At 42.5% G+C, this 72,089-nt stretch overlaps 2 protein-coding genes across 7 annotated transcripts in view; both read left to right on the top strand.

Moving 5' to 3' along the window:
• The first annotated feature begins 24,541 nt into the window (after positions 1 to 24,541).
• Positions 24,542 to 51,288, top strand: PsGEF (Protostome-specific GEF). 6 transcript variants are annotated; one of them, XM_064698871.1, is made up of 15 exons: positions 24,542 to 24,980; positions 25,875 to 26,187; positions 29,378 to 30,716; positions 32,080 to 32,911; positions 32,982 to 33,159; positions 34,011 to 34,182; positions 39,522 to 39,983; positions 40,737 to 42,578; positions 42,643 to 42,758; positions 43,457 to 43,538; positions 44,801 to 45,487; positions 46,837 to 47,390; positions 48,182 to 48,928; positions 49,021 to 49,216; positions 50,059 to 51,288. In XM_064698871.1, the coding sequence occupies exons 1-15, from the start codon at positions 24,566 to 24,568 to the stop codon at positions 50,143 to 50,145; spliced, it is 8,022 nt and encodes a 2,673-aa protein (XP_064554941.1). In that variant the 5' UTR covers positions 24,542 to 24,565; the 3' UTR covers positions 50,146 to 51,288. The 6 variants fall into 6 exon arrangements, with proteins under 6 accessions (XP_064554941.1, XP_064554940.1, XP_064554939.1 ...); XM_064698870.1 differs by having other exon boundaries at positions 32,035 to 32,911; positions 39,525 to 39,983; XM_064698869.1 differs by having other exon boundaries at positions 32,035 to 32,911.
• Positions 51,289 to 54,116: 2,828 nt separating this feature from the next.
• The window catches only part of LOC135439980 (proteoglycan 4), a 37,946-nt gene continuing 19,973 nt past the window's right edge, over positions 54,117 to 72,089 (top strand). Inside the window, exon 1 of the mRNA XM_064698909.1 lies at positions 54,117 to 54,486. The gene's annotated coding sequence lies outside the window, so the exon portion shown is untranslated. The remainder of the gene's footprint in view (positions 54,487 to 72,089) is intronic.

Genomic DNA, 72,089 nt, shown 5'->3' with positions numbered 1-72,089 from the left:
GCTGAACTTTCGCTGCAGTTGCTGCTGCGATTGCCAGCTGAGCCAGCTACCCCCCACCCCCCACACACACACACGCACACACGCATACACGCATCGCACGCACACTCTTACACCGAGGTGACATTTGCTGCTCCGCATCCTGTCTGGCCTAAGCCGGCTTAGAGCGCATCCTGGCAACCTGGCCACTGACTGTCAGCAAGGATGTAGCAATAATTGCCAAATGTTATGCAAACAATGCCAAAGATTTCCAAATCCACAGGCTCAGGCGCCGCGTGTGGCAATGTGGCAACAACAGGCAACAAAAAAAAACCATTAATATTCAAATCTCCCCGCAACGTTGCAACCGATAATAAAGAACTGTGCGGCACAGAATTGTCGAAGAGCAAATACCCTTCCATTCATAACAATGAATTATGTTATATGTGCGCCGTCCTCTCAGCATTAGATCTTATATATATATACATATATATATATATATATATATATAAAAATATCTGTGTAAAATTTAATTTAAGGTGTGGATTTCAAGGTAGATTTAAATTTTTCACGGGCGGGAACTGGATGAAAAAGTTATGTCTACAATTTTAAGCATGGAACTTTCAAAGGAAAAGGCCGGGGATATGTAGATGTATGTATGTGTGTATGTAACTGTGTATCTATGAATGTTTGTATGAATGTGTGTGTGAATGTTTGTGTGAATGTTTGTATGTATGTATGTATGTATGTATGTATGTATGTATGTATGTATGTATGTGTGTATGTATGTATGTATGTATGTAACTGTGTATCTATGAATGTTTGTATGAATGTTTGTGTGAATGTTTGTGTGAATTTTTGTATGTATGTATGTATGTATGTATGTATGTATGTGTGTATGCATGTATGTGTGCATGTATTATGTTTGTATGTATGTATGTATGCACCTTTGTATGTTTGTCTGTAGGTATGAATGTGTGTGTATGTGTATATAAGTGTGAGTGTATGTATATGCATGCATGTATATATGTATTATGCGTTTACGTGTACATGTCTGTATGAATTAATGTAAGTTTGTATAAAAAAATGTATATATGAATTAAGTATGTTCGCATGTATATATGCAAGTGTGAGTGCATGTATATATGTATATATGTAGTATGTGTGCATATATATAATAATATATATGTAAATAAATGTGTGAATATATTTAGCATTTTTATATGCAAGACCAAGTTAACCACAAGCTGCGCTGCATATTCAAAAAATAACGAAGTGTTAACTAATGCCCTACTACGCGATTCTCATGAATTCAAGTAGGCCCCATAGCGGCAGGCGGCGGCTTTCATATTGGAGGAGGCGGCTTCAACTTAGGAGGAGACGGCAGCTCGAGCAAAGGAGAAAACGGCTTCAACTATGGAGGCGGCAGCAGCTTGAGCAGAGGAGGACACGGCGGCTTCAACTGTTAAGCAGGCGACAGCTTGAGCAAAGAAGAAGCCGGAATTTACAAGGAGATGGCGGCTTCAACTATAGAGGAGGCGGCAGCTTGAGTGTAGGTGGAGGCGGCGGCTTTAATATAGGAGGAGATGGCAATGAAGGAGATGGCGGCTTCAACTATATAGGAGCTTAAGCATTGGAGGAGCTGGCAGCCTTAACTATGAAGGCCTTAACTTTGAAAAAATAGGTACGTATTATAACAAACCTTAGTCTTGTATTGTATGCTTGTTGGTTTGTATTTGAATACATATGTAAATGTATGTATGTATTGAAATGTGTGTGTATGTTGAGCTGAGCTGGAAATGAACAGATAACGTATTTATAAATATTGCTCTACTACGCGATTCTCACTAATTTAAGCAAGGTTTAGAAGCAAGCTGCCTTTTTAAGCTAATAAACATTTTCTCTTCTTTTCTGTTCTTTCAGTGATGTGTTAATATAAAACTTTGTCTCCCGCTGCTTAATACAGGTGAGTACTTAATTACATTTATATATTTATTTCTATATATATAACTGTTTGTCCTGATTTATTGTTTATCATCCAATCGGATTCAAAACCATTTTGAAAAATCTTTGAAAAATTTAATCCTTTATCCCGTTCAAGTATATTATATAAACAGTTGAGATATATCTGAATGGGTAGATTTTGGCTTGTAATATCTTATATATATTAGTTAAAGAAATTACCCGGCGTTGCCCGGTTAGTGGTATGTTTGCACAAAACTTCTCAAATTGCTTCAACAGCTTTGCGTTCCCCCTTTTGTTTGAATTAAAAAAAAAATAAATATATTTTCCAAATAAAATTTGGAAAAATAAACGAATATGTTGTCTTTGCGGCAGTGCGATTCCCCTACTTCGCGCCCACCGCTTTGCCTAAAAGCAAACTAATATCTTCTATCCATGCCACACACTCTGCTACAAAAGTGTTATGCCCTTTGTTAGTGTATTGCGGAAGAGATGAACCGAAGCAAGGGTAGCTCAGCATCAACGTAATTATAATTCATGTTCGTTTTCATTTTCATTTTCATTTGCCTGCGCTGCGCCAAAAATCTCTCCTAATGATAAACAAATTTTCCAGCGCGAGCCCCGAATAAAATAAAAAATAGAATTAAAAGGGTTGCAGCATGTTGTTGCACCGGCGACAGTTGCTGCCTCAGTAGCTGGCGCTGCGCTGCCGGCGGCGTTTTGCAAATTTTCAGCGAACTCAGCTAATTAGCTTAGCGCGCGTTGCACGTTGCACGTTGAACGTTGCAGGCAGCAGGCAGCAGGATGCGGCGCGATGTTGAAGTCGATGACGTTGTCCTTGTCAAAGTTGATGAAGTGTTGCCCACTTTGGTAGATTGCAGCGTCAGCTGCCGCCGCAGAGTGTTAAGGTCAAAGTGCAGCAGAAGGATCGCAATCCGGATGGGAATCGGCATCCGAGTCGGGCTGCGGCTCTTGTTTTTGTTGCTGATGAGTGGGCAGTTGTTGCCACAGCGAAAAGTCAATATTCTGTGTGCAACAATGACGCGGCAACTTTGCTGTGCCACAACAGTTGGCCAGCGCAGAGCGCGTGCCCCGGCAGCTGCCGCACACAGGGGCCGGCGGCCATAAAAATATGCAATTGATGTTGCCAAAGTCAATGCAAATTTGTGCCTAATAATGCACATGCCACACACATGTGCAGCCAAGTTGCAGAAGCTGAAAGCTTAGCGCGCCGCAATCTTGCAACCCCGCGTTGCAATGCTGTAATATTACACAGGGTGGCGTGCACCATTTACAATCATATTTCCCATTCGCATTCATATTTCACATTCACATTACCATTCACATTCACATTGGCCGCGACGCATGCGCTAAACAATGAACGCGAGCGAGAAGCGCCGAGGAGAGCGCACGCTCTGTGGGGTGGGGTCGGGCGGGGCGGGGCGGTTGGGGGTGGGGTAACGCTTCCGGGCGATTACACGCGTGCCAGTTTCGAGAATTGGGTGAAAATTTACATTTTTTGTTGTTGTCGAATGAAAAACAAATACCGTGAGGGACACGAAAAAAGGGGAAAAGCGCTCAACCCAACTTGCCAGCTACTTGCAGTGTGTGTGTGTGAGTGTGTGAGTTTGTGTGTGTGTCTGTTTGTTGTTGGTGCGCAGTGAAGTGGACAAGCGGAGCACTGTCGCAGCTTAAACGGTTCGGCAAAACGCTGACATTTGCCTGTCACTTTGTCATCTTGCAACGGGTCGCAACGAGTCGGTGTGCGGGGCAACATTTCTCTGCGCTTTTCATACCCTGTACCCATTGAGAATTAATAAACAAGAAGGGTCTAACACACAGAAGGTATAAAGTGTATATAGTTCCGATCATAGCCATAACTGTCCGACTGTCCGTCTGTCTTTTCACTTGTATGAGTTTAGAGATTTGTACTTTATTTACTCGTATGCCATATCTTCTTCTCTTATTTTTAAACTAAAAAAGTTGTAAGAACTATTTACAACAAATTTGGTTTTTGGGTACTTGCTTTTCGTGCACAGATTGAGAATATTTTACTTTTTGGATACCTCCTTGCTATGCCCCAAAAAGTGAAAAAATCAGTGAAAAACAATTGTATCAAATGTGTGTCATATTTGAATACCTAAGCTTGCATAAGGATGGCTCAATAACAGGGTACCTGCTAGTCGTGCCTTCCCAACTCGAGCTCTTTTTCTTGGGGGTATTTTTTTTTTTAACGGCCACGCGTCGCGCGACTCTCGCTCTGATTGACATGATTCGCACTTGACTTGCTGCGCCGCGTATTAAATGAGCAGCCGCGCCCCGACTGCCAGCAGTTGCACGGAACGCCCCTGCGCCCCTGCGCCACGCACTCGGCGGCGGCGGCGTTAATCGGCTATTGAAGTGAAGCCAACGCGTTTAAGCGTTTTGCTGTTGCGCCGACGCACAGTGGGCCGCACAGCTTGAGGGACTTTGCGTTGGCATCAGTTGGGCATTTTTAGAAATTTATCGATATGTTATCGAACAATACTAGTAGCACAATCGATAACATTATCGATAAATATATATCGCAGCACATTTTGTCGGCATCATTAGATATGTTATCGAGAAATATATCTCTGTTATTACCAATACATGCATCTGGTCTTTAATCGTCATGGTTATATAATCGATAGCAATTGATTGAACCCTTTAGATATACAATATGGAAAGATACTTGTTGTGATTTCATAAAAGTGTTCTTTCTTGAATAATACATAGTACAAAAGTCGATAACAATCGTTTTATATATAATGTAAAGCTCTCTCAACAGAGTTGAATTCCGTTGAAGTTATTTTCAAGTTGCTTTAGAAACAACAATTAGAAGAAATTTGATAGCAATCGATTATTTATAAATAAATTGTTTTCAATTTCGATTAAATATTTATCGTTAGCTTTCGACTATAAATCGATTCAACAGTATTATGCAGAACATTATGTTGCAAAAAGTATAAATGTGAAATTCCGTAATATTTATAAAAAACATCGATAGTTAATCGTACGATTCGATTGATGTTATCGATAGGCAGTTTAAATTGCATAACTTACAATATTGAAACACCAAATCCCACTGTAAACTAAAATAATTGCCCTGCTCTACCACTGTGCAACAACGTACGGCCCACTCGATGGGCGCAAAGTCCGGATGCGCCTGCGCCCATGCCTGTGTCTGGTGTGGCAAGGGGCATGCCGCACGCTGCACAGGACATAGGACACAGGCTGCACGGGGTAAGTTTGAGCAGTCTTTAGGCGTTAAGCTGAAACAGCGCCGGCGGCGCATGGAATCCAGATTTCTATCTGATGGGCAAACAAAAACCGCAGTGGGTGCCCAGAGAGAGCGAACGACAGGGGGAGAGGGTGAGACAGGGAGCGGCATAGAGCTAGCCACCCCGTGGCAGGGATTTTGAAATGGGATTGGCTCGGGCGGCACTTAGCACTCGGTATTTACATGCGACTCGCGCAATGTCATTGCCAAAACAATGAAACCCGCCGTCGTTTATGTTAATTTATGCGCTATTAAAAGCGGCGCGCGGCACTTAACTCGCTGCATTCAAACATATTTTGTAGTTGAATGCACGCTAACAGTCTCGAAAGCGGGTATATTGGCTTCTGTGCGGTATGAGTTATGGGTTATGCGGCAAATAGAGCACATATCTTACACAGTCTTAAAGCTAGAGGTAACAGGTTGTAAGATAGATTATGGACGATCTCCACCTAAGATGGGCCTTAGGTGGAACGATCTCTGGCCACGCCCATTAAAAACAATATCGTGCACAGTTTTCCAGCTAGAATGAACCCAATTTGGAATAAAGACGCAGCCTTAAATTAGTTTAGCTTTATATAATATCACTCGGATAACTCGCTATATCCGCATAAATTTGTCGTATAGCCTATTTTGAGCAGTTTTCGGTCGTTGAGCGGGCATTGCGCAGTCGCGTATACCCGACTACAGAAGTTTTTGGCTTCCTTTTTTTTGCTTCTCCAATGCTTGCGACTTATTTTTGCCGCCGGCTTCGGTTTTTTTTTTTTTGGTTTTTTGTACATATTTATGTAATTGCCTGCACGTGATGCGTGGCTGTTGTTAAGGATCGGAAAGGATCTGGACATGTCAAGCCGCGGCGCGACTTATATATATTTTTTTTTTGGGTGAAGGGTTTTTTTTTTGTTGGCTCATTCATTTATTTGTTCATTGGCCAAGCTGTCAACTGGTCGCCGCTAATGAGCTCGAGAGCGAGAGGATGCGATTGATTTTGCCACCATGACAAATTAAACGGCGCTCGGCTAATGAGCTCAAATGAAAATTCGCCCTGAAAAACTGTTGAAAAGCCGCACAAAAAACCAAAAAAAAAAAAACAAAAAAAAAACCAGCGAATAAAAGAAAAACACACACACAAAAGGCGCAACAAAAACGATTTTTCTTGCGAGCGCAAACAAAACGCGGAAAAAAGTGTCGAAAAAATGTTGCAAAAATAAATTGTAAAAAAAAAAAAAGGGAAATTCGTTGTCTGCCAACCGCAGCAACAAACCCTTGCGAAAAATAAAAGTTACTCTTCATTGTAGTCTCTCATTTTGAGGGTTTGTTTTTCCCATTCTTTGTAAGACAAACAAAGCCGTTGCAGTCGTTTCTCAAAGTCCACAATGGATATGTTGCCAAATGAAGCGTCTCGAATAGCGGCCCAAAGCCCAAGTCGTGCCCAAAGATTTGCCCGTAAATCGCCACGTTCAATTTGAAATCGCTCAGTCATAGATCAGCAGCTTCAGTCAGAGCCGAGCTGGTCCATTTAATGAAGGCATGCTATACGATCGACATATATGCATATGTTTCTGCCATACGACAATCGATCATTTCGAAAGCCTCTCCACTCAAGTCAACTCTTGTGTGCAGATATGTTGGAAGAATAGTCGAACCCTGATCTTGCCAGGGTTCGCATATTTGTTCGTAAATGCCAAGTTCGCTTAAGATTTATTTCATCTTATTTCTGTCCAGACAAAAATTCACTTTTCGTCCGATTCTTGTCCTAGAGTTATGTGATATAGTTTTTCGATATTGATTTGATTTTTCTCCTACATAAAGAGTATGATAGAACTCATAATGCCTAATGCCTTACTAATAACAATAATGATGATAATAATATTAAATAAGGATATACCCTTGTAGACATTTGCAGATATGTGAGAATAGTTCAGCTTGAAAGTGCTGAGTTTCTTGAAAATATCTTTGAAAACAGAATATTTAGTGGTCTGATGTTGATAAGATTTTGCGTATATATGAGGATCATAATTGAACTAATAAATCTCGAATTTGGTCTAGCTATGTTGATATAAAAAAGGTTTCCATATCAGAACCAGTTTTTCGACCGATCGTTCCTATTGCAGCCATATGATATAGTTATATCAACTCGGCTGTTGATGCTGATCTATATACTTTATTGGCTCGGAGATGTCTCCTTCTATGCGTTACACATATCATGACAAAATTATAATACCCTCTACTAGGGTATAACGATGACAATAGTAATGATAATAGCTAATACGAATACTAATAATAATGTTAATAATAATAATCAGTGTTATTATTATTATTAATATTATTATTATTAATATTATTATTAGTCTCATTATTATTCTTATTATTATTATTAGTATTCGTATTAGTATTAGTATTAGTATTAGTATTAGTATTAGTATTAGTATTAGTATTAGTATTAGTATTAGTATTAGTATTAGTATTAGTATTAGTATTAGTATTAGTATTAGTATTAGTATTAGTATTAGTATTAGTATTAGTATTAGTATTAGTATTAGTATTAGTATTAGTATTAGTATTAGTATTAGTATTAGTATTAGTATTAGTATTAGTATTAGTATTAGTATTAGTATTAGTATTAGTATTAGTATGAGTATTAGTATGAGTATTAGTATTAGTATTAGTATTAGTATTAGTATTAGTATTAGCATTAGATTTTGTATTAGTATTAGCATTATTGTTATATACTATAATATAATGATAGTATAAATAATTCAACTAAATTTATTTATTTGAAAGAGTTGAACCCAATTTGAATGTCAGCTAGAGTGACAAGGGCCTTAAGTTGAATAATAGCAAACAATAATATAAATGATTATCTAAATGCGTAAGATTGCGCTCATTACTGGCATAATACGCCTCAGAAACTAATTGCTGGGGATATTGATATAAATTGTTTATAATAAACGCACCCGCCTAACATGCCTAATATCTGTTACGATCTGTGTTAGATCTGTGTAGTTCTGTGTGGATCGCATAGATCATCATTTTGGATAGGCAGCTGCTGTTGCATTTAGCTGTTAGTTGTTGTTGTCGCGTGAGTCCTTTGTTGTTGCTTTGGTTCGAGCAATCAGCCCACAGCTAATTGCATTGAGTGGACAGGCAACGCCTATTGGGCTCTGCCCAGTACTCGTATTATTATATATAATTTCTGTATTCTCGGTTTTTTTTTTTTTTTTTTTGATTGCTCCGCTTGTACTAGAGCCCGTCTTTATCGGCAATAATCTAAAATGTTGGCTGGCCTTTGCTACAATTTTCATCTTTTGTGTGGGGGCATTCAACAATACAAACGCCGACGCCTGCAGCGGCATTGCTGTGGCACGTGGAACGTGGAACGTGCAACATTGCGCGTGGCATGCTGGTCAACTGACCGCAACAATGGTCGCTTTTAATTACAGTTATTGTCGCACCCTTCGGCCTCATTTGCATTCGCATTGGGCCCACGGTCCGAGCTGAGGGCGCGGGCGTTTTGCGCATGCGCACAGCCCAAGCGGCCCAAGCAGCCCATGTGGCACATGCCACAAGCCGCAGGCTGCAAGCCGCATATGCGCCACCACCCGTGGTAATTAGCATAACAGTTGAGCTGCAATGTCCATTGCGACAATTGCGCATTCCGTGAAAAGTGTGAGCTGCTGCCAGAGCTGTGCAGCTCAACTTTTCCTTTATCATTTCTTGAGCCAGCCAGCAATGAAATTTATGTAAATTAAATTAAAACTTCAAGAAGCGGAACCAGTTCGCAGTGCCTGCAACATATGGCCCAGTGCATATTGCACCGTCTGCAGCTCCAGAGACCTTCAATTGTGCCTTGAGTTACAGCCACATAAATTTCAAACACCGTCAATTGTCAGCGCCTCGGTCAAATAGCCCCCGACCCCCACTCAGTCGCGGCGGCCCGTACAACGCACCCTTCCTTCCCTAAACCTTCAAGCAACACTTGAGATAAAGATCGACCAACTGACACGCCTTCAGCCGCAGTACACAACCTTACATGACATGGTTAAAGCAACAAAATGCATATTACAATTTTTTTAATAAAGTTTAGTTTCCTTCTCTTAGCATAAGTTTATGCTTCTTCGCATGATTCTCTAAATATGAAAGGTATTTGACCTTAATATACTGTACTAGAAGGTTCATGGCAAATTTTGTAACTCTAGCTCTTAAAACCTAAGAGATTTGCTCAGAAAACAGAATTTCGATAACGATTTGTATCGATCGGTTAAAAACAAGACAAGTTATCGAAAAGTGACCGGAAGGAGGACCTACCTTTAAATCTCTAGCTTCTATAGGTTCTGGGATCGAGGCATTCACGCATACGGATAAACGAAAGAACTAGAAGGATCTACGTTCGAGTGTTTAGCTTTTAGAAGTCCTGAGATCGAGGCGTTCATTCATGCGGATGGACAGAGGGACATGTCTAGGTCGATGCTGACCAAGACCAAGACCAATATACTTTAAAGGCTCGGTGTTGCTTCCCTCTGCCTGTTACAAACATTGCAAAAAAACAAAAAAAAACATATACCCTCTATTACCAATTTTCAATGGGTTTAGGTTATAGATACAGTTGGTTTGTCGACTTAAGCTTAAGGTTAGCACACAATTGCAATACATATCATATTTTGTGCAAAAGCAAAGACCACATTTTGACTTGCAAAACTGATAACTTCATGGTAAATGTGCCTTGTAAAACTTACAGCCCGTTTAAGATGGCAAATATCAAGCGAATAACTCAAAAAAAAAAGGAATATGTTTTTAATGTGCCGCTTTGATTAAAGTTTCATTGAAAACTAAAAAAATAATTCAACAGGTTTTGAAAAATTTGTCATCTACTTCCTGCCGCTAAAAGCTCCTTGTAAACTGCACAACTCCATAATTTAGTCAAAATATAATTGATTTTTATGAGTCACGCTTTCTATGTCCATGTCGTGGCATTTAAATCATTTTAGTCAGACATCAACTACATGGATCAGTATGACAAATCGATGTAGATCATGTCTCGCCTCGGCGACTGTAAGTTTCCCGCAGTGTCTACTCGAAAGCCGTGGCTGAAGCTGGCTGATGACAAACTCTTTCCGGCTGGCAAACTGGTCGGCACTTGAGATAGAGATCGTGTTGGATTTGACAGCCTGCAGTTAGACTATGTTTAATTTTTATGATTATTCGTTTCTTTTCTGTTGGCATCGGTATCGAAATGGATTGACATTTATGAGGCATAAATTTTGTACACTTTCTGCTTTCTCCGCTGGCAGGCCAATTAAGTGCAACGAATCGGGTCTGGGCATGGGATTCGGGACGGGCATAGCTGACATGGCTTGCGAAAATTTAAATATGCATCATCTCCCAGGCAAAAAAATAATATACAGGGGTGGCCCATTGTCCCGGTGTCGAGCTCGAGCCCGGGCTCGGGCTGCTGCCCCTGAGTGTCATCAAAACAATGTTTGCCAGCTAGTTTATGAGCTGCGCCTCATTTCTCATTTCTCATCGTCGTCAGCTCATCGCAATTTTCGATTTTCATTTACGATTTCTATCACCTATTTCTACCTATTTTCAATTTCACATTAATTTCTTTTCAATGCGCTTGCCATGCCAATCAAATTCATAAGGCGGCATTTTTGCCTTCGTCATTATGCAAGCGGCTGACCGCGCCGAAATGTCCACAAAAATGTGGAAAAGTCGTAAAAAAGTGTGCCGCACACTCAGCTCAAATACACACACACACACACACGCACACATATCTTTTTGGGGGTCATAAAAAAACCAACAAACCTATTTTTTTGGTCAAGCGCAACGACAGGGGGTCGAGGCTGTTATGCATCGGAGGTCGTCGTCGCTTAGGCAAATCCATAGAATTATTAATAAATGGTTTTGTATGAGCTCCGATTCGATCCTCATGCTTTAATCAGCGGGGTTTCCCATTCTTTGTGACCAAAGTTTGTTTATCTCAGCTACTTTAAACACAAACAATGCCGCATCCTTGTGTTTTTTTCTTCTCCCTAAAAGATCGTTGGGCGATCTCGTCAACAAACTCTCCCCAAAGATTATTTAGTAATCTGTTCAGCTGACCACCGAGTCAAGTCTAAGCTCTTATAAGTGTACTTGATCATATTAGACAGATCATAACTTCTTTCTGATCTTTATAATGGAATAAAAATGCCATACATCGACCGTTCGCGTGGTCAGGTTGGACAGATGGGCATGGCTATATCAGCTCGGCTGTTGATGCTGATCTAGAATATACATATATGAACTTTATGTGTTCTCCTTCACATCATACATTATTATTATAATTCCCTCTACAAATGCATAAATATATTCCTTTACTTTACTTTACCCTCTTAAATACCGATCATCGATCATCAAAGAGTGTGCCACACTTTAAGTATTGGGTGCAAATGCTGATCGATCGATGATCACTTTCATTACACCTTTCACCCACATTGAAATAGTTTTAAAGTCGTGAAAATAATACAGAGACAAAATGTGTAATTCATAAAAGGAGGCATTTTTGACCCTATAAGGTATATAGACTCTTGATAAGCAACCGAGTCGATCTATTTTCATGAAAATGTGCTTGAATCCGTTTTTCTGTTGCATGCGGCACACACGGGGGAAGTCAACCGGATCGGACTACTATATCATATAGCTTCAATGAAAATGATCGCTAAAAACGTTTTTGTTTCTCAAAATAGCTTGACCAAAGCTGGGATTTAAGAGCATGTTCTAATAAGCAGCAACTTATTAGCGTCGAATTACTATATCATGTAGAAAGAATCATTCGAATAATAGGTTTAACTATGGATAACTTTTCTGTTCTTCAGCCTATACTACTATTCTATATTGTAGAATTGTCTATTGGTAGAATCGGTTGTGTGTATGTATAGCTTTTATAAAACAGTTGAAGATAAATAAACTTTGTTTCTTTTTCCTATGTGTATGGACTCTCTCTAACTTGCTCTCGCTATCGCTCCCCTCTCTCCAAAACGTCATATCCATCGACATATTTTGATTTAAATGTAAACCGAACTGTGTTCTGAGTACTTTTCGTGGCTTTAGTTCGAAGTGTTATGCAAATACTGATTGATCCTTTGATTGATGATCTTCAATTTTGATTTGCGACCCCACGACCCACCACCACCTACATAGATATGTATGTATATCTTGCATTCAGGCATTTCCTGCAATTAGCTGTCTGTATATTTCGTTGCCAATCACACTTGAACTTCAACCCAACTGGCCGAGCCATCCTTCAAATGAAGTGTTGTCCTGTGCCTGGCTGTTGATCCTGCGCGTGCAGCAGCTTCTCTCGATCGGCCTGTCAACGTGCACTAATTACAATGTCAGAAACTCAGCTCGTGGCTGACCAACAACCCGCTGCTACCCACACACACTCACACCACAGTCACACCACACTCACACACACATACACATGTACACACAATTGTGTGCAGCCGCCGCTTGACGGATTGATCATCGTGATTAATGATTTGGCCCGTGGCATTGCGTGACAAGTTTGTTAGTAAATTGAACGTGCCACGTTGCACAGCTTGCTGCGTTTTTATTTGATTTCATTTCTTGCTACCCTGCCGCCATATATATTCCCTAGACTATCAATCGACTCGTGTCTCACTTTATTTTAGATAGATTTTCCCATTTCCATCAGATATAGACACCCCTTCTGCTATGTAGTCTCCCGTTTGGCATACACAGATTATAATATACCTTCGTTATAAATAGAAACTCAAAATTGCATACAGATCGGACTTTAGGCACCGAAGTTCGCTTGGTGTGGGGCAAAGAAAAGGCATGGCACAGCCAAGTTCTATATTTATTCTGATCGATTGGAAATGGGGCAAGTTATCGATTAATGTGTAGAGTAAAGCTAGAAGGCTTGTCATGGCAGCTAGTTAAAGGGCATTGACTAGTCGGGCACTGACGACTCCTGTTTTTTTGCTGCAGCTTGTGGCAACACCTTTTGGCACTTTTGGCCCAGAGAGCAGCCGCAGCTCGAAAAGGCCTCAAACTGCATCATTAATCTTGTGCAACTGTACGGAGCGCAGCGCTCGTTATCCTTGGCGTTAGTCGCTGCTTCTATGTGAGCGGCTGGGCCGGAATTCCCACGGCGATCTGGCAAATCGTTTTTAATGAACTTATCATAAACTGTCCGCTGCAGTTCGGCTTTTTGATCTGTCATAAACTGTCACCCAAAAAGCAGCCGTGCGTGAATTTTCCGTCTGTGACTGACCACAGCAACAACAGCAACAAAAACAACAACAACAAGGCGAACAAGCCGCAAATTGTTGGGAAATTTATGCATGGATCGTGCGAAAGATCGGCCAATCCAACGATTGACCATTCGGCAGATCGAACGATCCTGCGATCGACCCTCTTGCCTCTTGCATAGCTCGCGTTCTTCTTCTTGCGCGCGCGCATTTTCCAATCTACCTCAAAGATTAATGAGATTTTACCGCAATTTACTATAGCTGATGTTGTTTTTTTTTTGTTTTTAATGTTTTCATTTTTCTGTTTTTTCCTCTCATTTTCTTCGTTTGCCTTTTTTTGTGGATTTTTTATGGCTCGTTTAGAGTTTTGGGTAAATAGGGCGCTTGTCTCGTAATTTACATGAAATTGCTTCATTTCCGGAGGCAATCTGCATTTTTTTGTTCCCTCCTCGTCTGGGTCTTGCGTTCCCCTCTGTGGCAAGCCATTCTTGGGTATTTGCATTCGATGATTTTGTTTGATCTGAATCGATCGCTCAACTTGTCAAAGCTTCGGCGTCTGGGCTGAATCGATGTGTGTGTCCTCTGTGATCCTTTTGGGCAGCTGCGGCTCAGCTGCTGTCCAATCGATACGCTCGCAATTTGCCATGAAATTCTCAAAATCTGGTCAGCGCATTTCTTTCACACTTTCGGACATTTGTGCTTCTTCTTGTCCGGCATTTGGCCGGACAGCGTGCAATATGCGGCCCAAAACGTTTTGTCGAAAATATGATTTTGATATGGTTAGTGATTTGATGTGAATGGACTCAGGTATTGAGAGGACTAAAGGCCTGGAAATAATGCTATTCTAGAGTTTTGCATTCATAAAACTCTACCCATATGATTGGGATATACATTAAAATAGCCGATGAATAGCTGTAAATATATAAAATACTTTGTCCTGACTGATTGACTGACAGATTGATTAACTGGCTGTTGAACACACAACCCAAAAAGTTAGGCGAGCATCCAATCAGCTTCAAATTCGTTGAAGATTTTCATTGAACACGTGTGTCACACATTTCGCATGGGCGTAAGTTTAAGTTTTGTCCCATCAGCTTCAATAATGTTAAAATTTTAAAGGTAATTCTTTTGGCTGGGCAAAGCCGGGTAATACTCGATTTTTATGTTCTTCTATAGCAGTCAAGAGCCAAGTGTGCATCTATTATTAATAGCCCCCTTTGGGTGCTGCTATTTTGATTATACCTGTTTTATTATAAATATCGCCCTACTATGCGATTCTCATGATTTCAGATAGATAAATATTTGAACTGTGCTCAACTGATCCTTAGATTATTAACCAGCTTGGTACAAAGAAAACTAACTGATGTTCATAAGTTTTTACTGTGACTTAGTTTATATGCAATCCAATCTAAGGACTTTTCCTTGAACCTAACTAATTATTAACTAATTCTAATTCTTGTCAGCTGCTTGCCTAGACAACTGCACATCCAATGCAAGGCTTACCGATATAACATATAGTCTAACTATGCAGTACAATTCTGGGTCTTAGTAGGTTATATATATATATATGTATATATTTTTGGAGCTTGCGTGGTCTCATAAATCAAATCACATGACATTTGCCGACTTGACATGCTGCATAACAAGTTTTGTAGTGGTCTCTTTCGAGAGTGCGCTGCATTTATTTAGTTGATTTTTTTTTCAAATAGTTTTTTTTTTTCGTCAAATTACTTGAGGGCGCCGCAATGTCTGAGAAATTTTTGTGGGTTCGCTCGGGAACGCAGTTGCAGCGCAGAGGATCATCTCCGGGGAGGAAGAAAATAGAAAAAGAAAAAAAAAAAAACAGGCAACGAGCTGAACTGCAATGCAGACAACGTCGAAAACTTCTTTTTTCTTGCGTTTTTTGGTGGGTTTCTTTTTTTGGTTTTTTAATGAAAAACGTATTTTTGGGTGCCTTGGCAACAGTCGCAGTCGCAGTCGCAGTCGCTGACGAGTTGCACGCCAGACGCTGACTGCAGGAGGAGAAAAAGGTGAAACCTTTTTTTTTTTTTTGTTTTTTATCTTTCGCTGAGCGCTGTGAGAAATGCAAATTCGACGGCGGCGGAAAAAGATGGTAAATTTGTAAGCAGAGCGCTCCGGAAACTGGAACCTGGGCAGCCCTCAGCTGAGAGATGCAGTTGCTGAAAGGGGTCGCATTTGGGTGCATTCGGTGGCTCGTGATCTTGTGGACAGGGCAAAACAATAAAATCAAATACAAAAATAACTAGATAGCTAAGCGTGCTGCGTGCTAGAACCAACAAGTAAGAGGGCTCTAGTCGGAAGTGCCCGACTAAGGAATACCCTGAACCGTCTTCTGCCAACACCAAATGCAGCTCGTTCTAAGAGAGAGGGACGGATGGACGGACAAACAAAGCTTGACCGGGCATACAAAATTGTCAGAAAATTGAAATTGGAATTATAGCATCAATTGCTGCCTTAACTCTTGCTTCAGATTCACACGATATTGGGATCTAGGAGAGGTCCACACATCCTCAACTTATGTTTCTTAGACGAATCGAAATAAGACAATGTCTAAATGGTCCCTCGAGCGGGGCTAGATATTTGGACAGATATTCTAATTGATTGTCTTGCTCTAAAGAGCATCCCTCGTAGCCAAAGAGCCAGGACGAGGCGTACCACAACACAATCAAAATATGCGCATATCATTTGGTAATATACTAGATCATTAGATTATACATAGATACAAGAAATTACCCGGCTTTAGCCGAGTTCTCAACTTTAGATACTCGTCCAGGGATCTGTTAAGGAACTAACATCCCGCTCTCACTGAACATTTATTTGACTTTTAAATATGATTATAATAAATGTTTTGTTAATACTTAAACTTTTCGAATAGGAACCAATTAAATGAACAAAAAATACTTAACAATTGCCGCCCAGTTACTTAGCTGGTTGTTGTTGTAGTTGATGTTTCTCTTAGAAACTATGACAGCAAAAGATTGAAATAGTTTAATAATAATAGTTTAGTCTGGCTGCCGCCAGATTTGAGGTACTCCAATGTCAAGGACGAAGCCATGGCTATGTCGTCCTTTAAGGTCAGGTCAGTGCCTGATGGTACAAGCATGCATCGAACATTGTGCGTGCCCTTTTTTTTAGAAAAAACATTTCTGGCCTACGGGCTGCATAAAAAACTGAATGAAGCGTTGGACGAGCTGAGCTCAGAGGCAAAGCTGCAATTTTTTGATCATTTATCAAATTTCAAGCAAAAATCGACAACAATTGTCGCGACGACCAAAGCAGATCACATTCTCATTCATTCACTCGCACTCATTTTCATTTTCATGCTCGGTTTTCCTCATGTATTTTCAATTTCCAAGTGAATATCAAAACAAAGACTTTTCGGCGCTGGGTGACGTTGCGCTCTTTGACAAGAATCGGTTCGAATGGTCGATCGGTCTGTTGCTTGGCTCGAACAGGCTGTCGATCCCATTTCTCGTCCTTCGGGCGCGCGTTTTGTGTCTCCTTGTCAAGCTGTCAATCAGAAGGCATCTATCAATGCGCCTCATGTTGCCCCGCCGCTCGGGGCAAGACGCCGGCGAAACTTCTCAGCGAAACTTCTCAGCTCGCCGATCTTGCGTCCGTCCTGCTCTCGCCGGCCTATTGCTGTCACGCTCTGCGTATAAATCACGTCTATCTTTTCTTCTTTATTTTTTTTTTTTGCGATTTGCATTTCTAATTTGTGTTTTTTTCCGAAAATGCAAATCCGGCAAAGGTCCCACATTGTTTAACGCTTACAAGCAAAAATCAAGTTGATGCTAATTTTCTCGATATTACCTTTTTGCTGCCCATTAGGCAAATGTAACACCCATCCACACACACACACACACACCACAAATATGTCAAGGGGTTGTCACATCTGTGATCCGATTTTCGCGGCCGAGTGTCAAATGCATTTGCAATTAGTTTGCCAAAATCGCCTCAGCCCTCACCCCGCACCACGCACCCCTTTTAGTTTGGCTGGGAAATTGAATTTATAAACGATTTAGATAAAATTTGCAATATGCCCCGCAACAACAACAACAACAAATTGGCCCGCACACGTTAACCGAGGCGAAGCAAGCAACCCCGTGGGCAACCAGATAGTCGATATAACCCTTCACATCCGGAGCTCATCCTCACTCCTTGTTTTTGCTAATTTTCATTTTAATGAAGCGCAAAACACAAAAATAATATGAGTAGCAAACAAAATAGCAACACGAATCATTGATTGAAATTCAAATCGAAAGCGATTATGAAAATCGTATCGATTACAACAATCAAAAGCGCAATTATTAATGCTAGATCGATGGATGGGGAATTAGTCGGATACTTTTGCAGCTGAGTAGCATTTAATTGCGGTCTATTAGGGGGAGCACGATTTAATTACAAAATGTCTATTAAGATGAGCATAGGCAAAACTTATCGGGCCAGATCAAGTAAGGCTATATTCGCCGAAGATTTAATACCCTTGCAGACCAGTTCTTGAGACTGAGCCGCAGAGAGCTGCATCCTCTGGTCCTTGACCCTGAGAATGCCCAAGTTGCAAGATTCATGAAACCTATCTTCAATTGAATTGAAGCAATTTTATTTTTGATTCCTTATTCCATGCATTCCACAAATGTTCTTATATAAAATATAGGTATCAACAAAATTAACTAGGAAATTGGAATAGATGGGCCACAAGTAATTTGGGGCTTGCTGTTGGATATTTTGCCAAAATTCATCATTTAACACAACTCACTTTACTCTAACTATTGTTCATTCCGAGGCTTGGATAGGAAAAAAAAGGGCTTGAATCAGCTTGGTTCAAATTCGTTTTGCTGACTTAATCGCAGACATTGTGTCCAGTGCACTAAAAATAAGTGCCATCATTTTATGGTAGGTTTTTGAAGTTCTACATTTAAGTTAGTTGTGAAAAACTATTAAACAAAAATTAATATAAATCTTATAGTTTTGAAAAGTTCTGATATTACACGAAACTTAAAAGTGCAAAAACTTAACATTTTAACAGAGATTTGTGCTTAGATGAGCGTAGCTTTGGCTACATCCGGGTTTACGGTATATAGAAGCTAACCTAGATTAAATGCAGAAGCTCAATCGATTCCCGGAAAGAACAGTTACGGGTAAAAACATCTAGTTTAAGTGCAGGGCAGCTGTTCCACTCGAGTGAAGTGCCGTGCGTCTTGGATGGTGCAACCGTTAAGGACATTCAAAGAGCCTTCCGGGAAGCGGCAGCCACCCCCGCGGGCCCACAAGCCAATGGCAATGGTCCATTCAAAAGTCATACGAAAGTTGACCAAGTGCTCGTAAAATCTGAAGATGAACTGCGACCCGTCACATAAAGAGCGCGCATAAATTTGGGCCAACAATTGGGCCGTGGCCAAGAAACGAACGGCTGCTAATTGAAAGGCACGAGACGGAAGACGAGGACGAGGACGAGGACACAACCAGCAGCAGCAGCAGGAGCAGAGGCAGCATCTGGACAAATATTTACTGAAGCTTCGCCGACTCGTAAATTGCCGATTGCCAGTGGCCGAGGGGCACAATGCGACCGAGAGCACAAAATCAAAATCAAAGTGAAAGTAATGACCAATGTCCGTCCGTCCGTCCGCCCGTCCGTCCGTCCGTGTCGCTCGGCTGAGCTGAAGATCAGCGCTGGACAGAGACATTAGGCTACCGTTATTGTAGTTCCTGCCCCTGCTCCTACTCCTGCTCCTACTCCTGCTGCTGTTCCAGTAAAAAGAAAAAAACAACACACGAGACAAATCTGGGCTAAGACACCTTGCGACGTCGCCGTGTGGGTTTTTCTTACCTTTCTTTTTCCTTTTCCCAATATTATTTACTTTTTTGTTGTTGTTGTGATTTTTACTGTGCGGCAGCTGTGGACGCATTGTCTGCCGGCAAAGCTGGCCGGCACAAAGGACACGGCACACCAGGACACGGCAGGTAAGCCGCCGCATCCATTCAGAGAGAGCGGAGAGCTGCAAAGAGCGAGCCCGTGTGAGAGGCACAACATTTTGCGCTGCTCTTAAGCTGCGAGCGCCCCTGGCGGTGGGTAGCGGCAACTCGGCAAAATCTGTGCACGGTCAAAGCAACTGTTGAGCGCAGAATTAAAGAGGATGGAATTCGATAATAGAAGGAACTGAATTGAGGCTTACTACAAGGAACACTTTTAAATGATAAAAATAAATGTTGGTTGGGCTTAACTATATACATATATGTAAGTATAACTGTGCTCAGGACTTGTTCAAATCATTTGCAATGGAATTTCGTTTCAGGCTTTTCTGCAAATGAGTTTACGAAATCAAAAAACAATTTAGATGAAACCTAAAGAAATAGATAAAATTGCAAAAATTAAAAGAATGAAATAAAATCATATATAAACAGTTAAATGAAAGATAAAATTAATAATTTAATGACTGATTTTTAATGGTTGATTTTTAGTGATTTCTTATGAACAAAGGGGCGAGTGCATATAAAGCATGTTAAAGTCAAGAGACAAAGTTAATCAAGAAATCAATCCTTAAGGCTTTCGATCGAGTTAACGAAAACAAGACTTTATCTCAATGTCTGTGGAAGCTTTCAAGAGCTTTAAGTAAGCCTTAATGTTGTCTAGAAATTTAAAACGAACGAATTTACGATAAGATCTGCGAATAACTATCCCACCAGTGCATTATGGAGCTCTACAAATATTACATGATTATCTAAACGTATCCTCAAAGACTTGCCTCAAGGTCAGCGCATGTGGAAATGCTGCAAAATATAGTAAGAGCTTTAAGTAAGCTTTAAGGTCTGAATGAAATTTAAAGCGAACGAATTTACGATCTTAAGCTCTGCGAAGAAGTGTTCCATCAGAGCATTACGGAGCTCTATACATATTAGAGCATTATCTAAACGTCTCAAGTTCTGTGCAAGTGCAAAATACTGCAAAATATAGTAAGAGCTTTCAAAAGCTTTAAGTAAGCTTTAAGGTTTTAAAGAAACTTAACGTCTTAAGGTCTGCGAATAGCGCTAAATGACTTGACTTTAAGAACCATCCTACCAGAGCATAATAGAGCTCTATGAATACAAGATGTTTAATATTTTAAGAAACATTATTATTATTACTGGGAATAAGACAAGTTTAAATGAATAGAAATGTATACTGGCCTAGCGAGTAGCAAAAATGATCCAATCAATACTTGTGCTTGCAAATTTCTCATAAGTCCAAGGACATTGACAAAGTGATCTCGTTTTTGCCTTTGTGCACGCTTACGGCTATCTTTTCAGGGCCTCCTCCCAGAATGCCAGACAACAAAAGAGAGAGAGAGAGAGAGAGAGAGAGAGAGAGAGAGAGAGCGAGAGCGAGAGAGTCTCTTTCTCTCTTCTCGTTTATTTCTGGCCCTTTCGCGGTGGTTGCTCGTCCGCAAAATCGCTGCCGAAACGAACCCATAAACGATCCGAACACCTCGGCCGCTCGTCATTTCCGTTTAAGGCCTCGTGCGCTGCACACGTACACGCGCGGCACCTCATCAAAAATAATAATATAAAAAGGAAAAAACAAAGTATAACCCAGAAGACAAGCCCTACAACCAGTTCAGCTCTAGATCATTCTTGGATCTTGTCAACTTCTTTTCTTTTTTTTTACGGTGCACAAGTGGCAAAGTGTGAAAGTTTTGGATCCTTAAAGTGATCGCTAGCGGAATTCAGGAATATACGCAGGCGACATAGTCGCATCTCGTCCAACTATATACACCTCTATAGAGAGACAAGCAGCTACAGTTATCAGGTAAGTGCATGCCGTTAGATCTTATCCGACATGTGAGACGGTTCGCATTATCAGATCGTATCGTGTTCTATTAGTTTGTAGTGGGTAATCGATAGCCTCTTTCTGGGCTGTTGCATGTGAGCTGGCAGCTCGGTCCAGTCTCAGTTACTTTGTCGAACACACCTGGCAATACACAGACACACACAGGCACACTCGCTCGCACACACGTGTGCATCTGTGTAATTGCGCTCGCACCCATGTGCCGTAGCCTATTTGTCTTTTGCTCTAGCTCTAATTTTAATTCAGCCAAGAAAGGAAAAAACGCAAGAATAGGAAAAGCGAAAAAAAAGAAGAAAATAAACCCTAAGACCTAACCCCTAGAGCCGCAGTCACATAGATCACGGCGAGACCCACAAATCGAGTAGAAGGAGACGAAAAAAAAATATAAGAAGAGGAAAGGGGTGGTGCGCTGCTCTAATACATTTAATTTGTTGCTGTTTTTTTTTTTTTTCGTCCACCCCGTGAGCTGCTAATCCACCTCGGGGCACAAGTCAGACGGGAGGGAGGGAGGCAGGGAGGCAGGGAGGCAGCGGAACGCAGTTCGTAGAGTTCTTTAAGTAAAAGGAAAAAACAACAATTTTCTTTTTACTCGCCTCGCCTCGCCTCGCCTCGCCTCGCCTCGCTGCATTTCGCAATTTTCAATTTTCAATTTTCATCGGGGTGACGTTTATGGATTACATGAATACCCTATTTTCTTTGACGCTTGTGCGTGTGTCAGTCGCTGCCTGCCTGCATGTGTGTGTGTGCGCGTGTGTGTGTGTGTGTTAGTGTGTGCCGCTGCCTAGCTGAATAAGAAGAAGAGCATGCTGCCGCATGATCCTTGCGCTCCCTGCGCTCCCTGGGCTGTTTGCAAAAATGGCATCATTATGCTGGGGCGTAATTGTTTCACACACATTCACACACACACGCGCACACACACACACACACACACACACACACAGGGGCACGCGGATCCCTTCGGGCAAGGAGTCGCTCAATTTTATGGTTTGCGGCTGCGGCGTAAAAGAAGAAACTGTGCGGAATCTTTGCTAAAAATTAGCATAAGTTTAATTTGAATTTCGCAAGGCCAAAAACCTGAAATTGCGCGCACAGCCAACTGCAGCCTGGCTGCAGCAAGGACCAAAAGGCTGACGCTGCCGCTGCCGCTGCCGCTGCCTCAGCGACGAGTACGTGAAAAACTCGTTTGCCGCAAAACAATTTGCAAAAATTTCTTGCTTTCTGCCCATTGTCTTGGGCCGCACACACACACACACACACACACACACACATGTATATGCATATTCTATATATCTATATAATATACTCATATATCTAGTTTTTTTTTTTTTTGTGCACATTCGCATCAAATTATTAGCCAGTTTGTATGAAAAAGAAAAAAACCCGCTCGCTTGCGGCCAGCTGCCTGTCTTGGCCCAGATACCCAGCCCAGATACCCAGCCCAGCTAGAGTATACGTTTATGCTGAACCGCTTTTTGTTAAACAGAAGCTCAGGCTTTGATAGCCCAAGGAGTCAATTTAGCCCAGAGGCTGCAATCGCAAAATTATCGAGTTGAGGTATACAGTTGCCAAGAACGAGGAGTCCAGGGACCACGTAGAATTATAGGAAACGCCAGGGGACAAAAATAATAGTGAAGAATATTCCAGTCGGGTTTGACCGACTGAGTCCGATTCGTGTTCAGTTCATTTTCAGCTTTAAGCAAACTTACCCAGAGATTGATTGTATCTTCCGATTTGCCACACCCCGCGGGCGTAGGCAAACTCTTTCCGATCGCCGATCTTTGGAGCACCTTTATTACAACTGGGAAATCTAGCTGCAGATTTGCATGATTTGGGTGGGCGTAGATGTGCCTAATGGTCTAGCTGAACATAGTTGATGCAACTCCTCAAAACTGTCAGGGATTGTATAGATTTTTTGGGTTTGCCAACAGAACTCAGGTATACAGGACTATAAAATATACATACCAAAATATATATTTTTCGCTCAATTAAATAATATCCTTTTAAAATGACATATTTATTAAGTATTTCTTAAAGATGTAAATATGTGATATAATTTTTAAGGGTAACATATGGTATATCTAGGTCTGCCTGCCTGTTCCCTGTTGTTCTACTTATTTACCTTCGTATCAACGGAGTCTTTCTCCTGTATAAGATTTACATTTAGCTAACTATACGAATCGCATTTGAGTTTCTCAGGAATAACAACAAAGAACAGTTATCTTAGTTTGGCCAAAGATTAAATATCCTACGATCCAGCTTAGCCGGTCGATCTGGTCGACTTTGGAGCAGAAAGACAGAGCAGAGCGGAATATTCATATATAAGTATTATTATACTCTTAGTTTCCAAACATTTGTAAATGTGTGCGATAGTCAGGACCAGGGCTGCAAAACGAATAATGCGGTTCACGGTTCAAATCCAGTGCCTCGCTTTAAGGTTCGGTTCGCGAACCTCAACCTTTGTGTATACAGATTTGGAGATTTGGACCTTTAAGTTTGTTTCGGTTCAGGTTTCGGCTCGACTTCTTCTGAATGCCATCCAATTTAAGGTTCGGATTGGAATTATGAGCTGAATCCGACTCGTCTTCAATCCTGCAGCCTTTCTCCTGACCCTGTTCCGCTCCGTCTTGTGATCTAGTGAAGCGGTCTCTAATCCTCTTTGGCTGATTTCTTTTTGCGCAGCTTGGCTAGGACATGCCCACCATGACACGGATGCATCGGCACTCCAGCTCCAGCGGCGTCGAGGAGGGGACACGCGGCAGGCGGCGCAATGCCAGCGGCGATGCGAACAAGGAGAACTTTGGCGTCCACTTCATGAGCAGCCCCTTTGGCAACAGCAGCCTCATCGCCCTCCAGGACCTGAGCAATGTGCACGGCAAGAGTCCGCAGCGGCGCAGCTTCAGTGAGGGCAGCGGCCCGCGTCAGGCGACGCCGCAGCTGGCAGCGCTGCGCTGCCTGCCGCGTCTGGGTGCTGCTGCGGCGACGGGCGTCGGCACGGGCGCAGGCGCTGGCGCTGGCGGTCTGGAGGATTCGCAATTGTCATCGTCGCGCATGGGCGACACCACGCTGGACCGCATGCTGGACGCCATCATCGAGTCGGCGCGCAAGGAGGTGCGCTGCAAGCATCAGACGACGGCGGCAACGGCAGCGGCAGCGGCAGCGGCGGGAACCACGCCCGATCTGCCGCTGGGCGATGGCGAGTGGAGCGAGAGCAGCGTCCATGAGATGGAGGTGCGCACTCCCACCCACCTCAAGCGGCAGCGCGTGGTGCGGCGCAAGAATCAACACAGAGCCGCAGCCGCTTCCAACGCGACCGGCACAAGCTCCAAACAGAACGACGGACGCGCCGAGAGCCAGCGGCATGTGCTTGGCCAGAAGCTGGCTCTGAGCAAGCCGCCCAGCCTGGAGCATATACCTAGCAGCAAGCGTTGCCTGAGCTTCTCCTCGAGTTCCACGTCCAGCGATCTGGAGGACGATGAGCACTACGCCAAGCGCATTTCCATTGCCTCCTCCTCGTCCACCTCCGCCTCTGCCTCCACCACCACCGCCTCCAGCACGAGCAGTGCCGAGTTTCATCCACGAGGCAGCATCGATCTGAGCATCGCCTATGATGCCCAACAACAACAATTAAATGTACATGGTGAGTTCCAGAGTCTCCCACGAAAGTCCACAGCTTCATCCACTAAGATTTCATGGTGTGAATGTAAACGGGGCGCAATCTGGTTCGATTTCATGGGTTCGCAGCGGAACAATGAATTGGAACAGTCAAATAGCAAGTTCTTAGTGGAGGGAACGCTGGCATGAAACTGTCTCTGCACGTATCTAGTTTCCACTTTTGTCAAGCTTGTGCCAATGAGCTTTTTGAGTAGGCAGTTTGCTCATTGGAACAATGGAATGAAACACTTTAAAAGCAAATTCCAAATCAGGGGAAGCGCTGACATGAAACTGTCTATGGACATATCAAGTTTCCACTTTTGACACGCTTATGTTAATTAATTGAAAAAAATGTCTGAGTGGAACAGTGGAATGAAACACTTCAACATCATATCATATTAATGCTTGCACTTTTGTCTCGCTCATGCAAATTAGCTGTTTTTGAGTAAGAATTTTTCTGAGGGGAACAATGGAATGAAACTCTTAAACAAAATTATCTTATTAACTTGAAGGCAGAACAAAAGCAGAAGAAATGAATGTTTCTTCAACTTTAAATACATTGAAAAATACCGATTCTTATTTCGGAATAATTCTCATATCTGGTAACTCTAATTTTCGAGTTTTGCCTTCTTTTTTTCGGCTCTGCCAGGTTTAATGGAAACATTGTATATTGTATAAAAAAAGATGAATAAATTTGCTGATAATCCAATTAAGATGTGCCCAGACCTTGCTAAAATTAGAGAAATTGTGTAGAGGTTAGCTAGAATATGCCTGGAAGTGCCGTATTGGGAGTGAGGAGTGGGAAAATCTTATTGGATGTAGTTGGCCCATGATAAATTTAAATGGCAAATCATTTTGTAAATCGAATATTCCATTACAGTTATACGATGCCGCGATCTGCAGCGCTTGCACGGCACAGGCAGCATCAATGCGTACGTCAAGGTGTCGCTGGCATCCGGCAATGCCACCAACAGCAGCAGCAGCAGCAGCAGCAGCGGCAGCGGGAACAACAGCAACAGCAACAGCTCGAGTCGCTTCCAGCGCACCGCCGTCCATCGGCACTCGAGTCGTCCGTACTTTGATGAGCGCTTTAGCTACCATGTTCAGGATGCCATGCTGCAGGCGACAATGTCGTCGGCGTCGGCATCGACGCAGCTGCAGCTGGCCGTGTGGCATCGGGATCGTCATCTAAAGTGAGTACGAGTAAGGTCAATAGCAGCCGTTAAGTAAGCAAGTATCGTATCGAAAGCTGTCTGGCAGCAAAAGTGCGTGTCATTCACCTCCAATTGACAGGACAATGCTAGAAGGCGGCGAGGCGGGGGGGCGGGGGGCGTGGCGGCGATATGCCGCCAAGACGGAGGCTGCCAGGCAAATGGCTAGGCTGGGCGGCGAGGCGAAGCAAGGCGAGGCGCGACGAGACGAGGTGGGGTGTCTCAGCCTAATTGTAACGTTTTCCTGTAGCACACTTTGCCATTGTGCATTTCCTGCACATAAACAAACGCAGCGCCCGCAGGGTGACGGGGCGGACCAAGGCGGGGCGGCACGGGTTTGGGTACGGGCTGGGTCTGGAGCGCCTTCCAGCAACCAACACACACACACACACACACAGACACACATACTCAGAGGCACATCCAGCGCAAGCGCTGTGAGAGCTCTGGCCTCAGTCTCTGGCCGCATTCCAGCTAACTGTAAACTTTGCCTGGGCTCCAGTTTAAACGTTGCTCTTGTTTCTCTTTTTCTTTGCTTCCTCTTCTATGTACATACATATATTTATTTTTTGTCGTGTGATTTTAGTTTAGTTCGGTGCGCTGTGTACGTTACGCTCAGTTCGAGTGTTCAGCTCGCGCGACGCAGACGCAACAACGGCACAAGCTGGCAACGCTGCTGCGGCAAACACGCAGCCAAACGCAACGACGGCGTGTTTTAACTCTGCCCAACAACAAATGCTAAAAAGTGTGTGTGCGTGTGCTCTAGTGTGTGTGTGTGCTGTGCGCTTCAAAAGCAAACAATAATAATAATAATAATGTGCTTGCATATACCTATATATATATTTCAATTAATATGTTTTGTATATGTATTTATTTTATTTATTTTGTGTGTCACATGTTGTGTGTGTTTTTATTTAAATGCAAATGCTCTTTGTTATGTTGGCAGTGCTGTAATTGCCTTTTGCGCTGCCAGCTGAAAAGTATGCAGCACCAAATTATATAACTGTGTGTGCGTGCCAGTATGTGCGTTCGTTGGTTTTTTGTTGTTGTTCGTTTTTGGTGTAGCATAACTTTAGGCATGCTGCTAAATAATTGTGACCAAAGGCTGCGCTGCGTTAGCGTGCGCGTCCCTCTGTGTGTGTGCGTGTGTGTGTGTGCGTGTGTGTGTGTGTTAGTGTGTGTGCTTGCTTGCGTGTGAGTGTAGTTTTTTAACGCGCACAGTGGCCAAGTTAATTGAAATTCAAGGACATGGCAGCTGGCCTGTCCTCTTCAGTGCGCGCCTACACACACACACACACACACACACACACACACACACACACACACACACACACACACGTGCCCATTTATTTCGTCATTCAAAAATTCAAACATTTAGTCACTCATTCGGCTGGCGCTTATGTCAAATCGATAGCCGCGCTCGCCACATTATGCAATGGCCACAGGTCAGAGGCAATCAAATTCTCGGCTAATTCAGGCAGGTCTAAAGCTCGCTAAATGCACACCTGGGACATAACACACCTGCACACCTGCACACGCACACCTGACATTTGTTATGCATGCATAATAACATTTGGCAAATAGTTGCCGTTCTTGTTATTGTTGTTGCTGTTTTCTATTTGCAAATACCTCGTTAAGCATTTTAAGCAAATTTGCCCAACGACAGTTCGCTAAATAATTCATTGGCCCTGTTATGAGCCTGTGGCAAGGGTTGATGCCTCGCGCCACACGGATTTTGCGGCAGGTGGCAACAGTTTCTGTCGCAGCTACGCTACGCAGCCTGCTACATTTTTAATGCACTGGCCCCAATTTTGTCAAATCCAAGCCTGGCCCGCGCGCGGCTGTGCGTTGCCCAAAAAGAAAGCAACAACAACTAGAGAGCCTTCAAGTGTTTGTCGCACCGCACCGCTCCCATCCCCCCCCCCCCCCCCCCCCGTCTCTTGTACCGCCACATCGAAAACGTCTGACAGACAGTTGCGATTGCAATCGCAAAACTTTTGGCGCTGCTGCAGCAAATGAAAATCAATAAAACTGACCCAAATACGCGCGGGCTAAACTTCATAGCCAGGCCCGGCGCCGAGCGGTGGCTAGAAAAATAACCAACTAGCTCGAGGCTCAAAGCGTATTTCCGGGCCACCAATTGGATCTATGGGAATGCCAAGCAAAGACAGCTTAGACGACGCTAATTGATTTATGTCACGTGCCGCAAGGCTGGCGGGGAGCTCTAGGGGGCGTAGGTGTTGCAAGCAGGGCGTGGGAGAGTAGACGAGGCGGTCATGTACAGTGAAGCCAAAGCAGTTGTAAACAGAATGCAACGTGACGCAAGGCTACCAAAAAAAAAGAAGAAACAAAAACAATAAGGGAAAAAAGATCTTATCGGACGTCATTCGTCCTGAGCCGAATCGTGGGCATGGATTTTTTTCGGAGCAACCTGCACCCTGCACTCAATCGAATGCCCTTGACCAAATGCAATGGGTCGTCAGTGTGGGATTATTTATTAGCCAGTTTTCTGTTTTCTGTGGCTAGCCTCGCCATAAAACTAGCCACTCGCCTTGATTTGCTAGCTGCTAGCGCGAACAAATTGGAAACTTCCTTTGAAAGGTCGACATCCGTTCGGCATAAATGCCAGGCAACAATGTGGCTGCTATCCGCCAGATCTTCTTTGTGCAATTTACCAAACCAGCTCCATTAGCTCACATACTAGCACGAAAGCATGAGCCACCAGCTCGTCGGCTCATCGGGCCAAGTGTGGCTATCTATTCAATTAATCGACCGTGTTTCTGTTGGGTTGGTGCTCTAGTCCGCTGAAGGATCCTCTTACCCAACAGTTTCCTGCTGCGTCATACTCAAAGGTTAGCTAGCTTATTGGTGTAATGCAATTCTGGGAACTAGTTGTCAGCTAATAAACCAATTACACCAACTGTTCAAGCGAACCAAACGCTGAAGTGGAAATAAATTGAAGAATTCCTACGCAGGAATTTCCAAGGAATTTCCAATGAAATTGCCAGGTCTCAAGAGATGAGATGAAATTCCTGTTAAAACTGCAATCATTTGTCTTCTTATTTTTGTATTTTTTTATTTTCTACCGGGAAATTGATTTAAGCTGATGATTTTTTCTACGTCCAATTGGACTTTGCGCTCAAGTCATTTAATTTACCGTTTGTAAACTCCACAGACGCAGCGAGTTCCTGGGTTGCCTTACGTTTCCATTGAGCGCCTTAGTGCAGCAAAGCCAGAACCAGAACCAGAACCAGAGTGCAACGGGATCGTACAGGCTGCACGCGCAGGGATGCCTTCATAGCTGCCGCAGCAAGCCGCACGCCACAGCCAACGTCACGCCAACAAGCACCGTCAGCCGTCCGCAGGAGGAGCCGAAGCAGGCGCCCAACGAGAGGCCCAAGGGGCAGCCAGCAGGAGTGGCATCTAGATCCGAAGCAGTGGCCGTTATACCCAAAATGTCAACGATGGCGGCACCTTTAAAACCGAATGCCGCCGCGGCAAACGCGCTGCTGACCGATGATGTCATCGGCATCGGCATCGGCATTGGCATCAGTATTGACAGCATGGCAGCCGTTGGCGGTCCGCTGGGCAATGGCAGCCGGCAGGATGAGGCACAGCTGCTGCAGTCGCAGCAGCCGATGGTGCTCAGCAAGAAGGCGCTGCATCAGCGCGATGCCGATGAGAATCTGTTCTTGCGCTTTCTGGAACTGGATCCGCCCGCCGATGGTAATGCGAACAGCACAACCGCAACGGGCAACAGCACTGGCGGCGCCGCTGCCGGAGCCAGTGCGTCCAATGCCAATGCGAATGCCAGCAATGCGAACCATTTGAATGGCGGCGGCAGCGGAGGAGCTGGCAGCGCGACGCGTCGCTGCTCAACGCTGCCCGGCAGCCGGCAGCCAACGGGACGGACGCCGTTCACGATGACCAAGCGACTGACGCGGACGGAAGAGCGTGGCTTTGGCTTCTCCATTGTGTGGACACATCCGCCGCGTGTGGAGAAAGTGGAGGGCGGACTGTCAGCGGACCGCTGCGGCATATTGCCGGGCGACTATGTCATCTTTGTGGATAAGCACAATGTGGTCACGATGCCCGAGGCTGATGTTCTGAATTTGATACGATCGCAGGGCTCGTCCTTGACGTTGGAGATATTCAGAAGGTCAGGCGCGGGCGCCAACATGGCCAACAATGCCGCCAACACCATCAGCACAGCGGTCACAGTCAGCGCCAGCCACAATCATCAGCCCAACTCGACTGCAGCTCAGCCCCAGGCCCAGGCCCAGCCGCAGCAGCGACAACAGCAGCAGCAGCAGCAGCATTGTGGCTTGACCTCGCTGGCGCCCAGCGAGGAGCAGTTAGCCACCAGCACAGTGGTGCAGCGCACGGCCAGTGTGCGTCCCCAGCTATTGAGCAATACGATGTCGCGTCCGGCCACCGCCTGCTCCGGCACCACCTCCTCCATTGAGGCGGCCAAGCGGCGGCTGCACCTGCCCCAGGTTACGTTCAGCAAGGAGGTAGGCAAGGGCGTCATTGTTTAAGTCCACCAAGCACCCAGACGCTAAGCACTCAGCCGTCAAGGTCATCGGCTAATTTTAGTTGTCACTTATTGAATTTGTCATTGTTTATGAAAGACCCTTCATTATTTTTTTTTTCCTGCGCTTTTTCCTCGGCTTTTTTGTACATATCTTTAGCGCATTATTGTTAAGTTTAAACGTTTAAGTTTTTGCCATTTCTATAAATATCATCTTATATTTTCTTTAATTTTTTTTTTTTTTTTACCCACTTAAACCCGTTCCCACCGCTTGACAATAAAATTTTATTTTTTTCGATTCTATGTGGCTTTTACCAAAGTTTTATTTCTTTCTTGCCTTTCCTTTTCGTTGCTTGGCTTTCGCGGAAGGGGAAGCCGACGTGTTTTTTTCAGTTTGCCCAACCCCCAACGAGACGAGGGCGTAATGAACTCGCACAAGTTGTTTCCGTTCTCAATTATGGGCCCGGTTTAATTGGGTCTCTTCGCTTTTGCATTGCATACTTTCTGGTGCTGAGGACCTTTCTTAGCCCTTTATGGAAATTACTCAGAGACGATGACTAAACGAACCATTACGTATGCAACAGCATGATTGACAAAACGAGAACGATTTGCTGCGGCAGCCTTTCGTCCGATTTTAATGGGCATTGTAATTTTAATAAACAACATGTGAGGCCGCAGCAGTTGATGGAGAGTGAAAATCCCAAAGGTCTTAAATGAAAGCAATCAAGTTTTTTGAGTGTTCGAAGAGAGTTTATTGCTTGTGTGACATGTTCGTCCCACTGGTTGTCCGTACGGAGTACTCCGTACTCCGGTCTGCCTACGCAGACAAAGTGCTTAAAGTGTCACGCCTGACAGGTTGAAGGAAAATGCGAGCATCTTCCATCTTCCACAGCTATATAGGGCTAGATTGACCAAACAAACCCAAGTCTCTTCCAATCATCAAAATCTATATCCTCCACAGTTGTGGAGCTGAAATGATCCAATTTGGAAGATAGATTCATTTAAGCATACCATTCTGCCTGTGCTCACTGAGGCAAACATCGATATATCTTTATAAATTTGGGAGGTACACCCGATGTACCTAGCTACATTCGAGTTCAAAAAGACAGACGGGAGAGTTAAGAACAGAGAAAGTAAGAAGACTCCTCCAGAGTGAAGACCATGACAAACAAGAATTAGCTTCGAAGTTTGGAGACCTAACGCACATGACATTCAAAAAGGAGAGAGAATTCCTTAGTGGCTAACAAAAAACCTATCCCGTTCTCTATCATTTACCTCTGCCCACCGACTGGTCGATACAGTCGATTGTGCCCATAACGGATAATCGTCGACGCTTCTTGCTGCAGCTCATCAGCCGGGAGCAGAACTTTACGGCGGCCATTCACTTTGGAGTGCAGCGGTTTGTGCAGCCTCTGCTGGAACGCAAGGATCTAATATCGCCGAACGATCATCGGACGCTGTTCCAGAACATCGATGAGCTGCTGCGCATTGCCGAGGATATCTTGGAGCAGCTGTGCAGCAACGAGCAGGAGCAGGAGCCGCACATGAACTTTGCCTCGCGGGTCTATCTCTCCAAGACGACGGCGATTTGTGCCGCCTACAAGAAGTACTGCAATGGCATCAAGCGTGCCGACTGCGTCCTGGTGAATAAGTCGCGGCAGACGGGCTCCGAGTTTATAGCTTTTATCACCGAGCCAGCTGTGCCCCGCAAGCGACCCGACCTGACCATGTTCATACACAGGCCGCTGCAGCATTTCCGGGAGATCCTGAAGCTGATGCAACTGCTCGCCAGCAATTGCCACGTGGATACCGAGGAGCACAAGAACTTTACCACCGTTATTGGTGAGCTGCAGGCCGCCTATCGCGAGATAACCGTCAGCAGCGGCCTGATGGAGCCACTGGGTGAGGGTCGTCCATTGTTGACGCTGCAGGATCTGGAGTCGCGCATGGTGTTCACCAAGTGCAAGCCCTTTACGCTGGCCGTCCAGGGCCGCCAGTGGATATTCGGCGGTGATCTGTCCCGCGTAGAGGGACGCTCGATAAAGCCCTACTGGACGCTGCTCTTCAGTGACATCATTGTGTTTGCCAAGGTCAGTCGGGATCGCGTGCTCTTCATTACCGAGGAACCGATACCCATTGCCAACGTGGTCGACTCCTGTTTTAATATGCGCAAGAAAAGTGAGCTTAACACAAACATTTGTCGATTTGTCGACTTCCAATCTCTGAATGCTGATTTGATTTTCCACAGCCACTGAATTCCGCCTGACCGTGGATCCCAATGGAAGACTCGCTGAAAGTCCGACCGGCTATTGTGCACCGGATCTGACGCGCACGCCCAAGCGCGGCGCCAGGCGGAAGAGCCTCATCTTGCGCGCACCCTCCCTGGAGCTGAAGGCCGTCTGGCAGAATCTATTGCAGCGGCAAATGTAAGTTCGTACTCTTGAGTTCCTTAACAACCCAATGAATCCTTATGGAATTCCATTAAGTCTGCTTAGCCCATATTCTTTAGTTCCTTATGAACACAATTAAAGACATTCATTGGATCGACTTACGGCACAATATATTACAACACAAATTCCATGTCCAATATTGAGCTTTACTTTACTACCCGATGAATCCTTATGGAATTCCATAAAGTCTGTTTATGGTAGAAGCTCGTGTCCATACTATAAAGTTCTTTGAGAACCTTATCGATTCCTAAGAAATCAATTAGGTACACATACTGAGTTGCTTAAGAGCCTAATGGATCCATAAATAATTCCATTAGGTCTACATTGGACAGAATTGATTGCAGCAAAAGTTCAAAGCTCATACTCTTAAGTTTCTTAGGAAACCTATGGATCCGTAAGGAATCACATTGGGTCTATTTGCGACCTCTTAGGCTTCCTTTGACTTTGACTGAGGAATAATTGAATAATTAAGAAGTTCATTTTTCATACAACTTAGAAAAGTTACACAACTATTCAAGGAATATTCTATATGTTCTTTAGCAAGCCCTTTGATATTCAAAAGGCTTTCAAGCCAAAGAAGTTTATCACTATATCTTGCCATATTCTTTTAGGATTCAGTTAAATTCCTAAATTACTTCGATAATAATTGAACGTAGTGAAATATTCCTTTGATTTTTACAGAGGTTTTTATTCCATTGTTATGGAATGAATGTTTTAATTGCGAACTTTTCAGATTCCGAAATAAAACCTAATATTTAAAGCTCTCAAATTGAAACACGTCCAGTCTCTGGTTAATCTCTTGTTTTTTCTCGCATTTTCTGCAACAGCTTTCTGGTGAATGCCGCCCTGGGCTCGACGCCACTGTCCAGTCCGCTGGACTCGCCGGATGTGCTGAACACGCTGGTGCCGCTGAGCGACATTGGGATGACCTCCGCATCGATGGGCTCGATGAAGCTGCCCTCGCTGGACAGCATCAATCTGAAACAGCAGAAACAGCAGGTGCGTCTCTTTCGCAGCAAGCGCTTGGACAGCGCCGATTCCTTTGAGAATCTGCAGCGTTTGGCCAGTGCTTTGGTGCCGACGCCCCATTCAGGCCATGCCCCCGTCTCCGTCTCTGCCCCGAATCATGTCCATGCCCGCATTACGGCCAGCACACAGACGGCGCAGCTCTGCTCGGCATCGCTGCCCTCGCGCACCAATTCACCCGCCCGGCAGCCGGGTGTGCGCTCTCATGCCGCCAGCTGTGGCGGCTCCATGCCGAACGGCGTGGGCGGAGCTCTTGGTGCTGTTGGTGCTGCTGGCGACAGCTCGCTGCGCCGCTACAATACCAACAGCTCTTGCCTGAGCAGCAGCGCCAGTTTGACCGCGCACACCCAGACCCACACGCAGACCCAGACGTCGGCGCAGTCGCTGCCCAGCGCCAGCAGCAAATGCCTCACGGCCATACCGGAGGCGAGCAGCGAGCCGGCGGCAACGGCAACGGCAACGCATGCCAAGAAACTGCTCGAGTTCAGTCTCAGCTCGGTGGGTCGCTCCTTTATAGATGAGTCCGTGCTTGTGGCCCAGCAGGTGTCGCTGACCACGCCCGAAACGCCCACGCCGAACCTATCGCCCAGCTCGCTGGCCTGCAACTCGGATGCCTTCTCCAATGACTTTGTGCCGCCGACGGCAACGGCAGCAACGTCTGTCGGTCGGGCCGTCAACGTGCCGCTGGCCGAGTTCGGCGGCTCTTGGGATTTGTTGGAGCTGGATCTGCAGCTGAACGAGGTGAATCTGGATCCGTGCTATGACACGGATGTGGAGGAGTGCATCTTTCTGGGCGATGGCGTGGGCGCCAGCGGCGACGGCGGCGGCGGCGGCGGCGGCCAAACGGACGTAGACGATGACAGCGACGATGATAGCGTTGTGGTCGACGATCCATTTGGCATGCTGCCCACCAAGCCGACGCCGCCGGATTCTTTGGATCTGTGATTTGACTTTTGGCTGTCAACCGAAACGCTTACGGATCCAGGCCAGAGCCACAGCCAGAGCCATGCCCACACACACACACACACACACACACTAGCACAATCTTTGACTAAAAATGAGCTTAGACAACCACCCAACTGATTCAAACTAACCAAACTCTTAACCTCTTTAAGCAACTGCGCTTCCTTCCGCCTCTCTCTCTCTCTCTCTCTCTCTCTCTCTCTCTCGGCCTCACTCCCTCTCTCTCTCCCATTTATTCAGCATTTGATGCTTGTCCTTGCCCCTGTGTCTTTTCCCCCGTTCGTTCTCTTTGGCTGCACACAGCTTCCACCTAGATTCCGCTTGTCAACGTGAAATGGGCATTACAATTCCACGCAGATTCCACACGGCTTTCATATATGTATGTTCCACATGGATCTCACATGCGTTCCATCAATCGATCCTAAGCAAATGAGTGTGATCTATCGAATGAATGCCTTATGGAAGATATTTCTAGCTGTCATTGGAACAGTAAACGCAATTAGAGAACTGAGAAGGAGTTGCGCCTAACTCGATGCGAATTGTCGGAAAATTCGTGAGATTGTTAACAATCAATTGTCTTGGCATTGGTATTCGAGTCTCTTGTATAATCAAAATTGTACAAGGCTGGTTTTTATTTTTTTGGTTTTTGATAATTGTGAATTGTGAATTGTGAATTGTCTTTTTTGTACATGCACAGCTAACAGATTAATTATATATGTTATGTAGGTAGTACTCGTATTTATGGACACTGCTTGAGTATGCTCAAAAGCTACAGCGTATTTCTTTGAGTGTATTCAGCGCAGCGCATATTCCCCTATTGTATAACGATTTCGATCACTATATCTATACTATATATATATATAAATATTTATACATATATTTATATGTATATACCCGTATCTCTATATATTGTACTCGTTCCTGTATTCGTCTATCCGTATTGTCCATAGCCAATTGAGTGTAAATATCAAAAAGAAATGAATTATTATATAAGAAGAACAAGAAGAATAAGAAGAAGCAAAACATGTTATTGATATGATAATATTTACGCTGATCTGTATGTGTAATTCTAGACTAAAGCAATTCTTAAATAGTTATTACTAGTTTAGTATTTACTAGAGTAGTTCATATGCCCCCTAGATAGTCAAATATACATACATACATATACATATATATATATACAAGCATACACATATACATATGTACAAAGGATCGCGCTGTGCCCGCCCGATCACACACACACACACACACACACACACACACACACATACATTTTGTTTTATAATCGTATTTACATACATACCCATTCGTATTAATCGTCTTGTTCATTCGATTGAAATATTTTTGCCAACATCCTTTCCAAAACGATAAAAACAAAAAAAAAAACAAATGCTAAAAAAATGCTTCCATTTTGTAGCAAAGCGCCAAATTCAAAAAAAAAAAAACAAAAAAAAACCAAAAACCAAAAAAGAAGCAAAATCAAAAGCGAAACGAAACTCTTGTTATTATTGTTGTTGTTATATTACCAAAATTATGTCCAATGTCTAGTCCCCTTCGATTAGAATGCTCCATTTTGGTAATAATTGTTTTTCTAAATTTAAACTTAAGTTAATTGTTAGCCAAAGTATAACAAAAAGCAAATAAGTAAAGAAAACGCTGCCATACGAATTGTTTGTGGGTTAAACACGATTCTGCTCTGCCTCTTGTTGAGTTGAATTGGCATTTCCCCCCCGTTGTACATAGTACTTCCTAGCATACAGATAGCATATGTATATATATACATATATATATGGATTTGACTTCAAATTTATATATATATTTATATATATATATATATATGTGATTATAACTAACTGTATCTGCAACAATCTTTGCTCATTGTCAGCGTCAAGGCGTACACTTAAAGCAAGTTCACATGAATATCTATATATATATCTATATATATATATATATATATATCTATATATATATATATATATATATATATATATATATATATATATATTCTCGCTAGGACGGCCAACGGCTGACACATATTACTAATTACGTTTCTATATATAGATCTCTTGCAAAGATATCGATGTCAATTATTTATGGTTATGACTAGCACTTTGTTGCCTTTGAAGGCTGTCGTAACTTAATAAACTCACAATACACACGCGCACACACACACACACACAACCAACACACAATGCCAGGCAATAAAAAATGAAGCTCTTTATAGAAATTTGCATTATGCATGCCAAATACTTTGTAGCCGCCATTTTTCCCATGAATATGTAAGCTGACGGCTTCAGCTGCGCCATTTTCTCCATTTCCGTTTCCGTTCAAAACAAAACACAAATATATATATGGCATACTTTTTGGGGCATGCTTGATATTTGGTTTGTAATCATATTTTCAATTTTTATTTAATAGTATTCCAATTATTACTTATGAAAACTTAATATTTGCTCTATCAAAAATTAATAATTATTTATTTTAGCACGTTTCTGAATTCCGTTGGCATATTCGTTTTTTCATAGCATACTTTTTCGCGCCTTTGATAAATAGTTTTACGGCAGAAAACTTAGGTACTGTGGTTTAAAAACAAACGCACATGTGTGAATTTTATTTTCGCAAAATTAAAAAAAGCTAGTGAAATTGACCGGGCAATATTCCCAGGGGCCCAAAGTTATATCAAATAATATTATAGTTTGTTTCTCTTTTTTTGGAACACGTCAACCTTTGTTTTCACATGCAAAATTGCATTCTTGCCACCAATTTTTTTAAACACATCTGCAGTTATGATTATATAGTGCTTGCCCCACTGTGCGACTGTGCGATTTGGTGCGCCGCCCCGCGTCCGACTACATTTTACTGAACTTTGATCTGATATAATCCGCACACACACACACACACACACACGTGCTTAACATTCAACAGCATATGTGCTCTGATTTGATATAATCTGAATACACACACACACACACACGCGCACACCACTGTTGGCCATTGTTGAAGTCTAGTTATTAAGTATACGCCACGTGTACGCGACGCGCCAGTGAGCAAATTTCGTGTTTGCCGTAGCTGTAGTTTATTTATATCTATTTTCCCTCTGCATTAAGCTATAATACCTATATTATGTAACCTCACGTATATACCAAATGCATAGTATACATATATATATAGATGTATGCATAGTATACATATATATATATAAACATGATATACCTTTATATATAGTCCATATACAAATATAAAGAAGAAGCGAGCCATTTGGCGCTCCACATTATATGTGTCTAGGATATGTTAGAAAACCTTTTTATTTTCTTATATTTGAAATATATTTTGTTGCCAGCAAAGTGAAAGATAGATATACATATATATATATATATATATAGATATATATATATATATATATTTGAGATCTGAGATGAAATCTGATGAGTTGAGTTTGAGAAACGATGAATAATAAAAACCAAATAATTCTTTGACTAAAAACGCTTGTGATGTTCTTTTTATTTCAATTCCCAAAAAAACCAATTCTCCAACCAAATATATTAAAAAAAAAAAAAAAAATACCCACCGAGCACTCACTATGTTCCACTCTGTACGTTGCCCAAAATGTTCTAACTGTTCCGTATAAGAAACCAAAAAAAAAAAAAAAAAAAATTATAACTCTCTCCTCGCCCCGGTTCATCCTGCGTTCAAAATTGATTGAACCCAAAAAAAAAAAAAAAAAAAAAAAATTGATAAATTAAAAATTGTGATGGACTCAATTTTAGTTTAGTTTATTGCAAAACTTCTCTCGCTTCTTTCAATGTTATAATTTGCAAATCTATTTGTTATCGTTATCGTAGTGTGAACCTCTTCAAGTGCAAGCGTTTTTAATCAAAGATGGCCTAAAAAAAAAAAGAACGCGCGTTTTTATTGTTTCTGTTTCTCGCAAGCGAAAGCCAAATAAATATCAAAATAAAAAAAAAATAAATAAATAAATATCAAATGCCAAAAAAAAAAAAACGAGCAAAGACGAAACCAAAAAGCCAAAGACAAGCACAAATTAAGTAGTGGAATACCCCTAACGAAAAAAAAAAGAAAAAAAGGAAGATAATTAACCAAAAGTTAACCAAAGAAATAACGAATTAATTTGAGCCCATCACAAATTTTAATTTGCATGCAACATTGCAACATCGGGCAGCTGCAGCTCCGTGTGGACGTGCCTCTGGGTGCGGTTGTGGTTGCGGTTTGGTTTGGGAGTATGGGAGCAGGCACGTGGCCGGGTTGCATGGAATTGGGGCAGGGCCGGATTGTTGGGGGCACAGCTAAAGCAAAAATCAAAAAAAAAACATTCTAACGATGCGTTGCAGCAGCGCGGCACGAGCCATGGCCATGCCGTGGAGCAGATCGAGCTGCTGATCGACGAGAAGTGCCGCATACTCAACAAGACGGGCACACCGAAATCGAGCGCTCTGCATTTGGCCAACTGGATGAAGGGCCAGCTGGACAAGCAGCAGCAGCAGGCGCGCCTGGCGGCCATTGCGCGCTCCCAGGAGAACATCAGCGCCGAGGACGAGCAGCTGATCTTCAACAGCGACAGCGAACAGGACGAGCGCATCATCTACTGGACGCGCCAGCAGCTCGAGAAGCGCACCAAGGAACTAAATCTGGCCAAAGAGAACGGCATGCTCTCCGCCAAGCCCAATTTCGGCGGCAAGCGGCTCAGCGGCGTCGACGAGCTCAGCATGAGCGCCACCTCGGACATCTACTCGGAGGCGGAGGTGGTGACCAGCCAGGTCAGTCAATCGCACAGCACCACATCGGACAGTCAGGTGAGTGTGCCCGAGAGGGGCAGCCTTCAGAGATGGGCGTGGCAAGGAAATACTACTGAGATATTGATTGGCAGTAAAGGCCAAGGGATTCAAGTCCTTGGAACTTTGTCTTAAGAGATTCTACCTAGTCTCAACTATACGAGCAGGTAACACTCATTAACCCTTTTGCAACACTGTTAATCCCTGTAAATGGGCTAGAAGCCGAAATTTAAACAAACTTTGAGCGCCATTTCTGAATTTTCGAAAAACTTGAAGCACTGCTCAAAGATCTTCAAAATTCGATAGTAAACAAAACAAGTTGAATTTTCCAGCAATATTCGGAAAAGGGGTTTGCAGACTTGTTGGCATATCTCGAGTAAATAAAGTCCGATTGTGGAATGAGTTACCTATGTGGACTCGATTATTGGCTTGACATTCAATCGAATTAACTTTTATGTTGTACAGACAAGAGACAAATGTAGATATAAACTGAGATATAAATTGAGCATATACCAGGCTACCGACTCGACCCAGACAATTAACTAGACCTTCGTTCTCTCCGAATATTCAAGCAAACTTTATATCTCAAACACTTTATGACAGCTGTTGATCTCGTATACCCTGCCCAGAACAGTCCATTAACCGACCCGAAGCTTTTATAGTCTGTGTTTGACTCGACCACGCCCATCTCGGATAGTTAGTATATATGTATGTATGTGTAGAGCGTATTGCTAGATGTGGTATTTTTGTTTGTTTGCCGCTTCATTCGCTTAGATAACCGTGCGCTCCAGTCCCATTGTGCTCGACAAGCTGGCGGTGTGCCGTCACTGCCATAAAAATTGCCAGCAGAGCGCAGGCAGCGTGGGGCGTGGCTCGGCTGGTGCTGCAGCTTCAGCGGCAGCTGCCGGCGGCGGTGGTGGATCCTCGCTGCTGTGCAACTCGCTGAAGGTGCAGCACAGTCAATCCTCGCCAAATCGCTGCTGCAAGCTGAATGGCACGGGCACCGGCACGGGAACGGGAACGGGCACGGGAACGGGCACCGGCAGCGTGACGAGCATGTCGAGCAGCACCATCACCGGGGAGCTGTCCTCGAAGGTAGTCGCTAGCAGCAGCCGGCGCGAGACCGGCGACACCGAAAGCGATGTGGCCCAACTAATCACCGATGAACTCTCGCTGTCCCAATCAGAGGCAACCGATGACAGCGTCGGCGCCATGCCCAACAGCAGCAGCGGCAGCGGCGCCCAGCTACGAGTTCTAGAGCCGCAGCAGGCAACAGCCGTGGCCCAACTGGCCAATGGCCACTGTTCCTTCGCCTCCAACAAAACCGCATCAACAAAGGGTTCGCCCAAGACGCAGCCACAGCCGCCGCCACGGCGCATGCGCATCGTCGCGCAGCTGTGCCAGGAGCCAGTGCGTCCGCGCGCCAATCAACAGGTAAAGGCCATGGTCACCGTGACGGAAACGGCGCGAATTATGCGCAGCAGCGAACGTGGCGGCGGCAGCGGCAGCGGCGGCGGCTCCCCGGCAAAATACGCGACCTGCCATTGCCGCTGCGCGCCGGAGGACTTCACGCAAGCGCAGCTGGCGCCGGACAAGATGGAGCAGCAGACCTGCAAGCTGCTAGAGTCGCCCAAGCAGCAGGCAGCCGCTGTGCAGCGGCTGGAGGATGAGCAGCTGTCGCTGATGCTCATTGGGCTGGCGCAGTTTGCGCCCGCCGCAAAGCTCTGCGGCCCGGAGAAACGGGAGCAGAGACTGGCGCCGGCCACGCCCACCATAGCTGTAATGCCGCCGACGCCAGATGCGGTGCTGACCAAGACCAGCACGCATGTGTGGGACAACAGCGCCGGCAGCGGAGACCAAATCACAACGGCGACAACCTCAACGGGCACGGCGAAGCAGCCGAGGCAGGCGATCATTGAGAATATACCGGAGGACTCGTGCGATGAGTCGCCGCTGGAAGAGGAGCCGCCGTATCGGCCGATGATCAGTGCGCTGCGTCGCTTTGGCACCATGTCCAGCCTGGAGAAGCTGCCCTCCGATGAAATGGACGACGACGAGCTCGAGCCGTATGCCCAGAATGGACTCAACGAGCATGTCGAAAACGAGGCCGACAACGATGGCGATGACGATGACGATGGCAACGACGACGAGGACGACGACGAGGACGACGACGATGATGATGTGGCTGATTTGGCTGACTTGGCTGATTTGGCTGATGTGGATGATGCGGATGACGACGATGATGTGGATGAGGCGACGGCGGACAAGGCGCTGGCACAGAACCTGCCAGAGCTGGCGACCTGCTCCGGCAGCACAATTCTGACCAATGGCGATGTGCTGGCCAGCGGCGCGTGGACAAATCGCGCCGGCGCCTTTGTCAGCGACAAGATGTCCTTTTTCGAGGAGTCGCGCGCCTTCATTGACAAATATTTGGGCCGCTGGAATGCCAACGAGCAGAACTCCCAGTCGGCGGCCAATCAGACCGCCTCCGAGACGGACGAGCAGCTGGACGAGTGCACATCGGGCGCGACCAGCGGCGAGGAGGTCTGGGGCACGCCCACCAGCGGCGGCGACAACGATGACATGCAGCTGATCAATTCGGAGAATACGCATTCGGTAAGTGCACCCCACCGACCAGATCAAGGCCAATCCATTAATCCAACCGCATGCACTGCTGCAGTCACCCACCAAGTCGAGCAACTCGCTCAACGACGATGACGACACGGAGCTGATGATGGACGAGCTGCTGATGGCGCCGCCGATGACGGCCAGCACCATACGAGGACTCCTGCCACGGTAAGAGTCAGAAGCCAGAGAGACAGAGAGAGAGACAGATGAGAGAGAGATGAGAGAGAGGGAGATGAGAGGGAGATGAGAGCGAGATCTTTGATTAGCAAAGTTATTAGAAACCTTAGACATTGTACACTTAGGAAGCCAAGCTTAGTTAGCTATAGATCTCTCATTAAGTATTATATATGTCAATATTTCTTCTTCTTTTAAATGTTTATTTTTTCCCACACGTTTTTTTATTCGTAGTTTTTACAGGTGTTTCTTTGCGTTCTTTCGTAAACTCTATACACACGTAATCCCAATCGAGAACCATTTGAATTCAATTCGTTGTCCATTTTAGTGTATCCGATAACCATTCGCTAAGTACATATATATCTATATAGTATATCTCATCTTGGATTAGTCGAGGCCACAGACCGACTTTAAAGAACTTCTCGTAAACTAGTCTCATCTTTTCGTAGTGCCTAGTCGAGTGTAATCGTAGCTACTTACATACGAATTTTAACTTTTTAACATATAGTGCTATATTTCTATATACTTTATATACTATATCTGACAACATCTTGCTGAAATTCAAAATTTATATCATTTCACCACACGCTCAATTATTGCTACAAAAAATTTCCAAATCTAAACAAAAAATCGAAATTCGTTGCATCTCATATCGTATATCGAATCGTATATCGTAAACTTGTAATGCTTAGACGCCGTCTTGAGCCCCTGTTCGAGGAGGAGACCGAAAGCGACGAAGAGAAAACCCAACAGGACAGCGATGACATCAAAAAGGTGGGTCGTATTTAGAACAATGCAAACCAATAAATAATTAAATCAAAACAATAATAATAATGATAAATTAAAAAACGGCCAGCAAAACAGATCAAAGCACATTTCGTTTCGATTTTGCAGACTTTCTTTTCTTAATTTGATATCATTTTATTTTATTTGGCAACACTGGTCACACTGTGGCGCATGGCAATGCCCCAGCTGTGAGAACTGTACCCACGATATGCTAAGAGGCCGATGCATATTTGGCAAGCCGAAACTCGAATGCACTTGCAGCTGCATTTGACATACATGAAATAAACTAAAGATTTTTGTTTTGTAAAGGTTTCACACAAGTGTCTTAAACTCAGCTATTGTTAGTTTTTCGATATATTTGGCCACATACATACATGTTAAATGTTCGACTTGTTGTGCTCATACTTGTTAGCTACAACTTTTTGATTGATCATCATCTCAATTTTACAATTATTATTATTATGCTATAGCTAGTGTCATATTCTGCTAAATGTTTTCGTTTATAGACTTAAATCTCAAACATTTGATGCACTGCAAGTGCTCATACTCATGCATGCATTGCCATCAATCAATTGTTAGCTTGATTGATCGTATTTGTTATTAACTTTTATTTTCTCGTCTTGTTTTCTTTTTCCACATGCATCAACAACCACAACAACAACTGTTCATCATCATCAACATCACGAATCGCTCAATCACCAATCAATCAATCAATCAATCAATCATACACATTGCCTACATCTAAATACATATATCTCGTTCTCTATGTGTTAACCGTAATTGCAAATTGCTTGTAATTAATTCCTGTTATTGTTGTTGATTCCTAACATATTGTAAATGTATGTGTATGAATGTGTATATCTATATATCTATATATTCATATATACAATATATAGAAAGTCGTAGTGAAATTAGTGAAGCTTTAGCCAAACCTGCAATACTGCGAGATCATAAACATCACACGCCAGGACAGAGACCCGCAAGCGATTGAAAACGATTGACAATCACAAAATGCAAATCGCACCCGAAAATACCCGAAATTACCAAATTCATAAATCCAAAACCGAATCCGTATCCGAATCGAATCGAATCAAATCAATAATAATCAGAAATCGAACCAGTCGAAACGAAACCAATTGAACCGAATTAACAAGAAAACGAACCACTTTCATATGCCACATCAAGTGCAAGCTGGATGCTTTATCAAAACCAGAATTGATTAGTTGAATTCTATTCCCAACAATTGGTAGGGGGAAGCAACGACAAATGGCCACTACCTAGAGGATTCGGCTGGAAGCTCAAGCGACGAGGCAGCCCCAACAGCGGCCGATCCGAGGCCGGATCAGCCGGATCAGCAGGATCTCGATCCGGAGCCACACTCCAGCGTGGAGCGTCTGCAGCCGAATTTGGCCACCACATCGTTGGGTCCGCGGCCGCTGACCACCCACGCCAGCACCATGCTGTTGCCCACCACAGCCATTTCGGCAGCAGCAACACCGACGCCGACATCCATTCCCGCCCAGATCCAGGTGGGCGCAGTTCATCCACCGCCACCAGCAGTGGCCTCATCCTGCGAGTATCTACTCGAACCGCGCGCGTCTGCGACCACGGCGACATCATTGACCAGGACGACGATGACGACGACGACGATGACGTCGAGTGCGACGACGATGATGCGGACGACGAGGATGTGTATGGCGACGCCGACTATGCCGCCGCCTATGAGCGGCAGCACGGCACAACGCACAACGACGACGGCGACGGCGATGGCGAGTCAGGCCCCCTCATCGACTATTACAACAACCAGCAGCGGGAGCGGCACTACCAGCAGCGCCGCCAGAGCCAACGTCAAGCCACCGAGATTCATTCCACCGCCGCCGCCGCCTCGTCGTCTGCTGCTCACGCAGACAAATCTAAGCGCTGCGGCAACCAAAACGGTAAGCAGATCGAATCCCAGCTAACGGCCTCTATAAGCTATATTTATATATTCTCGATCAGTCCCATTTGTTACTTCTATGATCAATTATTCCTTGAAACAAACAAATCTAGTGAATCCTCTAAAAAAATATCTAAAAAATATGCATATATATACTCGATCTATATATATACATATATATTCTCGATCAGTCCCATTTTCTACTTCTATGATCAATTATTCCTTGAAACAAACAAATCTAGTGAATCCTCTAAAAAAATATCTAAAAAATATGCATATATATACTCGATCTATACATATACATATATATTCTCGATCAGTCCCATTTTCTACTTCTATGATCAATTATTCCTTGAAACAGACAAATCTAGTGAATGCTCTGAAAAAAGATCTAAAAAATATGCATATATACATATGCCCATCTATATATATATATATATATATATATTCTCGATCAGTCCCATTTATTTAATTTTAAGATCAATTATTCCTTGAAACAAATAAATCTAGGGAATCCTCTGAAAAAAAGATCTAAAAAATATGCATATATATACTCGATCTATATACATATATATATATATTCTCGATCAGTCCCATTTTCTACTTCTATGATCAATTATTCCTTGAAACAAACAAATCTAGGGAATCCTCTGAAAGTAGATATAAAATACTTGATCTGAAAAGTTCCTTTACTTTTGTTATAATCGACATATATCTGTAAGTCTTTTATTCTTCAAAACAAACAATTCTAGGAAGCTCAATATATAGATAAACACACACGGTCTATAAAGTTTACTTTCGTAATAATCTTATGTCTATAAGTCTTTTGTTCTTCGAAAAAAACATATGTTCAATTCAGTCCAAGCTATATATTCTCGACTAGTCCAATTTTTCCCACTTTTATGCATGTTGTAAATCGGTTTATCAAAATTTCTTAAAAAGAAACAATCCTAGGGTATATATTCTATATATGTATATATTCTCGATTAGTCCCATTTTTATACCCTGCAAAGGGTATAATGTATCTGTGCAAATGTATGTAACAGGCAGAAGGAAGTATCTGCGACCTCATAATCCATATATATTCTTGATCACCATTAATAGCCTAGTCGATCCAGCCATGTCCGTCTGTCTGACCGTCCTTCCTGTTTTCAAGCTATCGATAAAATTCAATAAAATTAGCAGATTAGCAGGTATACCCCGGCCTTGCCCATTGCAAAAGAAATTCTAACGACTCGGCTGTTGATAGACAAGTTAATGCGTGAACCACTTGGGAATTACTAGAGTTTGTTATATTTAAATTGCTTGTTTATGCTCTTCTCACTCTGCTCACTGCCCGACTAATTGCAGCAGCCACCTCAAAGAAAATCTGGCGCTACTGCTGACAGTGGCTGCTCGGCGGCTGTCGCCGACGCCGCCAACGCTTCGCCCACAATCGGTACCGGGTCAAGGACAACGCCTGCGAGTACCAGAACCTGTGCACCGTCAGCGGCATCAGCGGCATCAGCGGCGACGTGCCCGGCTGTGTGTCCGGTACCGAGTGCGGGTCCGGTGCCAGGCCCAAAACGCCCATCGTCAACGATAATCGAGACCTGCCTGCTGGGTGCCGCAGTGCCGGCAGACTCAGCCACTTCATCAGCAACAGCCTCGAGGATGGCAAAGCCGATGCGGAACAGCTCCCAGAGCAGCCCAGTTGCAGCGGCAACGGCAACGGCACCGGAACCGACGCCGACGGCCGTACCGGACGCAGTCGGTCCACGTTCTGTGGAAGCTGCCCCAGCGCCGCACGTTGGCTGCGGTTTAAGTCCAAGACTGGAAATGCGCTTGGCGCTCAACCACGACATACTCGGGGACGAGGACTTGATCTGCTACGAGCCTGGTCCAGATCTAACAACTATTCTGGGGTAAGTCCAAAAGAAACAACCCATTCATGAGCTACTTAAATTCCTCTTTATGCGAGCCCAATTAATTATACCATACCAACAGGCAGCAGAAAACTTTCCCGTCTCCACATACTATCTATATTCTTGATTAGGACGACGAACTGAGTCGATTTTACTAAGTCTTCCGTCTGTCCGGGCTATACGTATGTTTGCTCATCTCGATTTTATAGTCTAGATATTTAGGACTCCATTTCAAATAACCGATTTCTTAAAGTTGATTAAAATCTATATCGATATTCCGTTTTGCAACCCTATCTAAGCCCATTTTGTAGGTATAGCCTTGGGCTTTGGTATATACATACACTCATACGTATGCCATATTTAAGTCCTGATCAATTCAAAGGGATCGAACTATAAACACTCAAGTTACATTCAACTTGGGTGGATTAGTAGATCCGTGTGCGTGAATGGTAGCTTTTCTCGTTTGTTGATAAACGTATGTCCCGCAGACAGTTCGAATAATTGCCAAAGCAGCTGTGATTCAGGCATCCTCCGGCTTAAACCCAATTACACGCAATGTTCGTTTAACCGTTTCCACCCCTTTTTCACGATCGTGAGTGAAATGCATCAAAATCGGTAATGTTCTGTTATAAATATTCCTTAATGAATGTTCTCCTATGTCACCAAAGAAAAATGCTGTAAAACAGTCTATCAGTCAAGCGATCAGTCAAGCGATCAGTCTTCAATCAGTCCATCAATCACTAGGAAAATTCATATACGCATTTGGACTAATTATGTATTCGCTCTGAAAGGCACGACCTCTCCACATTTCATCGACTGACGGGTCGCGATTTATTGAGTCGTTCAGCCACGAATCGGGTGCAGCCAAAAGAGGCTGTCATATCGTACTCTCAACAACGCAACTCCAAGATGGACACACCGACGGTGAATCGGCGACCACGTCCGGCCATAACAACGGCCGGGGTCGTCCATCCCGGCCAGAGGAGTCACAGCAGCAGCAGCAGCCACGGAAGCCCGCGCGCCGCTGGTTCAGCTCGTGCCGGCGGCGGTCCACAACGCCAGCATCCAAGTCCAAATACATGGAACAGTTCTGCATCTGCGGCTCGAGCCGGCGCAGGGAGCGCAAGCGCCGCCGACAGCAGCACAAGCTGCAGCAACAACAGCGGCGCGAGCAAATTAGGCGATCTGGAAATCTTAGCGAGACGCGAGAAGATATACTGCATGTCTCAATCGAGGAGTGGCTGTCGAGCCAGGGCGACATCCGAGACAACAACGACAACGAAATTGACAACGATCCAGACGACGACCATGACCATGACGACGATGGCAACGAGACGCGACTGTTCCTCGCCAGCCACCACCAGGACGGCAACTGCAGCAGCACCAGCACCAGCAGCAGCAGCAGTCTCTCTGACGAGGACGAGGAGTACTACTTCGATGGATGCGGTGGCAACCACAACAACAACAACAACAACAGCAACAACAACAACAATGACTGAAGCGTGCCTCGAAACGGAAGTGGGCAAATCCAACCGTTTGTATGTGCCATGCCACATGTGGCAGCAACAATAAATGCTAACCATGCCCCCTCTCTATCCTCTCTATCTCTCCCCTCGACATCTTCACGCAGAATCAACTTTATCAAGCGCCGCAACTCTGAGATAACCGCCAGCGGCAGCAGCAGCAGCAATCCCAACAACTCCGACAGCACACTCGGTGGCGACTCGCAGCAGCAGCAGCAGCAGCAGTTGCATGGCAGTCAGCAACTGCTCAGGCAGGCGCCGGACAATGCGGACATGGCACAAATGTCGCCGCGCAAAGACAACGTAAGTTGGGCAACGACTCAAAGCTGAAAGCTCTGCTTAGTATACCCTGTACCCGTTGCAAATGGGTATACTTGGATTGTACAAATGTGTATTACAAGCAGAAGCAAGCATTCGAACCCGTTAGGTTTTTATATTCCCGACAAAGTCCTCCAGAATCCACCCGGCCAAGTCCATCCGTCTAGAGAAACACATGGATCTCGGGAGTTACAGAAGCTTGAGACTCGAAATCTAAAATATATACTCTCGTAAGTGCCACATAAAACGAGTAAGTCGTTTATTTTTCAATACCTTCCCTTATATTCATTATATCGATAAATATCAATCGATAAATGTCGATAGCTCGAGGATTATAAGAGCTAGACACCACAAACTTGGCATACAGATTCGTGTATGATATACACAGACTAAGAGTATTTCAAATATATATTCCACGCATTTTCACCGTATCGATAATTATCGATTGTGAGACCCGCTTTTTTAAGCACAGCTCGAGAACTAAGTATAAGAGCTATAAACACCAAACGTGGTATACAGGTTCTTGTATAGTAGGTGCATTTTAAGAACATTGCATATACATATGTACATATTCCACGAGGGAAGTCGTTTTTTCTTCAAATATCGATTGTGAGACCCGCTCGTGGATTAAAAGACCTAGGTACACCAAACCCTCCTCCATTTCCCCATTATTTAAATACCCTTATGCTTGAATGAAAAGTAAATAAAGATTGGACAATGAACAACGTGGTTACCTGCGAACAGGTACAGGGTATCTTCAAGTAGGCCACTCTCGACTGGAACAGTCTTGTTTTATATGCTCATTGTTATCCTTTCTATGCGGACAGGACAAGCCCTCGCTGAATCGCCGCCTGTGGAAGCAAATCACCAAAAGAAGACGCACCAATTCCGTATCCCAGATAGTCGCTGGCTAAGAAACGGCGACTCACACTCACACACACACACACACACACACCCTTACTCTTGCAAATGTCTCTTTCTATATATCTCTCTCTCTATCTATCTTGCTATCTTGCTCTCTCCCTCTCTCGCTCTCTCGTTCATGTTCAGATAGAGATACACATGGTTGTATCTACGTATCTCCGTTCAGCTGTGTGATATTTGCCAGCGTAGCGCTTTTATTGTGTTGCATGAGTAGCGTTTAGTTAAGACTTAGTTAAGTTATCAGATTGTGCAGGAGCTTAGCTAGTTCCATAATGATTTGCGCTTGGAGACCGTTCACACTGTCACTGTCGGCAGTTACTGCAGCAGTAGATCACAATTTGAAAATCGTTTCAGATTCCTAAATCGAACCGTTTTTTACGATGCCCCAGCAGTTAATTGCTGTAAGTTACTGCTGCAAAGTTCAGTAAAAATGACTGCTACTGCAGTAAGCAAATAGACCATGATGTTTATTAATTATTGCAACACTGATTTACTGTTACTTTGCTGCACTGTCACAGCTGTGCAGTAAGTCGTTAGAGTACCTATGCGAACAAAGTTTACTGCTGGCAGTCAAACACACAATGTTTACAGTTAGCCTTTTAACACAGTAGTTCTATGTCAAAGGCTGTGTTTCCACTGACTTACTGCTGCCCGTGTTTTCACTGCAATGCAGTAAGTTTCATTGTCAATTAGAGTAGCAGTAATCAGCTGTTCGCATACGTACGTATACCCTTACTTATCAGAGCAAGATACTGCAGACTGTTAATAACTGTACTGCACAGTAATCTCTTATGTAATGTGTTTCCACTGCTATGCAGTCAGGTTTTGTTTTGTCTAACCTATCACAGGCAATTACTGCAGCCAGTTTATTACTGTACTGCACAGTTTTCACATATGTAATGTGTTTTCACTGCTTTGCAGTAAGCCAAAGCTGCCAGGATAATCAAGTACTTGCCTGATGCCATACTTTTTTTTTAGCGTGTTTCCACTGCAAGGCAACTGCAGCGTACAGTGCGAACGGCCTACAAATCGATCAAACTGATATTTAGATAAATTGAGCAAGCAACAAAACTAAACGAAAACGATTATGATGTTGATGATAAAGATGATGGTAAAGATGATGGTAAAGATGATGGTAAAGGTGATGATGAATACGATGTTAATGTTAAAGAAGAGAACTATGTAATATCTATGCTAAGTTTTTTGATACTTACAACTTTGTAGCTAGTTAAACCCATAAACGAATGCGTCCAATTGCGTCCACGTCGAACGCGACTCCTGCCAAACAGCTGGCCAACTGGTTGCTGACTACCAAGTTTTGAGGCCAAATATCGAAACTCTCGAATCTAGAAATTATGAACAGCCAAAAATGGGACAACGAATGGACAGCTCTGCCTGAGGACAAGGCTTTAGTGACTGTTATTTAACATACATTTAGCATCAGCTTATCGGGCGGGTCGTAGGGCGCACACACACACTAACACACACACACACACGCAATCCAGCCAAAAGAAATTTAGCAAAAAAAAAAAAATGGAAGCATATAAAATATGTGTCGACTGTTTTTTTTTTTATTTAGAGAGAAAAATATCGCAATTGGTAGCAAGTCAAATTAGTTTAGGTTCACACTGGATTAGCCAGTGTGAATGGGGCTTTTGAATTGTATTTTCTTTGAATTCTTTTATTTTTCTTTGAATTAACAATGAAATTGCCTTACACGTATAATATGAACTATTTATTGTATTTGTAGCTTAACATTAAACTTTATACATTTTATGGCATTTTGCAATTGTCATTTGTCCAGTAAAAGGTAAAAAAAATAAACAAAAGGAAAATGTAAAAGTTACAGTAAAAAGTACTCGTAGTAGCGGTAAAAAGAAAATTTTAAGAATTCCCATTTTTTTTCTCAACTATTTACAGCATATTTACATGCATTTTTGTCCGTTAAAGATACAGTTAGATGCGTTTAGGCAACGTTTGTGGGGTATTAGAATGGGAAGGGGGGGGTATGATAACACACAGCAAAACCTATGTGAGCGTATGTATGTGCATTTTGTATATTATTTCACATTGAAATTGTTGAAAGCTAACAAATTATACGAAATAAATAAATACAAAACAAACGATCGAGTACATTTATCAGCTTTAATAGAAATTCTAAAAAAAATATAATAAAAAAAAAACATATGTAGTTATATAATTGATATACATACTATACATACATACATATATACATCCATATATGTATATATATATATATACATATATACATTTATGAGGCAAACTACTTTGATTAGCATGTAAAAGATCGAACTATTAGGCATTTATCACTTTTAAACATTATACAACACTGACAGCAACGCCGCCTGCATTGCATTTCAATTGTGAATGCATGGCCCATTTACACTGCAGCTAGAGAAGCCGTCCCCACAAACTCCTCACCCGGCAGGGCACGGGACTTTTGAATTTATTTCTTTTCATTTTCTGTACTTCATACAGTAAACGTATTCATATTATACAGGTATACAATTAATTACTTTGTAAAATTAAAGCAAACAATTTTTTTGATATACAATTAAACACACAATTAGATTGAATATGTAATGCAAATTGTTTAGTTTTGCTTTGTTGTTTTTGTGATTAAAACATTAGATTGTAAATTGATAAACTTAGCGAAACAGAATTTTCCTCTTGAAATTCAACATAAAATTCAATTATGTGAGAAAAACAGAAAACGAAAAACACAACAAAAACATCAAATTTCAAATAAATCAAACTAAAAACAAATAATAATAATTGTTGTTTTGTGTTTCTTATATAAACGCATTTCAGTTTCCTAATGAACTTTATTTTGGCATAAAAGGTTCAATTTAAGTAATTAATTATTTTAGCGTGGACAGTTAAACGTTTGAGGACATGGGAAAGAAAAATTGAAAAATATGTTGGCTGCAGCACACGAGCTTAAGATGCTTAGGACTTACCAAATGAGAAATCAAAGCTTGTTGCTGCTACTGAAACGTTTAAGGACATCGCACAAAGAGGATTTCATAAAATGCTGCAATTTAGTAAAAGGAAGGCTGCAGCCCGGAGGTAAAGATGCTTAAGCTGCTGCTGGCGAAGCTCTTTGCTGCTAATACAACCTTTAAGGACATCGCACAAAGAGAATTAAAAGCGAATATTTCTCCCGAGCGAGTCCCGAGCGAGAATAGATAACTCTAGTACTCTAGCCCGCGTGGGAAATCAACGCTTTTTTTGCGCAAAGTTTGTCTCCCTTGATTGATTGCAACCCACACATTTGCACTGATGTGCACCAATGGACGTATCCGGCTCTATATGCTAGCAAAAAAGATCTATGTGTAGTTCTGATTGCACATCGCATCGCTGACTACGAATAGCAACAACAATGGCAAAAAAAAAAAAGTAATTTAAAAAAAACAAAAATTAACTGTCAAGCCCAAGCCCAAGCCCAAGCCCAGGCCGCAGCCGCAGCCGCAATCAAAGCTTCAGCCTAGACCTCAGCTTCAGTTGCAGTCAACGTCGCCGTCGTCGAGTCCCGTTTGGTGCGTGCAGTGAAATGCAGTTTTAAAGCGTGCCGAAAAAAAAAACAGTGGGAGAGTGTGCTCTCTTTGGGTGTCGCTGCGGCTGCTGGCGCAGTAGCTGACCGAGGTTCGTTTAGAGAGCGTGGCGCCGGCGTCGCCGTCGCCGTCGCCGTCGCCGTCGCAGCTGTTGCTACCGAGCTTTGCCATGCTCAAAGCTGATGTCGCTCAGCTGAGCGCTCAGTTTGAAAACAAGTTTCGTGGCGAACGGTCGATCAGCGCCAGTCGTAGCCGCAGTCGCAGTGGCCCTAAAGAATTTTGCCGCAGCCTCTCGCCACCGTGTGTGTGTGTGTGTGACTGTCTGCTTGTGTGCGCGCGTGTGTGTATGTATATTGCATTGTTTATTTACATACATTACATGTTTCTCCATTTGGCGTTTTAATTGGGCAGCGGGTGCAATTGTTTGCGCCGAGTGTGTGTCTGCGTCTGTGGGCAGTCGCTTAGTAAATATTAGTTTCTTTTTTTTTCCATTTTTTTGTTTTTGTTTTTTTGTGCTTTCCCAAAAAAATCAAAAATAAAAACTGCACTGGCGCGCGCTTGTGTGTGTGTGTGTGTGTCTGTGTGTTAAGCTGCATGTGAACTAACAGGAAACAACGAGCAATTAAACAAACGACGTTAACGCGGTCGCAGACGCAGTCGCAGTCACCGCCGCAGTCGCCGCCACAGTCGCAGTCGCAGTTGCCGTCGCTGTTAGAACCATGAAGCCCAAGACTCGCTAATTGAGGTCGTCGCTAGGTAAGTTCTGTGATCTGTCTAATGCTTCTTCTTGTTGTTGCCGCTGCTTCCGTTTGCCTTTGCCAACATTGAAATTCACTTACAGCAACAGCGGCAGCGCCAGCAGCAGCGGCAGCAGCTCGCAAAGTGCGCTTAAGAAACATAGAGACAAAAGAAACATAGATACACGGATACAGCGAGGTGCAGAGTGTATGTGTGGACAAACGGTAAATAATGCCGGTGCTTACGCTGCTCCGCCCGTAACTCCCCAAGGCAAAATTTGCAGCACGCACAGTGGTACGCACGTCAATTGAAATTGCATGAAATCTGATTGAAGAAATTTGGCATACTTTTCATTCAAAGACGAAACTGTCAAGAACTGCTTGAGAATTCTAAGCGAAAGAGAAAAATAAGTAATCAAGAAGACGCTTTACATCGATTTCTTTGAAACAAAAAAAAAGTTTAAAAATAAAATTGAAATATACAGAAGATAAACAAAAAGATGACACAACATTTTAAGCCAAAATAAATACATAATTTTCATTTAAAAAGAATGAATCAGAGGACAATTGAAATTCATAATAACTGCAAAAATAATATCGATTATTATTAATAATTGCCTTCAAGCTTGGTTGAATTACGCAGCTAAATGCACTTTAAACAAATATAATTTTGCGCTCTTTTATTTTTGGCACTCTTGCATGTTGTTGCACCACTGTCCACGGCAACTGCGGCAAATCAAAATGACAGATAGACGCTGTAACTGCAGCTGTGTTGTGTCCGCTGCCCGCTGTCCGCTCTCAGCTCCTCGGTGGAGTTTAGTGTTAGCCAGTGAAAGCAGCGTCAAATCTGCGTCTACTGTATCTGTATCTGTATCTGTATCAGCAACTGTAGCTGTATCTTTAGCTATAGCTATAGCTGAGAACCTAACTGCTGCTGCAGCTGGCATTCCATCAACATCATCTGAGAGCCATCAACAATAATAATTATCTAACTATCTGGCCGCATAACTATCTATTGATGCTGCTCCGGCTGCGGCAGCCTCAAAGCCGCAACGGAAGCGCGCCACTTGCTTTCAGATCGCTTTTCGGCTTCTATATGTATCTGAATCTGTATCTGTATCTGTATCGGTATCTCATGTATCTTAAGGTCAAAAACCACAGCTGCTAAATGCATATTAAGCAATTTAAGGCGAATCGAAAACAACGCCAGATAACACATCGATGCGGATGTGCAGATATGCGGACATATAGATACAAAGATACATAGATACAAAGATACATTGCCTATTTAGTTGTTGCTGCTGCTGCTGTGAACTCAACAAGTTTTAGTGCCAGAAACGGCAAGTGCAAAAATTTGTTGCGAAAATTGATTAACAGCAAACTGGTTGAAGATCGCGAGCCATTACCTCCCACCCGCCCCGCACCCAACGTACAAACGACAACCCCCCCCCCCCCTCCTCCTCTACACTTCCACCCTCCCTTCGCCAGAAAGCTGTTGAAATTTTATAAAATTGCTGCTCAAAAGTTGTTTAATTGAATCTCATATAAAAATCAAACGCAACGCAAACAGTTTTAAACGCGCCGACAAACAATAATATGATCATGATCATGATCATAATGATGATGATCATAATGATGATGATGTCCATTGAAACTTGAAAACTTGGTACTTAGTACTTGGCTTGTAATGCTCGGACATGGCGGCGACATTTATAAGGTATATATCAAAAGTTTCGTATAGGGTATTTCATGTTTGTCAGAAATTTGATAGGGCTGTAAATATATGTATATACATTCTGGATGGATATATATATCTTGAATGGGATTATTATGCAGCTAACAAAAACGTTCTGTATCTTTTTTGGTTTCTTGTGGGGAGAATATTTATTTGGGTTATTTAGATAACGTTTCGAAAGTTATCGATAACAAATTGTATTATGTGTTCAGCAAATATCGATCAAATCGGTAAACTATATCATACATAACTATATATAAATTGTAAATATATACATTCTGGTGGGGTATATATCTTAAATGGGATTATTATATAGCTAGAAATACGTTTTATATTTTGTTTTGGTCTCTTGTGAGAAGTTTATTTAAATTGGTTCTTTAGATATCTTTTTAAAATTTATCGATAACACGTTTTATTGACTTCAGCATATATCGAAAATTTGGATAAACAACATCACATATAACTATATCATTTATCGCAATAACATATATATAACTATATAATAAATCATATACCTATATCGTGTAGCCATAAAAGCTATCGCGAAACTCTTATGTTTTGAAAGACATTCTGAACAAATACACCAAGTTTTATGTTATGCCTTTAACCTAACTGGCAAACTTTTAAGCAATAATTGTAGCTATAGCTTAAATAGGAATAATCGATTATTGATCTAGATCCAATTAAAATATCGCACAGCTTTTGTTAGCGAGGGTATTTAATTGTCGGCACTGCCCAGCCAAATCTTCTTGCTTGTTTTGTGCTTTTAATTTAAAAAGCATTTTTTTATTTTGGTTTGTTTTTTTTTTGCGACTTTTGTTAAACAACACATTTCACTGGACAAACGACTGAGGAATTGATAAACTGGTTTCCCAGTTTATTGAATTAAATACATTTGCATCGCACGCAAAAGCGCTTCAAATGTTGTTGTTTTCTTCAGCTTATATTTTACTTTGATTTTTTGTTGATTTTTTTTAATAACAAAACACAAAACAACAAGATGGTTCGGTTCTCCGGGCATGCTCATAAAACTGCTCAAGGTATTTGAACCCAAAGCCAACGACGCAAAAATACAAAAAAATAAAAAAAAAAAAAATAAAATAAATATCAAGCTCACAATGGGCAAGGGGCAACGAGGGGCAGAGGCAGGCGAGGGCAAAAGAACGCAACCCCAACCCCTTTTGTTGAAAAGTGTCAGCAGCAGCTGTCTGAAGCTTAACATATAATATATGCACACATACATATACATATATAGCATATACCCATATGTATAGCCCGTATTCAGCTAAGCCTTGAACTGCATGAATTGAATGTTCCCATAGAACATGTTGTTGAGCTTCAGCTTCTTCCTTTTGTCTATTGCTCTTCTTTCCATCCCACCTGGTGTTCGGGCACATTTCCCTTCACCAACGACATGTTCCACATTCCACACGTTCCACTCACTTTCAACTGAACTGATTTCCAACTGATTTTGTTCCCTTACACAAAAACCTTTCTAATTTGTAACGATCGCTGTGTGATTTTTCACCCATTCCTCCTTTCCACCGACTCCTCACTCCAATTGCCGTTCATCCGCTAATTGATTGACTTTTCCTACTTAGGCCCCAGATATCCGACATACATATATAGATATATGTATGTATATGCATGTGTATGTAAGTACTTGCACACTTGGCACTTGTCTGAGTCGTTTGTTTCTTTTTCTCTGCCCCTGACTCACATTGTTTATCGATAACTTTGGCGCTTTATTGCATCGATCGTTGTTTAAGCTAAACCTGATAGCCAATTGGACTTAACAATCTGTCTAAACATTGATATTCACGCTCTGGGCCAACATTCATAAAGTTGATTCATTTCAATATTTCAAGTTGATTTTGTCATCTTACAAATGTTTCTCTGTTTTTCAACCATTTTCCATTTGTTGTTGTTTTTAATTGATTATACAGCAGTTATTATTGATCAGATATCGATTAAACAGTTGAACCATTAGCTTATCCGATCGCAGGCATTAAACAAACTAATCTATTGTCTTTATAGTCCGTGTGTGGATCTTGCCTAATGCTTTTCAGGGTACTTGAACTTCTGCTACTTCGCCTTACTTCTCCTCCTCCTCATGCTGCTCCTCCTCCTCCTCAACAGTCTCTTCCACTGCCAAGAACAATGGAACCCCACAGCGGTGACGATGGCTCCGATTGCTCTTTGGTTCTTTGACTATGCTTCTGCATTGTCTAAAGTCAGCTTATGCCATACATAATAATTAGAATCATGCATAGCTGCCTCTTACAGGGTGTGTGCGTGTCTCTCTCCCTCCCTCTCCCTCTCTCTCGCTATGTGTGTGTGAGTTCGCTGACTGACTGGCTGACTGTGACTGTGACTGTGACTATAACCGTAGCTACCGTAGCCGGGCTTCCAACTGGCAGCTGGGAGCGCTACGAACTTGGCGCTGTTTGGCTGCTCATAATCACAGGCCATAGCCATAGCCATAGCTGAAGACCCATCATCATCATCATCATGCACTGCAAGAAATTCGATGTGCATATCTAGTTGTTGTTGCGTAAAATTCCATTCGTGGCTGTTCAAATAGAACCCTAGATCGAGATCCTTAAAACATATTCCAGTTTAGCTTTTATTTTTTTAATTACAAAATAATTAAAATCTAATGATTACATTGCAAACACATAAAAATCAATGTGTACGGAAAAAAATGCAGGCAAGAATTTATTCTAATTCTATTTTCTTAATGCAATTTTTTTTATTATATTGAAAAATGTTGTAAAATAATCTTTAAAATAAATTTAAAAAAACATTAACAATCTTTTTTAACTAAAAGTTTTTATTAAATTTTTGTATTAAATGAACATTTTTAACACCTTTAAAAAAAAAGTATAATAATTAACAAAATTAAAATAAAAATATAATTTTGATATTAATAATTAAAATAAATAATAAAATAGTACTAACTACACTACTAAAAATTTCTATTCTGCATTTATTTCTTAGTTTTTTCTTAATTGCTTAGAATTAAATTCAAGTTGAATTAGTATTTGCAATGTTTCAAAAATGATGTACGATTCTTATGCCTTAAACAAGTTGAAGATAATATCGTCAGTCAGTTCAAGCACCGCTTTGCTCTCATGTATTTTGCTCAGTGTATTTAGCGTGTCGCTCATTAAACATGGCTGCGTTTGTGCTAAGCAATTACAAAGCCAAAAGAATCGGAGTAGCAAACAGTTTTTTATTTATGTTTATTGTTGTTGTTGTTGTTGTTGTTTTTGGCTAAAAGCAAATGGCCAAAACGTTACAAAAATTGATTGCCCACAAAGTCGCGATTACTTCGATGTCCGATGAGCCCGATGATCGTTCCCCTGTCCGATGTCCGATGTCCGATGTGCGATGTGCGATGTGCGATGCTGCCATTAATCACAGCTCGGCAAATTGAATTCTGTGCATGTAGCGTCCCAACAAAAGTCGACAAATTAACGTGTTTTTAATTGGCCACCGCCAAACTGGGAGCACTAAAAGTAACAGCTAAAAGCTGAAAGCCAAGCTGGAGGCATGCCACGACGACAACGGCAGCGCCAGCAACAACAATGGGCCAATTGTCATGCGGAGTCGTTGAACTCCGCGAGTTATGCGCCACGTTAATTATGATAAACGCCAAACGGACTGTGGGATCTGATGATGATTGTCGATTCGCGATTTGCGATTTGTGATTTGCGATTTGTGATTTGGCGTTTTTCAGCACCTTTTATGCAAGAAGAAGAGTCGACGCTCCAGCTGCAGCTTGTAACTGCGAGCCACCGACCTTGACAAGGGCGCGCGCTCGTAAACGTGTTTACCAACACTCACACATGCTGACAAACCGGTTTATGCATTGCGAACCCATTTCAGTAAGTGTTGTCGCCTACCCGTTTGTCATTTTAAACTCTGGCAACGCTTCACAGATTTTTCACTGCGACTGTTTTTTTTTTTTGCCGTAGGTGGGCGGGTCACGTGCCACAAGCTCCTCTCAGGCGAAACGCGCCCTGGTATATGGAAATGCTCAGTAAGCGCCCAAATCGAGTCTCAGCTTCAATTCAATGCATTTTCATTTCATTTACACATTTCGTTTTCCTTTGTTATTCTTTGTTATTATTATTTTGATTTTCAATTGCAACGAAAGCGTGAAAACGCACCGATTTCAGGCAGCGTGTGTCCAGTGAAATCTCGGAGAAAAATGAAGTATTTTGAAGTATTTATCCGAACTGCAACACAACATTTCATTTCATTCATTCACATCACCAACAAGTCGAGATTTTAAATTTAATATGTAATAAACATTCACAAAGTGCAATGATAAATTATAAACAAGAATTGATGCTGGAATTTTTTGATATGCGAACAATTGCATTCATTTGTCTTTTTTTTATTATAATAATACTATCTATGTGATCTTTTGTTTGTTCGAGTAGAAACGAATTTCGCAGCGAACTAGACAGCTTTAATGGCCAGCCCATATACATATGTATGCGCGCAACCAACAAAACGTTTACGAATCACGCACAAAGAAGAATTTAATAAGAACGAGAAAGTAAGGATATCTTTCGCACGCCGAAGTTTAATATATAGTATAAATAATAATGAACAATAAAGAATAAAGACTAAATAATAAGAGTAAGGCATAACTAGACTAAATTAAAACTTGACAAATTCTTCTGTTACAGCTGAGATCAATATTGACAAAACATTCGATAATATTGTTGAGCTAATCAAAAACAGCTGCTTAACCAGCCAGAAGTTATACTCTGCCAACTCTTTTCTTTTTTTTGTGCATTTTCCAACTCAAACATTTAACACTTTTCAACACTGTGTCAACATTTGGCAATCCATTCGACTGTAAACGCTGTCAAAATCGCAGACTCGACGCTAAGCAGCCCATTCGGAGGCCATTTAAGTAGTGCTCCAGCTGAGCTATGCCCTGTGCTAGGGACTTTTTGTGCTCTGCTCTGCTTTTTTTAGCTCTTTTTTATTTAGCTTTTTTTAACTACTTTTTTTTTGTTTAGTGCTCTGCGAGCCGTGGCGGTTGGTCGATTTCTTTTGTTTTGTCGCTTGCATAATTTCTGGTTAGTTTGTGTTGTGGTTTTTGGCTTTTCTGTTTTGTCTGCCATTTGATTTGTATTATAACTTAATTGCTTTGAACCTGAAAACAGCTAAAGGTGTAGAAAATATATTTACGAAACACAAACAAATCAAACACCTCCCATTTATTGTGACTGTCTGCATATGCAAATGGCCAAAACAAAAAAATTATTTATTTACATAAATTGTATGTTTTTTTGTTTTTGGGGTCGCCCTCTTCCTATACGCGAAAAAAACGAAACACGCGCCACGAAAAACAAAAAACCAAAAAAATCCCAAAAATAAAACAAGAACTTACCGAAGTTTAAATACCCTTTCGCCAAGTAGCTAACAATTTTGGTGGATATGTGAGACGTTTGGTCGCATTATTTTGTTTAAAAGAAATGTTTTTTATACAAAAAGTCATTTTTGGCTCGAAACCTTATATGAAGCTAGATGATATAGTAGTCCGATGTTGATCGGATTTTGGTCATAAAACTGTAAAACTTCTTAAAGCCAAGTTTGCTTAAGATTACTTGATAAGCATATGTAAATGTTTTCTGCACTAAATTACTTATCTATCTTTATGATATAGTGGCTCGATCCGTCTAACTCCGACATTTGACTTATCTAACTCTATGATATTGTGTCCGGATCCGGCCAACTCCGACATCTGTACCTATGAAAAATGAAGCTTCATGAAGCTAGCCTTAAAGCTAAGCACAGCTAGATAAACTTGGCTATTAATACTGATAAAAAATATATACATATATACTTTATAGACCGAAAGATGTCTTCTCCCATGCGTAACATATTTCAACAGAAAATGTTAATACCCTTTGCAAGGGCAAATGAAATATGTGAAGCTAACAATTCCAGTTGACTTCAGTGTCACCAAAGCGTTGACATTGAAAATCGGGCTAAGACCAGCTGGAACAGAGAGAGACAGACAGAGCGAGAGAGAGAGAGGGAGAGAGGGAGAAGAAAGCAGAGCAGGCAAAATCGGTAGAAGAATAAAATGAAGCAGAGCAGCCGCAAAGAAAAGCACATTTGTAGCGCAGCCGAAATGTGAGCCGCACTCACATTGAGGCAAATGGGTCACCGCGCCGCATTTAACCAGATGTTGGGCAAGGGCCATTTGGAGACGTGCGTGAAATACACGACTCCGGCACGAGATGTGCCCGAAACATTGCGATCTCAGATTGTATAATGCCAATCGACAACGTGACATGGTTCCGCAACAAGCCAGCAAACGGGGTAAACATAGCGTAGAGTGTGTAGAAGCCCAAGCTTCATATAGAAAAGGCTATCTAGCAGGAAAGCTAGACAAAAAAAGCTAGACAGTTTGAGCACAAATCGAATATCATTTCAGCTCCAACTATTGGGAATAAGCACATGTATTGGAAAAAACATAAGAACATACATTCAACAACTTGGGAACTGTTGGGAACTTGGGTAATACATTTAAGATTATCCAGTTACTGAAACTCAAAAGAGCTATATAGAAACCACAAAAAAAATCACACACAAATATCTAATTTTATAAACTGCGTAGAAAAAATCCATTGATCATGGAATAATTTATCAGATGGATGCCATGAATTGATTACACAAAACTTCTATGCCGAGTATGTGATTCAAATTATATTCAAAGATGTTGCGCAAGGCCCTAATGAGAAGTCCAAATATCTACGTGACCTGGTTGAGATATACATATAGGTATATCAAAGGCCCAAGGCAAACTGTATAATAAAAGAATTCAATACAAGAACGAGTCATGGAAGAAGCCAAAAGTTCAGTTAACTGTTCTTAAGAGCTGGTTTGGTTCACGATTCGAACCAGCTTCCAGCCTTGATGTCAATTCGGTTCGATTCGTAAGCCATGTTTTGATATGGATTTCGTTTCGGGCTTATGAAAGGTTCGATTGGGGGTAAACAATTGGAATTCCAGACTCGAACCGGTTCGTTTTAATATACTTTACGCCTTATATATTATATTATAAGTATATGGGGTATATACAAATGTTTAGTTGAGGCTGCAAGATGTTGGGCAAGGCCCAGTTGAAGACGTGCGTGAAATACTCTTAAGACGCGCCCCATTGTATAATGCGGTTGTTAGGAGGACAACAATGCGATACAAGACGAACCGATACGATACGATACGATACGATACGATACGATAAACATATATGTATGTATTTACGTGACATGGCTGAGTTATAAGAGGCTTAGCTTGAGATTTATATAAGTTAGTTAGGCAGCAGTTGTGTTGGGAATTGGAAGAGAGACTTGCGAATTCCATTAGCCAAATGGCCAAACGGCTCAAATCAAGCGGCTTGGCTTGCGTGTTGCAAGTGCTTCCTGCTTTGCAAGCATGCAACACGCACTGGACACTGCACAGCGAGACGGAGACGGAGAGCGAGAGGGAGAGGGAGACAGAGCGAGAGGCAGTCGTAGTTCGAGTTAGAGAAAGGGAGAGCAAGCGAGAGACGCAACTTGTTTGGCCAGTACTGGATACTGGATACCCGATTTTGGGGCAGCAGAAAGTAAAACTCGCGACTTGCGACTCGCGACTCGAGTTGTTGCAATTGTTGTTGTTGTTGTTGTTGTTGTCGCAGCTGTTTGTGTGTGCTTTTAATACCCTGTACCTATTGGCTGCTTATAAAAAAGGGTATTCAGGGTAACAGTTCACATGTATTTTATATCCTGTTCTCGGCAACTCAAAAAGCTACAGATCGTTATATCGCACTCGGTACGAGCTTTATATTTATATTCCGATATCGATTTTGAGGCATGTTTCTTACAATCCTGATCCCGAATCCTTTGGTATTTAGATGCAACACCCCCTTCAATAAACCTCCCCTTACCGTATTCTATCAAAATTAATTAGTTGAATCCTAGAGCCTTGCGCTTTGGTTAATATATGTATGTATGTACGTATATGGAAGCCCTCTTAAGGTTCAATAATTTGCATATGAATCGGACTAGGAACATCTGAGTTATTCGAGGAATGTATTTTCTATGTGCTGGAAGAGCAGAAAACTCGAATGCTTGCGGGATCAACTTGTCGCTACTTACAGGATATATTGTAGTCGGGCACTGCCGGCACTCTTTTTTGCTGTAATTTGGATCCGCGCCTGGCACAGCTGCAGGTGACATACATTTTTTGGCAGCATGTCCCAAAATAATTTTACTTTTTCTTGCCGGGGCCAACTCGTTTCTTGACTCCGACAACCCGACTCCGACGCCCCGAGTCTAATATTGCCTGGCTACTTTCTCTGGCCGGGCCAAAACGAAAGAGCAACAACATTGTGCTCATCATCATGGAATGCGTTCAGGTTTTTCTAGTTAGCATTTAGCACCTTGTTGGGGTTCCGATTCCAAGGTCGAGCATTTTACTCAACGGCAGCTGTCAACTGCACAATTAGCCATGAATCTCTCTGGCAATTAATGAGCCGTCTCTCTCAACCAGCTGACAGCCGTACACACACACACACACACACACACACACACACACACACACACTCGTACATTATTCAAATATACCCTATACCATATGACCACAATCAGCATTTGCGATTTACCAAATCCGTGTCCAGGCAGTCAATGACATTTCGGCCTGTCCAATGCATTCAACTTGCCTTCCACTTGAGGTTGAACTCCAGCCTGAACTGCAAGTCGAAGCTGCAGCTCGCAGCTGAGTTTCTTCAGGCGAGCTCGAGCTGAAAGCGGACACCCAAGCAACAACAACAACAACAACAACACCTGTCCAGTATCGGGTGTACGTGGCAGGTTGCTGTGGTAATCGATACAACAGGGTCAGCAGACCGCAGCTCTCTCGGATGCATTTCTTCTAGTTCCGCTGAAATCACATAGTGTTTAAATATTTATCACAAGCAACAATAGTTTATTTATACAATTGGGATATCACATTGTTAGGATTGGGTCAGCTCTCAAGAGAATGTGCGGAGCGAGTTGCCAAGATCTCCAAGAGCTTGTATTCAGAGAAATTTCAATTTTCTATTTCTATTTCAATTGCAAAAGACTTCAAACGAACCTAAAAGTAAATCGAACCGGTTTGATACAAAACAATTAATTTAGTTTCTTTCGAAATGGTTAATCTTATCTATGGGAACAGTTTTCCATGTCTCGATCTTAAATTCTTTTCTTTAACATTCCCAACTTTTAACCAATCAGTTTGCGACCATATTTCCTATGGTTAGTTTTTATATAAATAAGTATGCGCATCCAGTTTTTATTACTATTCTTTCTTATTTTATAACAAATGCAGGATATGTCTAGTTGGAATATAATTCTCAAGAAAATTATTGGTGGTCCAGCTTACAGTTCAAAGCTGCCTTGAGGTTCTGTACCCCAATCTATGAATCCGGTTTCTACCTCAAAACCTCTTTCTTGACATATTATTTCAGAATTTAAAATGAACAATTCGAATTTTAATCTATAATCGCCCGAAAATATTATAATCCTTATATATTTTTTTATACAGAAATCGCGGGCTACATTCTTACTTTTCTCTCACTCTTTCTACCAAAGTTTTTGATGCTTTGGAGCTGAAACTCTCTCAAAAATTTCTTAATTTGAACCAGCTTTTTCTACAAAACCGGTTCAAAACCGCCCAACAAACTAACTTCACAAGTAGCTTAGGAGAGATTAAGTTTGTGATGCCTTGGAGCTGAAACTCTCTCAAAAAGATCTTAATTTGAACCAACTATTTCTAAAAAACCAGTTCAAACCCACCTTTCAAAATTACTTCACAAGTAGCTTATTATTTTCAGAGGTTAATCACATCAGTCAAGTTAAGGCTAGCAACGGCAAAGGCATCTTGATTTATATCTGTTTAAGTGAGGTTAGGTCAACTGCGTTTGCCCAAGGCTAGCTAAGATTCTGTAAGCTTCGGGGAGGTGAGCTCAGGTTAGGTTTCGGTTACGTTAGCTTGACTTAGGGTTAGGCCAGGTCAGGCTCAGTTTATGGAAAATTGATTTATGCCACATTGTTCAACACTGGGTCAGCTTAATCAACCTGAATTGTTAATGGCATTCGAATGCTAATTGATGTTTGGGTATGCAATCAGCTCAGCCACCTGGCTGCCCATTCAATTGTCCGTTTTCATTGATGAAGTTGCGGCTGGCCCCACCCACTGGAACACACACACACACACTCTCACACACACGCACGCACACAAAGGCAAACAAATGCAGCACAAATTCATATCTGGCCGGCTCTGAAGCCAAGGTGAGCCACATTTGGAGCCCGCCCAGCCAAACAGCAGCAGGCAGGGCGACCAAAAGTGGCCCCAAATGACCAAATAGACAATATTTGGCTGCAAATGTGTACACCCTGTGACCATTGACAATGTTTAAAATAGGGTATCATAGTTGTGAGCAGTCCATAAATTATATATGTATATATTCTTGATTGGGACTAAGTCGAGTCAGTCCCATTTGTAATATATATTCTAATGTGTCTTACACAGCACAAATTTATCATATTACTATAAATATTTCCCCATTTCCATATAATCGATGAATATCGATAAATATATATATATTTCTCATCAGGACGAGGAGGTAAGTCGAATCATGTCATCCTGTTCCTCTTTATACATTCTCATGTATCCGACACAGCACAAATTTATAATTTTACTTAAAATAGTTTCCCATTTTCATATATTCGATAGATATCGATTTTAACGCAAGGTTAGGAAATGTCGAGGATTATAAGAGCTAAAGATATCGAATCCGATATGTAGGATCTCGGATTAAGAATACTTTGGATTAAGAATACTTTACTTTTTGAAAACCTCCCACATTTCCGTCATTTTTGTTATTTGCTATGTTACACGCTAGTTACAGAGTATCAACTAATCGAGCATGCCCAACTCGAGCACTTTTACTTGCCTGTACATTTTTAAGCTGCATATTTGACATGCCCAGCCGAAAACAGAAAAAAAAAACAATAACAAAGCCAACTGGCAGTTGCAGTTGTAGATGCAATTGCAGATACAGATACATTTTTAAGATACATTTTTCTGGTTGGGTCTGGGCGGCAATTGTTTAACTGCCAACCGGTTGAGTGCGGGTACTCAAACGCGCACTCGCACTCGCACTCGTATTCAGACTCGTAATTGTAATTAAAAAGCGCGGCCAGGCAAATCCATAACGAGAGCCCAAGCAATTGCGCATCTATGTGGGTTCGGGGGATTGGATTGGATTGGATTGGATCGGATTGGATTGGATTGGACGGGGGCTTGTTTTTGTTTTTGGCTTGGATGCGCGCGGCACTTGTCGACGATTTCCTGTCATTAGTTTGGCTGCATGTCAAGGTTGTTTGGCAAGCCCAGCAGTAGCAGCAGCTGCAGCTGAAAGCAGCCATGAGCATCTCAGAGATACTTGTTAGCTGCAATTGCAGTTTGTATCTTGTTGCTCGACTGCTGGTGCTGCTGCTGTGCGTTGGCGCTGCCCAGTTTCAGGTTTGCCACTTGCAATTAAGGCACAGCGCGCTAAACGTCTTTTCAAATGAAATACAATCCAGTTGTTATCCAAGTAAGTGCATAAGAAAGCCGCCGTCCCGGCCAAAGCAAAACTTGCAGCAGCAACAGCGACAACATTTCCCATTACTCTTCACTTTCTTCCATGGCAACACGCTGCATTGGGCGGGCCAAGCAAGGTTGGCTTTTCTTGCAAAGGCAGCTGATGGGCTGCAAAAACATTCAGTTAATTTTTGATGTTGTTGTTGCTATTGTTGCTGCAACTTTGGTAGTGCTGTTGTTGCTGATGTTGCTGCTGTTGCTGCTGCATCTATTGGTGCTGTTGCTGCTGTTGCATCTATTGGTGGTGTTTGCTGCTGTTGCTGTGGCTATTGTTGCAGCTATTGCTAATGCTGCTGCTATTGTTGCTACAACTTTGGTAGCACAGTTGTTGCTGCTGCTGCTGCATCTATTGGTGCTTTTGTTGTTGCTGCTGCATCTATTGGTGGTGTTTGCTGCTGTTGCTGTGGCTATTGTTGCAGCTATTGCTAATGCTGCTGCTGTTGCTGCTGCTGCTGCTGCTGCTGTTGTTGCTGCATCTATTGGTGTTGTATTGTTGTTGTTACTGTTGCTGCTATTGCTGCTGCATCTATTGATGCTGTTGCTGCTGCTGCTGTTGCTGCAGCTATTGCTGATGCTGCTGCTATTGTTGCTGCCACTTTGGTAGTGCTGTTGTTGCTGCACCTATTGGTGCTGTTGCTGCTGCTGTTGTTGTTGTCTGATGTTGCTATTGTTGCTGTTGTTGATGTTGCTTCTGATGTTGCTGCTGCTGTTGCTGGTGTTATTTTTGTTGCAACTGTTGCATCTGCGGCTGTTGCTTGTGATGCTGCTGATGTTGCCGTTGCTGTTGTTGCTTCTACTGTTGCTATTGCTTCTACTGCTGATGTTGCTGTTGTTGCTGCTGCTGTGGCTATTTGTGCTGCTGTTGCAGCTGCTGCTGTTGCTGCCGTTGTTGTTGTTGTTGTTGCTGTTGTTGCTGTTGTTGTTGCTTCTCCTATTGTTGTTGCTGCTGACTGCGGCACATTGCAATGTGGAAAATGCTCGCGCTCTAACAAATTTATGAGCGCCACTTGAACGCGACGGCAATTGATGTGGATGTAGTGCTGCAATTGCAACACCAGCAACCGAAACCGGCAACCAGCAGCACAACCAGACTCGATGCCGTTGCCACCACTCGTATCTTGTTTTTCTGTTTTTTTTTTTCAGGTGTTTTTTTTGGGTGGCTGCGACAGGTTGCCCCAGGTTGCGATTATTGGGCGACATATTTGGCATACGGAATTCGGAATTCAACATTCGACACTTGCAGCTGTGCAACGATTCGTTGAGGAAAGAGATGGCAATACTTAAACTAAGAGGGAGAGAGAGCGGGGAGAGTGAGAGTGAACGCAATACGAGGAGCAGAGAGATCAGCTTTTCCATTGCAATTGTTGTGATCAAACGTTTGATCACATGACGACATGAATAAATGCCAACAATTCGCAGACTCGCAGCAGAAAAAAAAGGTTAATTGAAATGAAATCGAAAACGCAGCAAACGGGCAGAGAGATGAAATGAGAGAGAGAGAGAGATGGAGGTAGGGCAGAGAGAGAGAGAGAGAGAGCGACACGTATCTTTAAGGAATGGGTCCTACATATGTATGTACAAGTAAAAATCTCTGGCATAGAAACTTTGCTAAGGATCCCTCACAGACAATACAATACAATCGCTATAACATATAGCTGCGATAGGAATAATCGATCAAATTAACTTATTGTAAAAAAAACTTATCTGTTTTCGTTATAAAATCGGGCTACTCCATTATATAGTTCCTATTGGAGCTATTTTTTTCAAATGTGTTTTCATTGCGAATAATAACAAATGAATGAAGAAATGTGACAATTTTAAGCTGCTGCTGGATTTGAACCGGCGACCTTTGGGAGAAATCGATCGGATAGAAAGCTTCAGTAAAAAAGAAAAGCCGCATCCTTATTGTTTCTTTTCATGTGAATAATAACAAATACAATAAAGAAATGTAAGCGTTGGATTTGAACCGGCGACCTTTAAAAGCAATCGATTGGATAGAAATCGTTCGTATAAAAGATATGTCCCATCCATACTCTTTCTATAACAAATGCAATAAAGAAATCTAATAACTTAGAATTGCTGCTGGATTTGAACCGGCGACCGAGCAATCGATCGGTTATGAAGCTTTTGTGTAAAGGAAATGTCCCATCCCTACTGTTTACCTAAATGATTTTTTTATTATTATTTATTTTTATTAATAATAATTATGAGAATAAATGTAAATTGTTGCTGGATTTGAACCAGCTACCTGCCACCTCTATATGTATATTATGTGGCTTACAAATATGCACCCATTTCGTATTTGGCAATGCAAAGCTAACTTTCTTTCCATCAGTCTTTGGGCACTTATAGCTTTCGCACAAATTTAGCTTAAATATGTGTTAAGACAACGCCTTGTTCTGAATTTATAGATTGTGGCTGACATCTTCTGGTGGCTGCTCCACATAAGTAGCTGCCACTAGCCGGAGCCGCTGGCAGGGCCAAGTCTTTTACTTTAATTAGGCTTCAATCAATGCCAGCGGCAACGTTTGCGCCCTAGTAGCCCACAAGCCCACAAGCCCACAAGCCCCGCCAGAGACCAAAGCGAACCACAACGCGCGCACCACTCCCCGTTGCCGTTGTCAGCCTTAATGACTGGCCCACCAGTGCACGGCACAATAGCACAAAAAAAGCTGCAACAACAACAACAACAACTGTCGAGAATTGGGTCAATTGCAGGCGAGACCTCAGCCATAGAGCCCCTCTCCTCTCCCCTCCTCTCCTCTCCTCTCCTCTAGGTGGCCCCCTAGATCAGAGCCGTAGAAAACTTTGCATGACAGTTGCGTTACGTCTCAGATTCAATTACGGCCAACTGCATATATGTATACTATATACATATCTAAATATACGATATGTATATATACATATATATATATATATATATCGTTATATCGTAACGTTATCGAGCCGTGCCTTAAGTGGCCCTATCAATGCACTTTGCTCAATTGAACCAGCTGCAACTTGGACTTTCAATGATAATAACCCCGCCAAACCCGGCCAGCTAGCTTTTCTAATTTTCCATTGTTTTGCACGCAATTGGCTTGAAGTGCTTGGTGAATGGAGGGAGGGGGGGGGGGGGGGGGTCTTGACTGCTGGACTGCTTAAAATAGACTAAATACCCAATTATCTTGTTCTTAATAGGGCTGCAAAACGTGAAGGTTCGGCTTGTATAGCTGCTTGTGCTCAGGTTTTGGCCCAGACTCGACCTTGGTTTGTCACATTTCTAACATTTCTTGCAACTTAAAATACAACAGTTCAATATTGTACATTAATGAATTGATTAGGAATTTAATTCATTTTTAATTGACTGGATCTAAGTTAATTTTTTAGAATTCTGTGTTTTAATCCGGTTTTCGGACCTTGCTTCGTCACATTTCTAACATTTCTTACAGCTCTCAACAACACTATAAACCTATAAATTTATTAAATATTTAATAACAGTTTATTTGACTTGATTTAAGTTAACTTTTAAGACTTTTTAGGCGGCAATTCGGGTTGTAAAGCTGCTTGTGCTCAGGTCTTGATCCAATTTCAAACATTGCTTACAACTTTCAATAAAATACTTCAATATTATACATTAATAAAGTTATTAGAAATTTAATTCATTTTTATTTGACTTGATTTAAGTTCATGTTTGAGACTTTTTGAGCTTGTGTTTTAACACAGATTTGAACCTTGCTTCGTCACATTTCTAACATTTCTTACAGCTTTCAATATAATATAACAATGTTTTATAACATGTTTTGTTTTTCTTAATTTAAGTTATATTTTTAGACTTTTCGGTTCGCATAGCTGCTTGTGCTTTAACCCAGGTTCAAATCTTGGTTAATTCAATTTTGTACATTTCTTACAACTTTCAATACAACACTTTCTTATTATAAATTAATTAGGAATGTATAACATTTTTATTTGACTTGATTTAAGTTAATTTTCAACACTTTTTAAGCTGCAATCGAGTTTAGTTTGACTTTAAGGCGGGCATTCAACTGGCCGACTTGTCTAGCCACATCGCACGATCAGCAGTATATATGTATGTATATCACGGCCTCGTTGCCTGTTTCAAGCACTGGCTCAAAGTTGAGCATGCCCGCTTGCTGCCACATTTACGGGGTATGCAAAGAAAAAGTAAAACGTTGGAGGCT

This window comes from Drosophila montana, unplaced genomic scaffold, assembly GCF_035044405.1.
Source record: "Drosophila montana isolate Dmon_TW-CO22-7 unplaced genomic scaffold, ASM3504440v1 contig_786_1, whole genome shotgun sequence".
NCBI classification, from domain to species: domain Eukaryota; kingdom Metazoa; phylum Arthropoda; class Insecta; order Diptera; family Drosophilidae; genus Drosophila; species Drosophila montana.
The sequence above is the reverse complement of the archived record's forward strand: the minus strand, read 5'-3'. Positions and strand labels throughout refer to the sequence as shown.

What these genes read in the sequence shown, in the direction of transcription:
- PsGEF (XM_064698869.1), top strand. Translation starts at nt 24,566, where the DNA reads ATGGAGGTGCGCACTCCCACCCACCTCAAGCGGCAGCGCGTGGTGCGG. An exon ending in ACAACAATTAAATGTACATG is followed by an intron (nt 24,981 to 25,874) that starts GTGAGTTCCAGA and finishes ATTCCATTACAG; the next exon opens with TTATACGATGCCGCGATCTG. An exon ending in AGGTTACGTTCAGCAAGGAG is followed by an intron (nt 30,717 to 32,034) that starts GTAGGCAAGGGC and finishes TGGTCGATACAG; the next exon opens with TCGATTGTGCCCATAACGGA.